The 72,089-nt window shown below is 41.9% G+C and overlaps 2 protein-coding genes across 2 annotated transcripts; both read right to left on the reverse strand.

Annotated features, from left to right (window-relative positions):
- Positions 1-799: 799 nt before the first annotated feature.
- On the reverse strand, positions 800-27,758 carry LOC124616445 (ejaculatory bulb-specific protein 3-like). Its single transcript, XM_047144754.1, has 4 exons — positions 27,652-27,758; positions 14,294-14,513; positions 8,117-8,252; positions 800-996 (listed from the first exon to the last, which is right to left on the reverse strand). Exons 1-4 carry the CDS (start codon positions 27,756-27,758, stop codon positions 800-802), a joined length of 660 nt encoding a protein of 219 aa, XP_047000710.1.
- A 20,473-nt stretch (positions 27,759-48,231) lies between these two features.
- Positions 48,232-54,992, reverse strand: LOC124616446 (allergen Tha p 1-like). The gene is made up of 2 exons (XM_047144755.1): positions 54,861-54,992; positions 48,232-48,428 (listed from the first exon to the last, which is right to left on the reverse strand). Exons 1-2 carry the CDS (start codon positions 54,919-54,921, stop codon positions 48,232-48,234), a joined length of 258 nt encoding a protein of 85 aa, XP_047000711.1. The 5' UTR covers positions 54,922-54,992.
- Positions 54,993-72,089: the final 17,097 nt, after the last annotated feature.

Raw genomic sequence — 72,089 nt, forward strand, 5'->3', positions numbered from 1 at the left:
TGCAGAACTCATGACCTGCTTTTCTGGAACCTCAAGATACTATTACTGATTGATAGTTTTGTCCTTCAGGAACCCAGAGAAGATAAAAGTTCCATTAATATCATTCCTTTAATTCTGATATGTTCATTCGAGCTTTTTTCGCTACCTAAAGTTTGGGGTTTTCGGTGCATGGATTGGCGCTTACTGTTTGATTCATAAATAACATATAAGGATTTGTCAAATTTTATCATGCTTTCCAAGATATTAGGATTATTTCTAGTTGTATTCGAAATGTGAGTACAAACATTTTCACTAACTTTCTTTCTGTTCGATCGCGAGAATTTTTGAGAACTTTTTTCGTGTTAAATTGGTTACGCAAAATATCCTTACATATACTTTGTAAATTCCTAGAGTTTCCGCGATCGGTCGAATTCTCAACCCATGGTTATATCGAATCAGCTTACCTAATTTTTCGATATTTTCATGCGTTGCTGATATTGAAGGACGTCTCGGACGTGAGTCGTCTTCAGCGTCTTCTAGGTTGTTTTGGAGACTCTTGAACCACTCAAAATCTCGCTTGAACTTTTTCCGTAGACATTCAACATTGTCAGTTTTGATTCTTGAGAGCCATAAGTGCAAATGACGCTGATTTTAAAATGAAATATTGCTTCATCACTGAGGTGAAAGCAGATCGTTCCTGTGTTCACAGAACAAACGAGTTTAGGAGCTCCATGTATTTCCGTGTTTGTGGGTATGTCGAAATGGTCTTTTACGTTATAGGTTAGGTGATAGATTTATTGAATATAAGAGTTACAAGGGATTAGAGGCGGATGCCGTGCTCGGCCCAGGACTTGGCGTACTTCTTCCTGTATTCTCCAGATGGGTCGTACTTGTCCAGCAACTTCTTCATGAGGTCTGGGTGGCGGTGCGAAATCTCTCCGAAGAAACCTCCGATCTTCTTGTGCTGTGTCTCAGTACACTTGGCGCAGTCTGTACGCACTATTTCGGGCAGCACCTCTGCAAAAGAAAATTCTGTTAAAATCATCGAATTTTGTTGTGCTTCGGGATGGAGGCCGGTTTTGAATTTGTAGATTGGGGTGAGCAGTGCGTAAATTGTTGACATAGTCGCTAGGGTCCTCAGGCGTCAAAACACAACTACTCCTTAATTTTTCTGGAAATACTACTGCGTCGTCTCAACCGGTCTGCCACATAATCACATTCCCAGAATCAAAACTTGTCGTTTGACATCAGGCCTGCAGTATCAAGGATGTAGCCAACGACAAAAGATGAATGACAGATCCCAGGCGTTTTAAAACATAGCCATTTGGCTAATTGAGTATACTGCAGAAGAAACTGCGCCATTAAAGAAAAACTTAGGTACCAATCAAGCTGCTACGTCTTCTAATGGGGAAACATCAAGTCAAGAACTTAATGGAACATTGGTGAAGTAAATAGTGGGCCATGTTTTACAGGTTAACTTTGTTACGAGGTCGTGTAAATGTCTGACAACAACAGGATTACGGAGAGAATTGTAAGATGTACTGCATTAAGTATTAAGTGAAGAACTTAGGTTGTTTTAATTACACATATATTTAGTAGTACCGTATCTACTAGCAGAATTAAAGGTTTTAATTTCTATCTTTTATTTCCTTTCAAAACGCGTAAAGTACGTATCGCACATACACGATCTTAGGCCTAATTTTTCGGGTATACAAGTTTTGATTTATAACGTTAATTTAACTGTATTACTTTACTATATTAATATTATACATGTTTATTAGTGTTCCACATAACTTTAGTGGCTTTTGTGATCTGTAGTTAATAGAATATCATTGTTATTGCCTAAATAAATTTTGTTAAAAATATTTAAACAACCATGAGCAAGAAGTGTTTGAGCTGCCGTACGAGAGTCAGTTCTGGGGTTCTGTGCAGCTGTTGTGGCAGATGTTTACATTGGGGTGACGATAGTGCCATGGGAATTGGAGAAGTGAATGGGTCTCTTTCATGGTATTGCATATTATCTTCAAGGCATAGAAAAATAGCGGAACGGGAAGGGAACATAAGAGCCCATCGGGCTGAACTGGATAGTGCTAGGGAGGAACTGATGTGGTTAAGGGCGGAGGAGGGTGGAGACAGGTGGGAAGTGGTAGCAAGGAACAGGGGCCACTGAAAGAGAACAGTATCAGACAGTTTCATCATTGTCACAACCAATAGATTTGCCTTGTTACCTCAGTCAGCTAAGGAAGAGTCTGAACTAGATGAAAGTGTATTCAGCACTCAACAGACTTTCACTAGGAAACCAACTGTGGCAAAAAACCTAGAAAGTAGGAGGAAAGTTCTGTTGTCAGGTAGGAGCCATGAAAGAGGTGTAGGCCAGAATTTGCAGAAGAAATTAGGTGACAGGTACAAAGTCACAAGTATTTTCAAGCCCAGTGCATGTCTTAGCCAAGTGATAGAGGATGTTGGATGATTGTGCAAAGGTTTTACAAAGCAGGATCATGTTGTGGTAGTGGGTGGAGCGGGAAACAGTATTGATGGGGACCAGGGCTACAATATTAAGTGTGACCTAGTGAAAACGGCATCTGCAACGAACCATACAAATGTTGGCTTGGTTCCTGCTCTCATGCGTTATGACTGGCCCCAATTGAACAGCTTTGTCAGGAAGGTCAATATGGAGCTAGATCAGCTGCTTTGGTCTGCTACTTTTTCAAGCATAGGTTTGGTTCCAACTGATGGTATTGGTAGGTGGGACTTCACAAGACATGGCCTGCATCTCAGTAGGAAAGGGAAGGGTAAACTGGCTGGGATGATAGCAAAATCTTGAAGTGGGGGCACTGGAACTCATGGGATTACTTTTTTAGGCTAAGATCATTATCCAATCATCCTACATTGGTTGGAATCAAACTTCATGAAAAGTTCAGACAGGCAGGTACTAGGGATGTGAAAATATCACAAGATTCTCATAACAGTACAGTGGAAATAATGTTAGTATGTCACAAGATTCACATAAAAGTACAGTAAAAATAATGTTAATATATTGCATCAGAATATCAGGGGATTATCCCGTTCAGTTATTGATTTTCCTACTCGGGTGGTACAGGAAATCAGCACACTGATAGATAACATTTTCATAGACGAAGATAAATTTAATTAAATAAAAATTTTTCCAGTTAAGCGTGGTCTGTCTGATCATGATGCAAAGCTAGTTTCAGTATATGATATAGCTCTGTACAGGAATGCAAAACAGCCCTCCAAAATAGTGTGTCCCATTAACGATTTAACACTTCAAAATTTTAGGGGAACCTTGCAACAGACTGGGATGAGGTGTACAGGGAACATGATGCTAATTTAAAATTTAACCTATTTCATGATACCTTTGAGAGTATATTTGAAAACAGTTTCCTAAGAAAACAGTGAAATATAATTGTATAATCCATGGCTTACTAAAGGGATAAAAATATTTTACAAATAGAAAAGGGAAATGTATGTTATAGCTAGGAGGAGTCATGACCTCAAAACAATGAAACATTATAAAAACTACTGCACAGTATTAAGAAAAGTTTTTAAAAAGTTCAGAAGTATGTCCTTATGTCTGAGATTAGCACATCTGATAATAAAATTAAAACAATTTGGAATACTGTGTAAAGGGAAACAGGGCAACTGAGAGCACAGGAAGACACGTTCCACATCATTACGAAATGTCGTATTCATGATCTATGAAAAAAGGATTAATTTAGTTATGTACAGAAAATTTATCATAAACTATATCACGACAAATATGCGCACTTCCGCAGCATATGTAACTCCTAAAAAGGCTGTACGCAGGGATGTCAAATATATAGCAATTGCTTTTCCAGTTTAGGCCTACAGATAACTACCTTACCATCGTACTGCTTGTGGATAAAGATACAGGTAAAAGAACACTTGCTGGAAAGACAGGCAGAGAAGACGATTTTTCGTCAAAACCCATCCTTGTTCCAAAAAAGTTAACATTTCGAAGCTGTTTACATTTTTTCGTATATACAGACGTTTAAGAATAGACCCGAAGAAAGGAATCTTATAATTATTGAGCAAATAAGACACTCTGCAGTGAAAACCGTCACTAAAACATAGGGTCGAGATTTAGCTTCCTTTCATACGAGTTGAAATTTTCATAAGGTTTTCCCACTCCCTTAGTTCTCAATGTCATCAGAAACTCAAGAAATGGGGTCAACTGTTTACGCACGCTTCTATCAGCAACCTTTAGTAGATACGCTTAGGACATGACACTGACACTTCAGGACGGAATGATAGTTACGAAAACTTTTCCAAACAGGTGGCTCAATAACCTTATACCTTAGTGGCAAAAGGAGGGGGCAGTCTTCCAGTCGACAATTCTCAACTACCTGGAAGAATAAAAGTGTGTGTAGGGCCGGGAGAAGAATTTCTCGCGAAACTAAAGCTGTGAGGGCGAGTCGTGGGTCACTCTTCGATAGCTTGGTCGGTGTAACACTTTAGACGTTCTTGGATATTTCAGTCGGTAGATCACTTGCCCGCGAAAGGCAAAAGTTGGAGTCTGGAGTTCCGGTATCGCCGTTTCATTCTGCCAAGGAGTTTCAGTATCAAAACTGTTCGGGAAGCACATAGAATTCAGAGGCAGTGGGATTTGGTACTAATATTTTCGTTCGTGTACTGCTCAGGTTTTAATGAAATACGGGAAGACATTACATCTGTCTCATCCTGAAACTTTCGCTCCATAAAAATATAAACACCAAGAATAATAAGCCACCGCTTACGAACGCCAAATTCTATGGGGAGTATGCCAGTAGATAATTAGATATAGCGGCCTACTGGGTGGAAACTAGTGCATTAATTTTATGTTGAAAGGTAATAACAAGATTTGTAATAAAATCATTTAAGTAAAATAATTCCAAACATTGAATACATGTGTAAAATTGGATAATTCACGCTCGTAGACAATGTAATTCAATACGAGACTAGCTGTTGCGCTAATAGAATTGAAGAAATATTAGGGTTCAAGTGCCTTTAGAATAAGTTAACGAAAGTCGAAACACAAGGATCCACTGGCTGAAGAAGGGCCAGGAAGTGTGGTTCTGACATTAACTAGGGAGTCATCCCGGCCTCGTACATCTGTCCGTAGCGAACTGTCATAAGGTGAGTCGAATAGCGTAGACAGAATGCCATCTTCCACTGTACAAGACTTGAGGCTAGGAAAGGAACAGATCAATTAGCGGAGAATGATAGTGGTAATCAGGCATTTACTTGTGATTAACTGAGTACGAGAAGTTAGAGCGACGTAATGTCTCTTGCTGGAAGCATTGCGAAAGTAAGTTCGCTGCGTATCCTACGACATGGAGAAGTCCAATGATATAAGCCACTCTGTCGAAGGGCAGATTGTTATAGTTCGACGCCGCGGAAAGAGCATTTATGAAACGGTGAATATGGTCGGCTTTTCACGTGATTAGGTCGTGAACCGGTACGGGAACTGTTTGAAGGTTGTGAAAAAATAATAGTTGAAATGGCTCTGAGCATTATGCGACCTAACTTCTGAGGTCATTAGTCGCCTAGAACTTAGAACTAATTAAACCTAACTAATCTATGGACATCACACGCATCCATGCCCGAGGCAGGATTCCAACCTGCGACCGTAGCGACTTTCACTTGGATTTCCATAGGATCTGTGGTAACAATTGACGGCACCATCACAGCTGTGGACCACAGTAACATTATTGCGGACCGCCTGTATCCCTTTGCGTTTGATATCTTTCCCGATAGTAATGGCATCTTCCAGCAGTATAACTGCCCGCATCACAAGACCAGAATCATGCTACATCAGTTTTAGCAGCAAGACGGTGAACTCAAATTGGTATTTTGGTCACCAAATACGTATGAAAAGACACCAAATAAACGCATCTGTGACTCTTCAGGGTGCCAGCTCCGCCACTACATATCTGCAGCCCGTGATTTACAGAAAACTCGTAGGCAGTGCGTAGAGGTTTGGTGTCATAAACCTTCACAGACCCAACTAGGACTTTGAAAAATCTTTCCAAGCACACTTCCTTATTACGTACCAACAGTGTACGAAAAGAATACTAATCAGCTGGTGACAAAATTTTGGCTCGTTAGGGTGTCTACTTGCGAGATTTGCAATTTTTTACGGTAATAACAATGAACAACTGGACGATAGAGTAGGCCTGTGACTAGCTGAATGGACTGTTATACCGCCATCACTACAGTCATTAGGCGAACTTGAAGATGTAATAGAATTGAAGCTGAGTTACCACCATGAGTAGTGTTTTAGTGTCATGTGTTATGCTTTGGTCAACCAATTAAAATTCCTTCTTTCATTTAGAGACAGTGTGTGTAGTATTTTGAGCTGATTTTTGTTCCCAGACAGCTTTGTTGATGGTACACAGGGTGGTGAGGAATAAACTGAAGAGCTTGCAAGGGAGTTGCAGATTAGGTTATGCTAATAAATAATTGTTCAGCTGATAACTCGATAAGTTGCGCAGTTCCGGAGTTAATTACCATTGTAGTTAGCTAATCAGGCGCAGATTATAGCGCAGGCTTTGCCTCGAGTTCGATACTTACTACCGTCCCATGTTCAACTTTTGTATCGCTCTCTTCTCCGGTTTTAGGAAATCAAACGAGGAACACGTTTGGCGACACCTTCTCTGGCTCGCGCAACGCCCTGATTGACCAATTTCAATGCTAATTAAGTCGGAAACGGCGCAACGTTTGGAATTTCATTCTTAACTGTTGTTTCTCAGCACAAGCTACCCTGTAACACTTTAACTAGCTTTTCAGACTGTTTCTGACCGCCCTCTATAATTGAGAACTACAGAGCAATTCATCACATGCCTTAAGGAAGAGTTAATGCTTGTGATCGGTAAACAATGTTCCATTTTAATAGATCTAATTGTTCTGTTTTTACTAGTCCACTGGTGATAAAAGTGTATAGTGTGACAACGGTGGTTTCTTCAGTGGGTACATCTGTGTGCATCCTGTGTAATAGAACATTATTATGTGAAAGAGAATCCACAGCCTCCCAAGATATGAGGTGATGTATAAAATTGTAACACCTATGTCAACTTTTCGTTGTGCTTTTGCTATAAAGCATTTGCTGCAATTAGTTCAGTTTCTTGTAGAACTTATTTCTTGGCCTCTCTACTGTCAATACAGAAAGCAGAAGGTCATATTGACAATCCTCCTACATCATAGGTTAATATGCTCCAAAGCTGTACTACTTTTGTTCGGTATTACTAATATTCTCTGTTTTAAATAGTTTTCCTGGATTTTAACGAGTAACTCCAAATGGATTTGAGTGTTGCTAATAAGGCGTAGCTATTGATCGGCATGCATATGCTGCAGCCTTAAATAGATGATGCATGATCTATAATGGAATCGGTGTCTACTGAACATTCGTTTTAAGGAGTTAGATCTTTTTAAAAGAAGTATTCTTAACCAACGCAAATACTGGTGTTGATATGGGTTTATTTCTTTCCATGGCCACACATCACTTTGTTAGTGACGGAAAAACAGTCATCGACTGTGCTGGATTTTATCGCCACTCCCGCTATCCTCTTGTTAACCACGTAAAACAAATAATATTAGATTATTCACAAAGGAAGAACATATATAGGTGGCCTGGCGTTGCGTTACAGCGTAAGGAGATAAGCTGCACAGCTAATCAAATGTGCGTGCCTCGCACAAGCTTACTGGTACCGCAGTAAACCATGATTTCTCCAATTTTATGCTGGGGACCAATAAGCACTATGTATTATGGGAGAAGAATTAAATTCCTGTATGGAATTGGAGTATGGTCTCGGAGGTTGTTCACTGTGCACAACATAGTTCTTGCAGTATCAACCACAGTAGACAGGAATTTCAGACTGACTTAAACCTTTATCCCAACCCACATTTTTATTTGTAATCAAACTTATTTAAATTTGGTTAACACTCATATTCCAATCGCCATTACTCCAGTGGGGTTCCGTTACTGCAATCTGCAGCTACGTGGTTACTGAATACAGACTCACTGCATCCACGGCACGGGCCTCATTTTAAGTGTGTGAGCTTGTCGTGTGGGCTATACCGTCCTACTGGGTAGCGGAGTGTAGACTACGATGGGGCTCACCCTTGAGCGCCTTCCCGGCGGGTCTGCACGCTGCGTCTCCTTCTTCCAGCAGGCAGCGCATCGCATCCTGGACTCGAGTTTCATCCGACAGCAGCTCCTTCAGGTCCAGGCTGTCGAACGTGGCCGGGTACTTCTCCTGCAACACAGCACACCACTCGCTGTAACCAGAGGTCTCATTGCATGCACACTAATTCGTATTTCCGAAAAAAACTGTCGATATTGCCCGTACCCTTCAAATTACCATCCTGGCAATCGCTTTAAACTGCAACTCTGAGCCTGTCGGGGAACTGAAGCCACTTTCTTCCCGAAAATGTCTCTAGCACCTTGCCAATGATCCACCTCACATAGTACATTTCTGAAGTCTTCCTTAATGAGTTGTTGAAGGCATATATACTAAAATTAGCATTGGTATGTGTGTACGCAATAAATGTTTGCTAAGTGTGTACATAAATTACACGATCAATTTTATATGCACAAAAGGTGAAAATGTCTTTAACGACCACATCCCAAAACTTTGTCACCTAACTCGGGTACAGCACCAGAAAATGAAGAAGTAGAGGAAACTTAAAAAACGACAGCGGAAATTGATCGTTGATACTGTCACTTATATTTCAAACTAGAACTCCGTTACTTTACATATACACATGCTGTGCAGGCACTTACTGTGACTCTGTTTGAGATAGAAATATAGACCCATCGCAAACAGTTACTAAATTTTAAGTTCCTCTTATATTATTATTTACGACGTAATTTGGAGGCTTTGCTCCTTCAACAGCTGCTGGTTCGCAGGTTTAGTTCTAGTTACATTGTTCTTGGAAAATGATTGATGTAGAATTGTGTAGGTTTTAAATTTGTCGCTTTTTGTTCAGAATTCTTTTGGTGGATTCATAAGACGAAATATTCCCTTAATATTTTTTGTTTACCTTTCTCGAGGGCGCTGCATTCGGACTTAACACATTCAGAGTTTACAGACATCACTACAAATGTTACACGCACCTAGCGTTTCCTCGTTAAGACAGGTATTACATAGTTTTTCTATTTATGAAGATATTAATTTTTTACAGTTTTTTACGTTAAAGTGTAATGAGTATAGCCTGTTTCTCAAATATGTCATCCATTTAATTAAAAACTCTAAAGCGTATCACAGAATTTGAATTCTGAGTGATATTGGATAAACTTCCTCGGTTTGTAATTTGATATGTTTGCAAAAATAACATTTTCTACAAAAAGAGGATCTACAGTAAATAAAACTAAGTGGAATCTGTTGAATATGATGTGGTTCGAGAGAAGAGGCAAGTTTCGCTAGGGTCCTTATTACTTTTGTGTGTTCGTTGTCAATAGTTTCGTTCAGAATGACAGCTGACTGTCGTTTTTGGTTTCTGTGTACGTCTGAGCTTTCCGTAATCCTCTACTTTATGCCTTTTGATTGCGCATTCGAAATGGTCAGTCAGGTATTCATGTTTGTCGTTGTGTGTTCTGCCTCGTGCAGAAGGATTCCAACAGTTCACTTACTGTAATTATTTGGTGGAAGGCCTCCATACGTTCTAATACTCACTCCCTGTGTCTAATATACAAGTTGTGACAACTATGCTGAAATTTATACACTCAAGCCTTAATTGAGTTTACGTTATTTGCTAATTGGGTATGATGGATTAATGAGTTACTTTTGAACGACAAACTGATGTTGACCTCACATTTGTTCAGGATCCTAGTTATTCGGTAGCAGATGGGACCAATTAATGTAATACTATCGCGTGGTATGGGGCTAATAAATGGTTTACTATCGCGTGGTATGCTGCTATTAAAGGTTATTCAGTTGCAGATGCATCTATTCTGGCGTGACGCCTGTGTGCCAGTCGGTGAAACCGCGACCTGCGGTAATGGTGAGCAACAGCCGACTGGACCGCTCTCCCTCCCGACCCACAACGCACGTACGTCTGTGTGTGTGTGTGTGTGTGTGTGTGTATGGGTACCGCTGACCCACACTGACTTATTGCTTTCCAAAGCCAAGTACGGTTATCTGGTTTGCATACAGCGTATCTTTGCAGCCAGTCTACTTCTGCTAGCCGGTAATCACTTCTTCGCGTAGAGATATAATTAATCTTCCCTGTAGCGCTATTTGTTTCTCCCGTTTCTCTACCAAATAACCATATTTTACTTACTTTTGTGATCGTATACATTATTTTTTAAGTCAACATCCCTTTTCCTCAACACACTCTGATCGTACAGAAACGAATGCGATTTGGTCAGAAAGTTTTTTTAACCAGTTTCTGACATTGTGCAACAATATTGCGCTGAAGTTCACTGTTTGTGGAAAATTTTAACATAAAAGAGATTTTCAACTACCATAGGCAAAAAGGCATCATGGATGCGCAGCTGCAGACCTCTATTTCACAAATGTAACATATTAATAACGAATTAGAGACTCCCTCTTCATTTTGTCTTATCACAAATACATTTTATTTGTTTGAAAGTATTTATTAACTGTATAATATGTATACAGCATAGCCATAAATAATAACCGTGGCCAGTGCGGTAGTCCGTTATCTGTCGTACAAGCCGATTTTTCTAAATGAATTTATTTTCCTGGACGACAAACATATTTGTCATTGTCGCCTTGAGTTGTGATTTGCCTATTGGATGTATGGATAAAATCGAAGTTACCTATTGCTACTACGACCTAACGTGCTTACTGTAATTGAAAATGTTAGTCGAGTTGCAATTACAGGTTATGTGGCCCTACTGACACTCGCTGATCTCTGCACGTTGTACAAGCCAGAAGAAAAATTCTGAATCCAAAACATAGTTTTAGACACATAGTCATGTGTATACAAGGACATATCATAAATTCATGATTACTATTTCACGTCGTACGATACGTTTTTAAAGAGTTTTCTCTCATTTCCACAACCACCCTCATCCCAACGAATGCATTCATTTCACATACTGCCATTGTTGAAGACTATAAAAGTAAGAAGGTTATGCACAGGTCCCTTGGTTGACGTTTATAGTGAATATTTAGCTGTCAGTAGTGGCGACGGGATCATTTCAATACATTTCATAAGTGTTTGGTAGTATCCTTACATTAGATATTCGCTGCCATTCTTAAGGTAAAAGTGAGCTTCATGATAACAATGCCACCCCTCACGTACCACGCACCTAACCATTAAAGGGGGCGGGAGGCGGGGGAGTGGAGTGGTCAGTCTTGTTTGTGCTCCTCTACGATTCAGCCACCGTACGGTTCGTGCAACCACAACACATACATATCCGTAGAGAGGCCAGACTAGCATAGGGTTCCGGAAGTAGTACAGCAACGTTTCCATGTAGTTGCAGGAGCAACAGTCTGAATGACTTATTCTGCAATCTTACATAAGCCAACAAGGAGTTGGTGTGTTGGTACTGTGATTGGCTGAAAAGGACGGGAGTTTACAGCTATTATATTTTCCGAGAACATGCCTTTTTTATCCTACGTTTATTGATGATGGTAGCCCCTTTGATAAAATATTGTGGAGGTAAAATAGTTCCCCCAGGAATTCCGGATGAGGACTACTGAACTGGTCGTTGTCATTAAGAAAAACAAATCCCTTGATCTGTAGGTCGAAACATGGAGTATCACATATTTTAAACGTAGAGGCGTCTGCAGGAGAGAAGACGAGAACAGCTACATCAGTCTTCGCACTGAATACCATAACAACAAATTATGTCTTAGCTTACGTCACTATTGTCGGTAACTACTCCTTACGGCGGAAGGGCAAGTATACATAATAGAACAGCAAAACAAGTGCGTTCACAGGAATCTCAAAAACTACGTGCTACTGCGCATTCTCAAATCAGAATGCCTATCAGTGAATGTGACAGAACCACAGTTGGAAACATGGAAGCAGAAATAGAAGAAAAATCAAAGGACAAGTCTTTAATGAAATTCAGGTCAACATAGAAATCTACCTGAATATGGAAGCAATTTTGGGTACCATGATGGAAACGACGCTGGCAGATTCACTGACTGAATAAAAATAAGTTGTCGTACGACATATTCAACTGCTGGGTGCTTATAATTAAAGTGAACCTACTCACCGTTCTGTGTGAGCTGTAATTATTGTATGGCTACGAGATGTGGTAATTATGCTAGTGCATTAATGTGGATCCTATTTATGCTGAAAAAAATAGTTTCGAATTTGCCCACAAGGTGCAACTCTATCCCTGTAAAATATCTCGCCGACGTTTCCGGCGCACACACTGAACAATTTGTGCAAATCAACATTATTCCTTTCTCATTGGTTTAACATTTTCTGCCCACGTCCTGTTCCTAATCCATTACATATGGTAACATTTCTATACTTCTTGCATTCACAGCGCCAGATTTGCACCTGGTGGCCAAAACTGGAACTAATTCTTTTTCCAGTGTAAGTGGGTTCCAATTTAAAGCAATAGGATATGTACGAGGGCAGTTCAATAAGTAATGGAACACATTTTTTTTCTCGGCCAATTTTGGTTGAAAAAATCGGAAATTTCTTGTGGAATATTTTCAAACATTCCCGCTTCGTCTCGTATAGTTTCATTGACTTCCGACAGGTGGCAGCGCTGTACGGAGCTGTTAAAATGGCGTCTGTAACGGATGTACGTTGCAAACAACGGGCAGTGATCGAGTTTCTTTTGGCGGAAAACCAGGGCATCTCAGATATTCATAGGCGCATGAAGAATGTCTACGGTGATCTGGCAGTGGACAAAAGCACAGTGAGTCGTTGGGCATAGCGTGTGTCATCATCGCCGCAAGGTCAAGCAAGACTGTCTGATCTCCCGCGTGCGGGCCGGCCGAGCACAGCTGTGACTCCTGCAATGGCGGAACGTGCGAACACACTCATTCGAGATGATCGACGGATCACCATCAAACAACTCAGTGCTCAACTTGACATCTCTGTTGGTAGTGCTGTCACAATTGTTCACCAGTTCTGATATTCAAAGGTTTGTTCCCGCAGGGTCCCTCGTTGTCTAACCGAACACCATAAAGAGCAAAGGAGAACCATCTGTGCGGAATTGCTTGCTCGTCATGTGGCTGAGGGTGACAATTTCTTGTCAAAGATTGTTACAGGCGATGAAACATGGGTTCATCACTTCGAACCTGAAACAAAACGGCAATCAATGGAGTGGCGCCACACTCACTCCCCTACCAAGAAAAAGTTTAAAGCCATACCCTCAGCCGGTAAAGTCATGGTTACAGTCTTCTGGGACGCTGAAGGGGTTATTCTGTTCGATGTCCTTCCCCATGGTCAAACGATCAACTCTGAAGTGTCGTAGGCACAAAAATCTGAACGAACTTCTCCTTCTTCATGACAACGCAAGACCTCACACAAGTCTTCGCACCCGAGAGGAGCTCACAAAACTTCGTTCTTCCTCATGCACCCTACAGCCCCGATCTCGCACCGTCGGATTTCCATATGTTTGGCCCAATGAAGGACGCAATCCGTGGGAGGCACTACGCGGATGATGAAGAAGTTATTGATGCAGTACGACGTTTGCTCCGACATCGACCAGTGGAATGGTACCGTGCAGGCATACAGGCCCTCATTTCAAGGTGGCGTAAGGCCGTAGCATTGAATGGAGATTACGTTGAAAAATAGTGTTGTGTAGCTAAAAGATTGGGGAATAACCTGGTGTATTTCAATGCTGAATAAAACAACCCCTGTATCAGAAAAAAAATGTGTTACATTACTTATTGAACTGCCCGCGTACAAGTGTCGGTGCCGTATGATTATCACATACGACACTGGGCCTCTGTGAGTAGCTGAACTTTAATGATAACAATGTGGTAGGTTATTAAGAAGACAGCTGAAGTTAGGAATGCTTACAAACTTGAAGTCATATATTCCCTATTGAAACTACAGCAGTCTAAGAAAGTGTAAAATGAGATATCTCAAATATTTGGGTACCCACGCACAGAACATCATTGTAGGAGAATGGCAGCATGGGGCCATAGCCACCAGGCTACTTATAAACTTACTAGAAAACAAAGGTCCTACAGCAGTTCCTTAGTGGTGCGCCTGAAGTACGTTTGCTACCTGAAAGCATTGTGGGCAACTGTGTATCAAGAATTGTGGGTGCTTATGGAAGACTGTGTCTAATTGAAGACTTTGCACTAGAAACGCGGAGTGGCCCTTGGCGACGAGAGGTGATGCTTACCTCGGCGGCCGCGACGAGTGCCAATGAGGCGCAGAGGAGCAGAGCTACGTGACGGTTCATGCTGGTGGTGTCGGCGCTGTGAGCTACCTGTTGTCGACTGTGCCGCAGTGACGGCTGGCGCGGCTTATATGCCGGCCTGGCGTGGCCTGGAGTGGCGGCGTATCGCTCTGGGGTTGCCGGAGGAGGGAGCGGGGGTCGATCACCCGACACCTCAGCCCCACTGGTTCACAGCGGGCCACGTCCAGTTATCACCTCCACCACCACGGCCGGTGTTCCACATTGATTACAAGCCACGACCTAGTCTCCTCAAACACTCTCCACCGCCTCACACAAATGCCGAAGACACATCAAGGTTCAGGTATCATCGTTGACTAAAGCTTTCTTATTAAATTTTGTGAGTTACAAAATAACTTTCGTTTTTTCTAGGCGAATTCTCAGTCTGTGTTGTTCCAGTTATTAGTGTTCCACACCTCAGTCGGTAGAAGAGAAATCCTTATAGCATCACTTTGTTGCATCTGTCCCTCTGGGTGCCTGTCTGTCACACTTTTCTCAAGGAAAGAATGGTTAAAAATATCAAGGTTAAATTTATATCATATTTTAATCTGTAAGGTCTCTGACGGTGAATGAGTTTAAGCTATTGGGTTAACAAGGTCAAAAAGATAAGGCCACTTATGTCACATATTTCGATACTCGCTAACTAACTCATCAAAACCTATACGGTATTTCATGTGACCTAGAAATATGAAATTTGACAAGAAACAAAATTTCACATTACAACTAAAGAAAAAAATCCGAAAATTATTAAAACGGAATTATAACACACGAAAAAAATTCTTTTGGGTTGTTTATTAAATAACTGTCTGTCTATTCATCCATCTTTTGAGACCTCTTTTCATTAGCAACAGGTAGACGTATAAATTTGAAATTTGTGACGTATTCTAAGGTCTGCAGTCCTTGGCGGTGTAATTAACGTAAGCTTCAAACTCAATGGAATCAAAAGGTATTGCTATTTATGTCACAAATTTTCGTGCTCCCAAACTGGCTCATCAAAACTATAGAGTATCTGCAAGGAAGCAAGGTCTCACTCTACATGCAAAGCAAAAAAGTCCATAATTGGTCATTTTTAATTAAATCATATCACTTCTTTCTCATTTGTTATCCGAATGCCTGCCTGTCCTGTTAAGATCCCCTTTTCTCAGGAATGTGTAGGTGTATATCTTGCCTGCATCGATATCGATAAAAAGCCAGAAATGTCTAGATTCTCAATTCCTGGTATCAATGAAATGTCTGTATAAATAATAAAGTTTGTACCAAACCCTCGGTACGTGAGTCCTACTCGCACTTCTCCGGATGTTTATTTGTTTATTTTTCTTTCGCAATGCACGAAATGGCTCTGTTGACTCATAACCAGCACCGATTCAGAAAATGTCGCTCTTGTGAAAGACAACTGGCTGTTTATTCTCAACAAATAATGAGTGCTAACGACAAGTGATCTCAAGATGATTATTTCCAGATTTCCAAAGGGCACTGACAATTTTCATCACAGATGGCTTCTATTCAGTCTGACAACCTCGTAGTTGTCCGACTGGATTCGTGACTTCCTGTTAAAACTATCACAGTGAGTAGTATCATGGGACGTCATCTACTCAAACAGAAATGGTATCTGAGGTTCTCAAATGTAACGTTATAGGCCTTCTGCTGTTCGTAATTATTTAAAGAATTTAACAGACAATCTCAGTCGCCCTATCAGTTTGTCTGGTCTATGTGAACGAATTGCAGAATAATTTCGACAAGATATCTGCACAGTTGGCCCCAAAGAAGAAATAGTGTGAAGGCCCTCTCACGACTACTAATAAATTTCATAAAATGTCGGTTATATGTTAAATAACACAGATTTAATGGTTGTAGATTTAAGAATGGGAAAAGAAATTTCGGAATTGCTAGATGACGATCATTTCAGCTTTAATAAAGGTGAAAGCACTAGAGAGGCAGTTCTGACGTTGCAATTGATAGTGGAGACAAGACTTAAAAAACATCATCCACGTTCATAGAATTTGTCGACCGGGAATAAGCGTTCCTGAATGTCGAAATGTGCAAAATGTTCGAAATTCTGAGGCGAACAGGGGTAAGATGTAGGGCAAAACGAGTAATATACAATATGTACAAGCGCCAACATGGAAAAATGAGAGTGGAAGACCATGAGCGAAGTGCTCGGAGTAAAAAGGGTGTAAGAGAGGGAGGTAGTCTTTCGTCCCTACTATTCAATCTAAACATTGAAGAAACAATGACGGAAATAAAAGAAAGGTTCAAGAGTGAGACTGAAATCCAGGTTGAAAGGATATCAATGATACGATGCGCTGACGATTTGCTGCTCTCAGTGAAAGTGAAAGAGAATTACAGAATCTGTTGAGTGGAATTAACAGTCCAATGAGTACAAAGTATGGACTGAGATTACATCGAAGAAAGACAAAAAGATGAGCGGTAGGAAAAATGACAAACTTGATATCAAAATCAGGAATCTCGAAATAGCCGAAATTAAGGAATTTTGCCACCTAGGAAATAAAATAACCGAGGACGGACGGAGCAAGGAGCACACAAAAAGCAAACTAGCACTGGAGAAAAGGGCATTCCTAGCCAAGAGAAGTCTGCTTCATTTTAAGGAAGAAATTTTTGAGAATGTACATTTGGAGAACAGCACTGTATGGTAGTGAAACATGAATTGAGGGAAAATCGGAACGGAAGTGAACCGAAGTATCTGACATATAGTGCAACAGAAGAATTAGGCGGAGTGAAAAGGTAAGGAGTGGGGAGGTTATCCGCAGAATCGGCGTTCATAGGAGTATGTGGACAAAACCGGTAAGAAGAAGGGCCAGCATGATAGGACATCTGTTGAGACATGAGGGAACTGTTTCCACGATGGAAGAGAGAACAATAGAGGATAAAAACTGTTGATGAAGAATAAGATTGGAACACATCCAGCAAATAACTGAGACGTACGATGCTAGTCTGAGACGAAAAGACTGATACAGGAGAGGATTTCGTGGTGTCGCATGAAACATCATACGAATCTGAAAAAAATAAAAAGAGAGAGATTGAACTAAATACATTGATTTTACCACTACGCACGAACTGAAAGCACTTAGGAAATGTCATAGAAGAGATGAACCAAAGACTAATTCCTTTAGAATATGCAACAGAATTACTAAGAAGACTGCACATACTACGCTTTTTCGTCCTTTTTTGTAGTATTGCTGCATATATATGATCCTTACCGGCTATGAACGGATAACGTGAGAAAAGTTCAAAGAAGGGCAGCTCGTTTTGTATTATCACGAAATAGGGGAGAGTTGTCACGGATATGAAACGCGAATTGTCTCAATCATTAAAAGCCGGCCAGGGTGGCCGAGCGGTTCTAGGCACTACAGTCTGGAACCGCGCGACCGTTACGGTCGCAGGTTCGAATCCTGCCTCGGGCATGGATGTGTGTGATGTCCTTAGGTTAGTTAGGTTTAAGTAGTTCTAAGTTCTAGGGGACTAATGACCTCAGAAGTTAAGTCCCATAGTGCTCAGAACCATTTGAACCATTTGAGCCAATCATTAAAAGATAGGCGTTCTTCGAAGTGGATACCGCTTAGAAGGATATCTGCGCTCCCTTAACATTAGGAGTGTTTTTATTTCTGTAGTTTCACTGGATAGATCAGGACGGCGTTTCATTTCTGATGCTTTCTCACACGCAGGAAAAATGTTGATGGCATCTTTACCCTCTGCCATAGATGTGCAGAGTATAACACAGACACAACGTGAAGGTTCCCTTTTCTGACCCAGGAAAACTAAGGATAAAATTGCATGTTTGCTTCCAGAAGTAAATGACTGATTTGTATCCTACGTTAAACGACGAACCCAACATAGATAAACGACAGATTCCCAGTACTAAAATTTGCCCTGTGTTGTTTCCAATCAATATTGCGCAAAAGTCTTTCTAACGTTTGGTGAAGGAAACGGGGTAAAATATCTTAGTTGAAATCGACAACTTCGGAAATATTCTCAAAGAATTAAAACTTCAAATAAACGTGAAGTTTCCTGGTCTGTAATGTTTTGACACTGTTTAGCATTATTTTATTCTTCTGTTCTGTCGACTAATACCATTATTATGACCTTCAAATGACACTGTTGCTGTGAAAAAAATGGGTCCTATTTATTGATCGGTTTTGCAAAATCCCAAAATATATAAATTCGGGAGCAAGAAGTCATTCCTAGCACCGTTTCTGTCACAAGATTTAGTGCAGTCTTCGTAGTATTGCTTCTGGTTGACGAAGAAATCGCAGTCGCTCTCAAACTAAGCACAATAAAATTCATAAAATTTCGTGCCTGAATTTTTAGTACTGATGGAAACGTTTCTTTCCAAATTGGATAGACAAATACTTTTTTCCGATATCTGCTATGTAGTCTGTTATGATTATGTTGGGCTCGTTCACATTTGTTATTCAAAAATAATTGCAGGTATTGTAAGGTCTGAGGATGAGACAGAGATAAAGCTGAGATGTGTGTCAGTGTCGTCGGGTTCAAACGAGACTGACTAATTGAGATTTTAGCCTTGCAGTCACCGTGATGAGGTAGAGAAGATGGTGGTGTAAGAACGAAACGGAGGCCTGGTGCTGTTAACCGGGGTTTCGACGTCTTTGTGAGATAGTGTTGCAATGTCCGCTGGCAGACGTGGAGGCAGATTAAGCACTTCTACCGAAGTAGGGAACAGTTACGAGGGTATGCTGAAACGTAATGCCACCAAGTTTTTCATTCTGTTCTAAATATCGGTTGACTTGTTACCTGTCATGCTTATTAGACGGTCGACTTTGTCGCATCACTAACGCATGTTGTAACCCTCTGCCGTCAGAGGGTACAGAATTGAAGCGTCTAACACGGCATTGGTAACGTAACTATGTCAGTGAGTGTGAAACAGCACAGAAACCTGACGGCACGAATTTGAAGACTTCGTCCACACATAAGCTCCCTCTCCTTGAACATGAGAATAAAAGATCACACATGAGCGCAGCTACATCCGCAAAAGTCTGACGCCTTGGGTTCACTGTCTCTCATTTTCCTCCATACAATCCTGATTTCAACCCATCCGATTTTCATGCTTTCAGAACTTAAACAACACCTTCAAGAGTTTAACTTTCATAGTGATGAAGCGGTGCAAGCAGAGGTGAGGTTGGACTCCATCAAAAAAGTCAAACATTCTGCAGTGACGATATGAAAAAACTGGTGTCTCGTAGAGAGAAATGTGTTCATCGCCAGGCTGACTGTTGAGAAATAAATATTTAGGCATGAGGACTGAAGATGTAGAGTATTAATAAAGTCATTTAATTAAAAAAACTGTTTAGAGTCTTTACATGAAAAATTCAGAGGCATTACTTTTTAGAATGCTAGATTTTATTTGGAAACGATGGTATACTAAATATAACTTGAATCTACCTGATACGATCATAAACAAACGTATTCTCTAATCAGTGAGTACTTCGAGATGCGGTTCCCAGAAAGTCGCAGCGATCATTGGGATGAATTTTGTGACGTACACAAGTTATTTTTACGTTCATAGCTGCCGCATTGTGATACCGAATTGTTTTTAATCGAACTGTCAAGCTTTTTATGTAATTCTGGAGAGACAAGTGGACTTAAATATGAAAACACGTTTGGATATTGATAATATGGTGACAGGATAAACCACTGTCACAAACCATTGTTAGGACAACAGATTCCACAAACGTCTACGCCACTCTACGAAACGTGACCAAACTCGATTATAATGTTTATTATTGTGACAGCCAAGCGCTAGTAATTTTGATACTGAGCTTTGACAGATGTTCGCTGATGATGCATGTATATTTATGTTTGTGTGTGTGTGTGTGTGTGTGTGTATGTGTGTGTGTGTGTCTATGTGTGTGTGTGTGTGTGTGTGTGTGCATGTCTGTGTCTGTGGTGCGAGATGAATGAAATTTTATTATTGTACAACACGGGTTGCACACTTGGTGATTATTATCATTTACCAATCCACAGACTTGTGGCAGATTAGCTTCAGTCATTATAGCAGATATTTGCAAACACTTTGTTCGCTGGAATACAAAACCGTACGAGAGACAACCACAGAAGTGTCGTGTGTCATCTTCGAAGTCTTTTTCGTGCAGTATTACTATTGCCTAATGACGGACAGAGCAAGGAGAACATCAAAAGCAGACGAGCACTGGCAAAAAGGGCAATGATGGCCAAGAGAAGTCTACTAGTATCAAACATAGGCCTAAACTGAAGAGAGAAATTTCTTGGAATATACGTTTGGAGCACAGCATTGTATGGTAGTGAAAGATGGGCTGTGGGAAAACCGGAACAAAAGAGAATGGAAGCATTTTATTTGTGTTGCTACAAGAAAATGTTGAAAATTAGGTGGACTGGTGAGGTAAGGAATGAGTTGCTGCGCAGAATCGGAGAGGAAATCACTGACAAGGAGAAGGGACGGGATGAGAGGACATCTATTATGTTATTAGGGACTGACTTCCATGGTACTAGAGGGGACTGTAGAGGGCAAAAACTGTAGAGGAAGACTGCCCTTGGAATACATGCGGCTGATAATTGAGAACGTAGGTTGCAAGCGCTACTCTGAGAAAATTCGTGCTGGGCTGCATCAAACCAGTCAGATGACTGTTGACTCAAAAAAAAAAAAAATAAAATAAAATAAAATAAACGTAGTCAAAGGATTTTCTCGGTAATGTAGTGTGGATCGATCGCCGTCCACTAATGACTCTCCCATACCACCTCTGATGCGCATCTCATGCCTCTGACTGCGATGGAGAGAGTAACCCAGAAACATTTTGTACCATATAGACCAGCGTGAAAAATGTCCTGTTTGAGACTCTTTGGTCGTAGCAGCTGCATATGGCATATGCTGTCATAGAATTTGTGCAACATTCCAACAAGGCTGCTGCTCGTCATCTATATGTTCGACTGACTCATTGAATTGTTGTCCAGTTTTTATGACACAATTCGACACAATGCTAATAATATTTTAAGCAACACGAAAACTGTCTGCACAAGGATTCACGATGTTGATGTGGACGTCCACTTAATAGTCTCGCTAATGCATAGCTTCTCATCATTAAACACTGAATTAGTGCAGTTATACCATTCCACGGATCTGCACATCATATACGGATTTGTGACTAATGCTGCTGCCTGGTATTGCCCAGTTGTTTCCACTCACACTAAAAATCAAATGGCTCTGAGCACAATGGGACTTAACATCTGAGGTCATCAGTCGACTAGAACTTAGAACTACTTAAACCTAACTAACCTAAGGACATCACACACATCCATGCCCGAGGCAGGATTCGAATCTGCCACTGTAGCGGTCGCGCGGCTCCAGACTGAAGCGCCTAAAACCGCTCGGCCACACTGGCCCGACCACGCACACTGATCGGATATATACCGCCTCTACCTAGCTGAAAGGGGCTCCATGGCATAATAGCTAATGGTAGCTGATTCATAGCTCCAGTGGCAGCTTTCGTTACGCTACAATCGGAAGCCCGATCAGTATTAAGGTGTGAGAGGATGCCTGGTACGAGGCTGCTTGTTCATAGGCCAAAATGTGTGCAAACGGTTATCGATACTCCTAGCTGACAGCGGCCCCAAGTAACAATGATCTACCTACGCAGCAGCTTCTGACTGTACATTTCAGCTTCCCAGGAATGAAACTAAGTGTCACTAGTGACCGGAACCGGAATGATGGACATTTGAACATCAGTTGAGGAATCGGCACAACCTGTAATACACAGCTGTAAAACACTTACACAACTTGTTGGATTTTCCAGCCTTCTGCAATGAGCTATCTGAGATTTAGATACTGGACTCGTGACAGCTATAATGGCGGCCCATAATTTTTTATAAAGCAGAAAAATACTGGAAACAACAGTTCCCTCTCTTAGCGGATCAAAGACAGTCGTTATAGAACACATTTCAGTACAAAAGAACTCCTAAATAACATAGGAGTCAGTCACAATTTTCTCGCGGTTTTTTTTTTTTTCACCAAAGAAGTTATGTAACTGAGAGCGTCATTATGCTACTTCCGGTGGATTGTATACGGTCACGTTCACAAGCGAAAAATACGGGTAACGTTCAATAGCTTATTAGAATTCAGTAAATGCGTCCAGCTTCGTGCGCGTTTGTCCCTTTTATCGGCCCTCAGTGCAACATCTGTGATCAGAGGTGCTGACTGTCCACTTGTCTCTGAAGATTGTGGTGGAGTAAGGGAAAGCGAGAAAAACCTGGCATACAGGAAACTGCTTGAGTAATCATATACTCGTCTAGCGGTAAGAAATTATCAAGATAAAAGGAAAGAAGACGAGAAACTTCACCGGTGGAAGAAAAGGGAACGTGAAAGAAAGAAGATGGTAGAACTGGAGACAACAGGAAAGACAAATGATGTTAGAAAATTTTATCAGTAAATTAATTGGGAAAGAAGAGCATTTAAGACGGCACCAACCTGAGTAAAAGTAAAATAGGACACTACTAACCGATGATCAAGAGGTATTGGAGCGTTGAGTAGAGTATTTCAGTGAACTATTGGATGCTTCAGAGTCCCTATCGAAGATATCCCAGTCCTTCCAGAAGATGATGACATAGTACCTCACCCCTTCCCAAGGAGAAATGAACAAAGAAATTGTTAGATTCAAGAACAATAAAGCATCAGGGACTGCCAATAGAACATCTGAACTATTGAAAGCTGGAAGAGTTGAGCTAAATCGTAGGATCTACAAGACTGTGTGCCTCATCTGGGAAAAGGAAGAGTTTCCAGAAGAATGGAATGTAGGGACAGTGCGTCTGGTGCGTAAGAAAGGAGCTCTATTTGAATGCAGCCACTACAGAGGGATAACAGCCTTTAAATATTGTACGAGTAAAGTACTATAAAATACCCTGTATAGTGGATTTTCGCCTGTAGCAGAAGACATTATTGAAAACTATCAATGCGGGTTCAGAGCAGAAAACTCAACTGCAAATTAGATATTGGTTCTCCGACAAATAGTAGAAAAGACACACGAATTCAATGTTGGTGTCCACCATCTTTTCATTGACTTTAAATTTGCGTATGACACAATAAACCTGGCCAAACTTTATGAGGCAATGAGAGAATTTCTAGTGCCTGAAAAATTATTATAGGTCACCCTAAAGCATCCCCCGTGTACCTTGCGGGTGCAGCCCAGGCTATCACCTCAGTTTCCCACTCGAACTGGGCTAAGACAAGGAGATGGGCTTTCCTACCAACTTTTCATCTTGGCACTTGAAAAAGAAGTAAGTGAAACGGGAATTCAGACAAGAGGTAAAATCCACTATAAGTCTGTACAGTTGCTGGGATATGCAGATGACTTGTATTTAATGAGCAAAACACTTAGAGATCTACAAAATACATTTTCAGCTTTGAAATTGAGTGGAGAGAAGATAGGCCTGAGAATTAATGAAGAAAATACGAAGTATATGTGTAATTGCACTAACCATCCCTTACAGCTCACGATAACCCTTGATGGAATGACATTTGAGCGAGTGGAATGTTTTACCTATTTGGGGTTAAAGATAAAAGCAAATGGGACCATCTTTACTGAAATTACCGCTCGCATAAGTACTTCTAACCGTCGCTACTTTGGAATGTTGCGACATTTTAAAGCTATCACGAGGGACAAAGTGCCGACTTAGCAAAACGCTGATACACCCAGTACTTACTTATGGCTCAGAAATATGGATAATTACAAAGCAGGGTGAAAAGAAACTGAGATCACGTGAAAGAAGTATACTGAGGAGGAATTTTGGACCTGGGGAAGGCGAAGGAACAACGAATTTTATATGGCGGATGATGTGGTAAAGTTCATAAAGATGTGTAGACTGAGATGGGCTGGACATGTAATGCGACTCGATGAAACAGATCCCGCAAGGAATGCCTGCTGCAGTGAACGTGGAGGAAGGAGAGCAAGAGTAAGTCAAACGTTGAGACGGAGCGACGAGGTTGGAGAGGACGCTGCCCGTGTCGGTTGCCGTAACTGAGGTCGAAGTCCAGAGAAGAATGGCAGAAAATTATTGAGGAGGCCAAGTCCCACCCCGGGATGTAGTGCCAATTGAAGAAGAAGAAGAACAAAGTTACCGTGTCATAACGTTTAAAATTTGTAAATGCCTTTTTGAAGGATTAGAAGCAAAGTGACGTGGTATGAGGTAATTGAATAGCAAAATTGCTTCTCTGGATCGCCGTGTTATTGGTCTATAAAAAGCAACAGCATTCAAACCTTTTTCAGCTAGGAGTCGATTTTCATCAAATAAACCATCTCTTTGAGGCTCGCAAATTAGTAAAGTGGAAAAGTACAGAATTTGCAATACACTCAATGAACAGAAAGAGGAATGAAACACTGGACAGTAAAAGGGAAAGAATAGGGTTTAGATGTGAGTGGAGTGATTGTGAATGTTCACTGTGGATCACTTAAAACTGAAAGATCCAAATAGTTCCAAAAAAAATGGCTCTGAGCACTATGGGACTCAACTCCTGAGGTCATCAGTCCCCTAGAACTTAGAACTACTCAAACCTAACTAACCTAGAGACATCACACACATCCATGCCCGAGGCAGGATTCGAACCTGTGACCGTAGTGCTCTCGCGGCTCTAGAGTGTAGCGCCTAGAACCGCACAGCAACTCAGGCCGTCTAATAGTTCCGAGTGGACAACCGATAACAGAATACTCTAATTCGTAGTTAAATACAGGCTATCCTCGCAGAGCCCCAAAGGCCTTCTAGAGTCGTATCTTTTGCGTCTTGCTAAGTACCCGGCCCGCAGATCTCCTTCACGTAATCCGAGGTCGTCCTAGTTTCCTCCAGCTTGTGTGACCCCATCAGTCGACGGTTGCCCTGAGACAAGGTGAAGGATTTGAAAGGAGCCTCCACATTCTCTTCTTAATTCGCTCTTCTGTTGGTCTCTATGTGAGTATTTCTCAAACGTTACTAACTATAGAAGACATAGATCCTCCTACAGTAGCATTATTTCAGGAATCCTTTAAAAAGGTGGGATACGTAACTCTTTCAGGGATGAGTTATATTTGAAGAACACAAATACTTGAAGGTTTCTGTTAAATATTGGGTGTTTGATATTGAATTTGGCTAGCTTCACAAATAGATTACATATGTCAGAGCGTACTCCTTGAACTGATGATTTGGCGCTAATAATCCGCCATCTTCTCTTGTCATCAATCTGTTGGTATTAGTGAACTTCATTTCTTACTCTATAGCGTTTCCACTTACGTGGATGCCATATTGATTCGCAGTTCGCTGGAAATTTCTATTACTAATAATGACACGAAATTTTCTTAGTAAAAGGGTCTGTTTAATTTAGCACAATAGGTAGCAGACATTTGTGTCTTACTTGTGAATCCACATCAAGGGTTCTTGTTTCAATATTTTTCATCTGATGTTTCATAAATCAGTTTCCTTAGCACGATCAAAATCCAAGAAGTTACGTTAAACAGTGAAACCATTGCTTGATGATTTGTAGAGTACTGATCTGACTTATACTTGTCGTACCTTTCCCGAATCCCGACTGGTATGAGGTAAGAACGTCGACCTACTTCTGTAACCTTTTCGTAAGTATTTACCTCATGATGCTTCGAATAATAGTAAAATTATACCTCTCTAGTTTCTGTAAGCTAAAAGATCGTTTTTCCTCAAGAACTTTGACGCGATATTCTAGATGAGTCTTTATCAGAACTGTTGCATAGCAGTACTTTATGAGCATGATACCGATGTAGTGACTTCACTTTCTGTAGGACATAAAAAAAATTATACCTTAGGTGCCAAACTGCAATTTTGAGCTACAGTACATCGGTGCATCTCAGAGCACACTATTTGTGAGCAGTATTGATTTACAAACGACAGACGATTTTATGCCGTAAGGAGAACGTCCATCACAAGGACAAGGAAGATTATCATATAACATATCACACTCAGAAACTCTTTGTAAATATACTCTAAGACAAACAAAAACCGACGCACCACGAGGGAATTATTAGAATGGGACGGAATTCGGTAGACGTGGTGAACATGTACAGACAAACAATTGGTTACAGTTTCAGAAAAATTGGATGGTGTATTCTGGATAAAGAGCTTCACAAATTCAGCATCTCTGACCCTTATGCAGCCAGTTATTCGACTGGGCATCGATTGATAGAGCCGTCGCCTGCCCCTTAGGGACATTCTGCCAAATTCTGTTCAACGGGTGCGGTAGACCAGGAAAATCAGAGCTAGTTGTACGGGCCTGCCCGTAGAGCTCCAAATGTTCTCATTTCGGAAGATAACCGACAATCTTGCTGGCCTAAGCAGGTGTTGCCAAGCACGAAAACAAGCAGTAGAAAGTGTTGCTGTGTGCGGGCAGACATTACCTTGCTGAAATGTCAGCACAGGATGGCTTGCCATGAAATGCAACGAAACGGTGCGTGGAATATCGTCGACGTACCACTGTGCTGTAATGTTGCTGCAGATGACAACTAAAGAAATCTTGTGTGAAAGAAACGCACCCAGACATCACTCCGGGTTGTCAGACCTTACGGTGGGAGACGGCTAGGTTAGTATCCCACCGCTGACCAGGATGTCTCCCGACACTTCGTCAGCCTAGAATCTCACTGATTCTTCAGTCATCAGTGATGAGTCCCGTTTCGCACTGAGCCCCGATGACGAGAGTAGACGTGTCTGGTGAAGCCCCAGACCTCACTGGAGTGTTCGACAACCAGGAGTGATGGTCTGGGATGCCACGTTATTTCATACCAGGTTCTCTTTGGTAGTCACCCGCGGCACCCTTCCAACACAGAGGTATGTCGATGATTTTCTACTACCCTGTTTTATTGTCCTTCGTGGCGAGCTATCATGGACCTACATTTCAACCAGGTTATGCCTGTCCGCACACATCGAGAGCTTCTATTGTTGTCTCCGTGCTTGCCAAACCCTACCTTTCCTCAATCTGCAATCTTTGGAACATTATGGGCGGGTGCCTTCTACCATGTATGGATTTTGACGATCTAACGCCTCAGTTTGACAATAGAAGGACGTACAACAACTCTGTCAATTAGTGCCAAGAAGAATAACTGTCTGCATAAAGCGGACTAACGCGATTTTGGCTTGCCCAATTTGTGAAGCTCTTTCTCTTGACCAACTCATTGATTTCTTCTGAAATTATAAATATTTGCTTTTCTGTTCATAAAAATCACATCTACCGATTTCCGTTCCATTCGAGTAATTCCTTCGTGGTGTACCGGTTTTTCTTTCTTTTAGGGTGTATTATCGGTAATATTTACTAGGCTTTGCGGTCCGAAGTTGTTGAATAAAAGCCTGCATAAAAGTGTCCTGCACATGCATCAGTCCTTATAGTCTTGGATGAAAGGATATTCTTATAGCCGGCCATGGTGGCCAAGCGGTTGTTAGGCGCTACAGTCTGGAACCGCGCCACCGTTACTGTCGCAGGTTCGAATCCTGCCTCGGAGATCGATGTGTGTGATGTCCTTAGGTTAGTTAGGTTTAAGTAGTTCTACGTTCTAGGGGACTGATGATCTCAGAAGTTAAGTCCCATAGCGCTCAGTGCCATTTGAACCGTTCAGCACATTTTGATAGTGACTGTGGGAAAACCGGAACATAATAGAATCGCAGCATTTGAACTATTTGATATTCTTATATTCACCTTTCATTCCCCTTGAATTCACAATGGTTTTGCTGTTCCGTCGATGGTTTAGAAGTATCTTTCCTTCCATTTGACTGTCATTAGTATCACTTCACTTGTGAAAATTGCAGCTATCGGAAGATCTCTTTCGTGATCCATTTGATTACCATGTATTTCAGACGGAATGCTTGAGTAATAAAGGTTCCCTTAGAGTTCATCTCACAGTTTATCTATTTAAATAACCGGATGTAGATAACTGAAAAGCCTTAAGCTGATCCCTATCTTATACCAAAAAAATTGTTGAACAAGTTAATGAAATTTTGCTACTGTGGTGAATATCTAACAGAGCCTTTGCCGAGCCCTTATTCGCTTTCCCTCAGTGGCATTCCGCACTTACGGTAGAACGCCCGGGTATGCCGTTCCCGTTACCATGGCGGCAGTAATGTCGGTTTTATTTACGACATGGTGTGTATTCATCTGGCTTGTATAGCTGGCGATGTTTCCATCTATGTGTGTACTGTTTGTGCTGTTGCCAATTACTTACAAAACACGCCATTTTCTTAGCAGCCCTCGTAACATTCGCTATTTTGAAGACACTTAACCTGAGATAACTAGTCTGAATCCTAATGACAGAAGACATTTTTAGCATTCCAGAACGAAATTTTCACTCTCTAGCGGTGTGTGCGCTGATATGAAACTTCCTGACAGATTAAAACTGTGTGTCGGACCCATACTCGAAGTCGGGACCTTCGCCTTTCGGGTGCAAATGCTCTATCGACTGAGCTCCTCAAGCATGACTCACAACCCGTCGTCACAGCTTTACTTCCGCCAGTACCTCGTCTACATCCCCTACCTCCTGCCAGGAGAGCTTCTGTGAAGTTGAGACGAAATGAGACGAACAGGAATGACTCATTAATTCAACGTACGATGAGTAATCACCACGGACGGCAATACTCCCATGCTGGCCACATTCCTTCCGTACCTCCACCTGCTCGGGTTGACAACTGTTGGGACCGTTGGTGCATGTGGACGTGCTGCTGTACGTCTTCGCAACACATCCAACACTTGATCGATGGGACTCAAGTCGAGCGAGAATTGGCAGACCAGTCCATTCGCCGAGTAATATCCTCTCGTTCCAAGAGTTACTCACCTGCGCTGTTAGATGCGGTCGCACTTTTTCATCCATAAAAATGAGATCAAGGCGGAGTGTACGCTCATGGGGGAGACGTACAGTGCAGTAAAAACTTTGACTGGTGACTGGTCAGCACACACACGCAACATTACGCCTCCACTTACCATGTCACCTGGGCTGCTAAAACGATCATGTTCGTGGGTGCAATACATTTTCCCACCTTTCGCCTTAAGAGTACGTCTGCGCCGATGACCTCTCATTGAATCCTAGCAGTGGGTCGCAGTACCCGTACATTAAAATCTTCTCTGCTGCTGTGTTTCAGCCCGTGGAGCACCTCTTGCTGTTGCGTTACCCAATGCTCTCACCGCCAAAGTAAATGTGCTCAGTGAAGAGAGCGCACAGACGCCCTTCCTATTCAGGCGTCCGAATTAAATTAAAAGGAGGCATCACGCATGATTCCTGAAATCTTATTGTACTACAAGGGATGGACGGAAAAGTACCCTCACAATATAATATAAAGCCTGCACCCAGAGAGCAAAGACACGGAAAGCTGGAAACTGGTGAGGTGATGGAATGAAGAAACTGAGATACTTGAAGACGCAGAGAAAGGCACTTGCAACCGTCGGACGTGTCCTAGTTATCTATTTTAGTCCATTGATCCTGTCTGTAACCAAGCATATCATACCTAAAGTTACGATCGGTTAGCTAACATTCCCGGGACAAATATATTAATTTCAAGGAGAAAAACTAAAAGCAGGATTTTATTAAAACTGATAACATCACAAAAATACGAAGTCATATTTCAAATTAATTATGAGGTGCGTACAGGTTTCCAATAAAAAATTCGGTCATGATTTAACACTAAATCACATAATAAGTGCCATTTTTGATATCCAACAATAGAATTTTCATTTATCATACATGTAGAGTAATAACTGGACTTCTTCAGTTGCGATTGAAAAGTTGTATCGGATGATGTCTCTAACCCAAATTATGAGGCCGTTATTAATGGTAGTATTCACGCAAGCAATGGCATGCACTTGCTATAATTTTCCACTCTACGAGAGTTGCCCACCATTTACTCTGTCTTAACAAACAACAGAAAACAGCAGTTAGGATACAACTATCATTGAAACGACTGAGCTGTAGAAAGCAGAACGGTAGTGGCAGCTCGAGCAACGGGTATCACAGACTGCCTGTGTGGCAGAGATAGGCGTGTGCTGGGCCACGCCCCAAACTCTTTTGCATTCCCTAAAACTGCCGATAGCGCGCGATACTTCGTTACACGTAGAACTGGTCACCGTTTGCTGACTGTCACTGAACGTTTCACAGGGGAGATTTTGCATATAGCTGCGTGATTTATGAGCTGTCCAGACATTTGCAAAGGACAGATTAGAAGTAAAATATTTTCAGGAGGTATTTAATAGGGCAATTACCAGTTCCTGTTTGACGCAAAGCTGCTTCTCACCTCATCACCGCTTTTTTCTGCCCTACTTGGCGCTATCTTTGTTCCTGGAAAACGAATAGACGACTTTACAGTGAAAGTGAAGTACATATAGGATTTAGCTTTAAAGTGGCAAAATATTCTTGTCCAATTTTGTCGTAAATAATAGGGCTGAATTTCTTAAAGCGCTGAAATGAGACTCCTGCATCATATTAAATTTACACCCGCGTCCATTTATGCAGATATTAAGCAAGTTGATATAGAACAGTTGGACAGATCATGAAATCTTGAGGCATCACAAGGAATTTATTTGCTTGGTTGGAGTTTACCGCGACATGTTATGATGTAACGTTCCTTTGAGGCTAGTGGAAACAAACACTCTTCATGTAACTTTATTCTTGAGTACACTGCAGTAAAATTATAATCGACTATGTTTCTCTGCCATATAATCTGTAACTGTATGCCTTAAACATAACAGTTGAACCCTACCAAACATCCCTAAATAATTTATCGCTAAGGCGTGGAACTACGTCAGAGAAGTGTGTCCATTGAATGAGGTGTGGTTATAAAATAACGGGATTATTGCTGTTAAACATTTTACTTCAGGAACGTACGTACTTAGTCCCTCCTCTATGCCTACAACGCTCCATACAAATTTTCCATTGATGATAGTAGCGCTGGAAAGGTTCCACTGTGGGGACCTGATAGCACGTACTGCCTTTTCTTTCGATGCTTCAGCGCGCTGATGTCTTGTTTCTTTTAATGCAGATTTGAACTTGGGGAATACATAATAAACATGCCGCTAGATCCAAGAACAAAGTGGATCGTCCAAACCCAGGATGCTGTTCACCTTAACAGGCACTGCGGTGTTGGCCAGTGCGTACTCTTTATGCAGAACCCATGAACTGCTTCTCCGTAACCTCAAGATACTAATACTGATTAATAGTTAGACATTCAGGAACCCAGTGAAGATAATAGTTCTATTATTATCGAAAACAACAATCGTCATCGCTTTAATCCTGATATGTCCATTCGAGTTTCTTTCGCTACCTAAAGTTGGGGCTTCCGGTGTATGGATTGGCGCTTACTGTTTAATTCATAAATAAAATATAAAGATTCGTCAAATTTGTTGTCCTTTCCAAGATATTAGGATCATTTTTAGTGGTATTCAAAATGTGAGTACAAACATTTTCACGAACTTCTTGTTGATCGATCGTGAGAATTTGCGATAACTTTTTTCATGTTAAATAGGTTCTTTGTAAATTCCTAGAGTTTCCCCGATCGGTCTAATACTCAGCCGATTGTTATATCGAATCAGCTTACCTACTTTTCGATATTTTCATGTGTTGTTGATATTGAAGGGCATCTCGTGCGTGAGTCTTCTTCAGTGTCTTCTAGGTCACTTCGGAGATGCTTGAACCACTCAAAGCCTCGTGTACTACATTTACAGTCTCCACCATACAGTTGTTTCAGCAGGAGACAGGTTTTAACAGCAGTTTCTCCAAGTTGCGTGCGAAACATCACTACAGTTCGTGGTTCTATTATTACATTACCATTATTCCTGCAAAAAAAGTAACGGGCCTTACACAAACGGAGGCCACGGTCGCACTGACTTGTCTACATACACCAGAGATGCAGAAATCGACTGAAAAGTCCTCAAGATTCACAGATATTGATCGTTCATCTTTGTCACATACCTACTTACTCTGTGAGAATAGCAACCATGTTATTTTATAGCCACTCATACAACATAATTTGTTGATTCTTGATGAACAAATTATTCTTGCCGAAGTTCGTGAGAATAAAGCGTACAAGACGATATAAGAAAAAGAAGGAAGTTCAACTCCCATGTTCGGGCTTATGCACGAGATAAGCCTGCTCTTCCGCAGATACTACAGTGCGCTGTAGAAAGCAAAGAGAGTCAATGAGGCGGGGAAATCATGAAGCCAGTTATTGCTACATCCAGGTATCCGTGTAAGTGTATCTACGCTGTGAACCAACACCACATAGCTCACGAAAAAGAACTGCCAATAAAATGAAGCTAAAAGAAACCAATAAAATTCAGTAGCAATTACTTTTATTAAGAGAAATGTAACACAAAGGTGTAGTGAAATTTCTGCTGTAAGTGGTAACGAAAAGTCACAGAAGTTCAGGAGGTACCAGGTCAACTTCCCTCTGCTGAGCGAATGTCTAGGATTCGGTTTCAGCCTGTGGAGACAACCAGTGTCAACTAAAACCACTAAAACCATAATGGTAAAATTTTACATGTCTACATCTCCGTCAATATCTGTACTCAGTAAGGCACCGTACTGTTCCTAATGTACTTTGTTGCCACTATGACTTCCCTGTAATCTTGTTTCAGTCGCGAATTGTCTGTGGAATCAACAATTGTTACTGAGCTTCTGTGTGAGCTCGAATCTCTCTCATTTTACTTTGATCGTCTCTTAGTGAGCTATATGTAGGAGGAAACAAAGGAAAAAAGTCCAGGTTGCTTGTCCAGCCGTAAACAGGAACACTGTTGTACTGTATATGTCGTATTGGGTAGTAAAAAAAATCAATTGAAAAGGAAATCTTCTTCTCACGCACTTTCCGTACAGGGCCAGTTATGTCCTGATACGGTTACCAACATTTTGTCAGTCTTCCAGGATCCCTCCCTTTTGGTTTAAAGTTCTTTATCTCACCTAACCTCTCTGGATCCATTCATTGTAGATGTTCGTTGCATTTCATTTTGTTTCGTCCAGCTTTTCATTCACAATCTAGATTTTTACCTCCTGTCGAATATCTTCTTTTCGTATTTTGTCTGTTCTTTTACATTCCTTCTCTGGTCTAAGATATCTTATTCAGCTGAGCCAATGACTTGAAGAATTTGTCGTGCCAGACTCAGTGATATTGGGTATGAGTTGAACTTTGGCCACGCTTCAGGTTTTGCATTTGCCTATGAATATCTGAACTGTCGCAAAGTTGGTACTCATTTGGTACCACGTGAAGTAGCAAACAGAAACCTTTCGGAGACGAGGAATTTCGATTTAAAGGATTTTCAAGACGAAGAAAAATAATTAACAGTCTCCCAGTAAGTGTTGGGACGTGGGTCCATTACTGTGAACCATCGAAATGGACGGATATGCTGTGCAAACCTTCACCTTAGCCCGCAGCAAAAGTTTCAGACACCAATCTTCCGCAGGAGAGGCTGTCATAACAGTGCCTTCGGATATGGAAGGTCCAGTGCTGGTTCACTGCACTATGAGGTGTCGAACGGTGAACAGTGACAGCTACAGTGAGTTACTGCGAGACGTAAAACCTGACTCAACCGAAAAGGAAAGTGGAGCTTTCAAAGTTGTGGTTTTGATTCGGGATTGTACACGCACTCATACCTCCGGTGAAGCACGTTTTTTGCTAAAGTCTAATTTCCTTGTCCTGTTCCAGACCTCACGCCAGCCTGCGTGAGCTAAAACGCGTGCCTTTCGGCTTCCTCTCATACCGATGTTGGCTCTGCTGCCAACCCACAACAATTTTCACAATTAAAAGTTTCTCTGTAGACATAATCATATTTCTTTGCTTTCCCACTTAAGTTGCCACAACAGTTTCGAGGGATATACGAAGCGTAAGTACCAAAGATTAAAATGAAATTACCTTATATCAAAACATATGTGGGCTGGATTTCTTTTACATATTCGACAGTCTACAAGACACGGCGGTCGGTTTTCAGCATAGCATGTCAAGAACTGAAACATAAAATAAACCTCTAATTAATACAATCAAATTAGCAAATGAGTTCAGCAGCCGTGACAATTCATTCGAACCCTGATCGTGGAAGTAATTTTCATAATTAGTATATAGTTGGTAAATGAAATCAGGTAGTGACGTACAGTTCATGACACCAAAACTTGTTCCACTGTATTTGAATTCCATACTTATTCAATGTTTGTAGCGGAATGACAGCATTGGGTGTTGGTAATGCTGATCCATGTTAGATAATAATGTTAAGAGAGGCGGAAATATCGATACTATTGAAGAGGAATTGGTTTTGTTCCTGCATTTCATTTCAACCTGCCTTACAATTCCAGTCGTTACTATTCAATACAAAAACACCCTAGAGGAGTCGTAACGAGATACAGTCATCCACAATTATCCATTCGCAGGTCAGACCAGAGGCGCTGTCAAACCACCTCCATAAAGATATTATTAAGATAGCTCTTTGACATTCGTATTGTCTTCAGATTTAGATGATTAAAAAACAAATAGATTGCATTGTATAACAGTGTAACCTCTTGTACCTTGTTTTAAAGCATTAAGGACCAACAAATCCCATGAACACACACGGATGAGCAGAAAATTTGTGACAACCGCCCACCGCATGACTGAATGAAGGACAGGAGGCGCTGCTGCATCGTGACGCGGTAAGGAAAACACACTACTGGGCATTAAAATTGCTACACCAAGAAGAATTGAAGATGGTAAACGGGTATTCATTGGACAAATATACTAAAACCGACATGTGATTACATTTTCACGCAGTTTGGGTGGATAGATCCTGAGAAATCAGTACCCAGAACAACGACCTCTGGCCGTAATAACGGCCTTGATACGCCTGGGCATTAAGTCAAACAGAGCTCGAATGGCGTGTACGGGCACAGCTGCCCATGCAGCATCAACACCATACCACAGTTCATCAAGAGAATGGACTGGCGTATTGTAACGAGCCAGTTGCTCAGCCACCATTCACCAGACGTTTCCAATTGGTGAGAGATCTGTTAAATCTGCTGGCCAGGGCAGCAGTCGAACATTTTCTGTATCCAGAAAGGCCCATACAGGATCTGCAACATGCGATCGTGCAACATCCTGCTGAAATGTAGGGTTTCGCAATGATCGAATGAAGGGTAGAGGCATGGGTCGTGACACATCTGAAATGTAACGTCTACTGTTCAAAGCGCCGTCAGTGCGAACATGAGGTGACCGAGACGTGTAACGAATGGCACTCCATACCATCTCGCCTGGTGATACGCCAGAATGGCGATGACGAATACATGATTCCAATGTGCGTTCACCGCGATGTCGCCAAACACGGATGCGACCATCATGATGCTGTAAACAGAACCTGGATTCATCCGAAAAAATGACGTTTTGCCATTCGTTCACACAGGTTCGTCGTTGAGTACACCATCGCAGGCGCTCCTGTCTGTGATGCAGCGTCAAGGGTAACCGCAACCCCATGGTGTCCGAGCTGATAGTCCATGCTGCTGCAAACGTCGTCGAACTGGTCGTGCAGATGTTTATTGTTTTGCAAACATCCACATCTGTTCACCCAGGGATCGAGACGTGGCTGCACGATCCGTTACAGCCATGCGGATAAGATGCCTGTCATCTCGCCTGCTAGGGATACGAGGCGGTTGGGATCCAGCACGGCGTTCCGTATTACTCTTCTGAACACACCTATTCCATATTCTGCTAACAGTCATTGGATCTTGACCAACGCGAGCACCAATGTCACGATAGGATGAACCGAAATCGCGATAGGCTACAATCCGACCTTGATCAAAGTCGGAAACGTGATGGTATGCATTTCGCCTCCTTACACGAGGCATCACAACAACGTTTCACCAGGCAACGCCAGTCAACTGCTGTTTGTGTATGAGAAATCGGTTGAAAACTTTCCTCATGTCACAATGTTGAAGGTGTCACCACCGGTGTCAACCTTGTGTGAAGCTCTGAAGAGCTAATCATTTGCATATCACAGCATCTTCTTCCTGTCGGTTAAATTTCACGTCTGTAGCAAATCATCTTCGTGATGTAGGAATTTTAATGGCCAGTAGTGTATGTAAGGCCGGCCGCGGTGGCCGTGCGGTTCTGGCGCCGCGGTCCGGACCCGCAGGACTGCCACGGTCGCAGGTGCGAATCCTGCCTCGGGCATGGGTGTATGTGATGTCCTTAGGTTAGTTCGGTTTAAGTAGATCTAAGTTCTAGGGGACTTATGACCTAAGATGTTGAGTCCAATAGTGCTCAGAGCCATTTGAACCATTTTTTGAGTGTATGTAAGAGGAACGGAGACAAATAATTCCAGCAATAATTCGCAAATGAGAAAATCCACAGACACGAGCGACAGAGAAGAGGTGGATGTTTATGATCTGACGTTTGGAAATGAGCATTTGGTCTGATGTCATGCATCTCAATGGAAAGTGGTTGAAGGACGGTGTAATAACGAGTAGGCGAAAAGCAGTTGGAAGTCCACGTCCAGAGCGTAGAGGTCGGACAATTACCCACCCCATAAAGCAGGGTAGGAGACAATCTGTCCAGATTTGCCTACAGAGCACACTTCTCCCGGATGCAAAAGAGTTTAGAAGCACCGCGTTCGGCTCAAATTGTAAAATTAGGCCTTGGCAGCAGGTGCCTCCGTCGAGCTACCATGCTGAAACAATGACAGCATCAGCTGCTACTGCAGCTGACACGCTATCGTCCAGACTGGACAGCGGATGAGCTGTGATTCGGGGGAAAGGCTGCTAAAACATGCTACGCTCCTTGCACACAGGATGGTGGGGGCAGTGTTCTACATCTACATCTACATCTACATCCATACTCCGCAAGCCACCATCATTACTAAATGATCCTGTAACGAAGCGCGCTGCTCTCCGTTGGATCTTCTCTATCTCTTCTATCAACCCTACCTGGTACGGATCCCACACTACTGAGCAGTATCCAAGCAGTGGGCGAACAAGCGTACTGTAACCTACTTCCTTTGTTTTCGGATTGCATTTCCTTAGGATTCTTCCAATAAATCTCAGTCTGCATCTGCTTTACCGACGATCAACTTTATATGATCATTCCATTTTAAATCACTGCTAATGCGTACTCCCAGATAATTTATGGAATTAACTGCTTCCAGTTGCTGACCTGCTGCTTTGTAGCTAAATGATAAGGGATCTATCTTCCTATGTATTCGCAGCACATTACACTTGTCTACATTGAGATTCAATTGCCATTCCCTGCACCATGCGTCAATTCGCTGCAGATCCTCCTGCATTTCAGTACAATTTTCCATTGCTACAACCTCCCGATACACCACAGCATCATCTGCAAAAGCCTCAGTGAACTTCCGATGTCATCCACCAGGTTATTTATGTATATTGTGAATAACAAAGGTCCTATGACACTCCCCTGCGGCACACTTGAAATCACTCTTTCGGAAGACTTCTCTCCATTGAGAATGACATGCTGCGTTCTGTTATCTAGGAACTCCTCAATCCAATCACACAATTGGTCTGATAGTCCATATGCTCTTACTTTGTTCATGAAACGACTGTGGGGAACTGTATCGAACGCCTTGCGGATGTCAAGAAACACGGCATCTACCTGTGAATCCGTGTCTATGGCCCTCTGAGTCTCGTGGACGAATAGCGCGAGCTGGGTTTCACACGACCGTCTTTTTCGAAACCCATGCTGATACCTACAGAGTAGATTTCTAGTCTCCAGAAAAGTCATTATACTCGAACATAATACGTGTTCCAAAATTCTACAACTGATCGACGTTAGAGATATAGGTCTATAGTTCTGCACATCTGTTCGACGTCCCCTCTTGAAAACGCTACGCTCTTCTAGAGACCTACGGTACACCGCTGCAAGAAGGGGGGCAAGTTCCTTCGCGTACTCTGTGTAAAATCGAACTGGTATCCGATCAGGTTCAGCGGCGATTTTAATTGTTTCTCTATCCCTCTGTCGTCTATTTCGATATCTACCATTTTGTCATTTGTGCGACAATCTAGAGAAGGAACAACACTGCAGTCTTCCTCTGTGAAACAGCTTTGGAAAAAGACATTTAGTATTTCGGCCTTTAGTCTGTCATCCTCTGTTTCAGTAATATGTTGGTCACAGAGTGTCTGGACATTTTGTTTTGATCCACCTACCGCTTTGACATAAGACCAAAATTTCTTAGGATTTTCTGCCAAGTCAGTACATAGAACTTTACTTTCGAATTCATTGAAAGCCTCTCGCATAGCCCTCCTCACACTACATTTCGCTTCGCGTAATTTTTGTTTGTCTGCAAGGCTTTGGCTATGTTTATGTTTGCTGTGAAGTTCCCTTTGCTTCCGCAGCAGTTTCCTAACTCGGTTGTTGTACCACGGTGGCTCCTTTCCATCTCTTATGATCTTGCTTGGCACATACTCATATAACGCATATTGTACGATGGTTTTGAACTTTGTCCACTGATCCTCAACACTATCTGTACTTGAGACAAAACTTTTGTGTTGAGCCGTCAGGTGCTCTGTAATCTGCTTTTTGTCACTTTCGCTAAACAGAAAAATCTTCCTACCTTTCTTAATATTTCTATTTACGGCTACGGGCTTGGTATTTATGCTACGGGAGATGTCACTTGGACTTCCGTGGGACTTGTAGTTATAGAAGCCATAATGAAAAATGTGTAATACTTGAGCATTATTGCAGGCCACCTGCATCGCTTCATGCTAGTCTTCTCTGACGGGGATGAGATCTGCCAGCAGGGCAAATATCCGAGTCACAACGTCAGAATCGTGCTATAGTGATGTCCGTTCACCAAAATCTCTTTGACTGAACCCGATGGAACACATGTGGGACCACATCGGGCTCCAGGTCCGCGCCCACTACACACCACCTCTAATACACGCAAATTAACTCAGCTGTGTGTGGACATCTGATGCCACTTACCCATGGACAGCTACCAATACGTAGAGGAAAAATGTTTGATGCACAGAATATCTTCCAGTCATACTGAGCAACTCTTCTCGGTGCGAAAGAGGCGAACTCTATAGCCGTTCGGTCATTGTAAAAATTTAATTTGAAAAAGATTCCGGTAGCGCTTATATTAATTATGAGAAACATATAATTAGTTGACACGTTTAAATGCGACATAGTTCACAATGGACAAAGAGGACACTCCGTTAGCGCAGAGTGTGAACCATGGTGTGGGTTGTGCAGCCAAGATTTACAAGTATGGCAAATGGTGCGAAAAATGGTCTTATGTGCCATAAGATACTTAATTACCGCATTACAGTCGGTCTATAAGTTCTTGTTTTCCGTAGTTTACTATTTATTACCAATGACTAGCAGATGTTTCATTCAGCAGGCTTTGCCTCCATGACGTATGAACCAGAGTGACGATCTCTTGCGTTCCCACAGAGTTTTGTAATTCCGTCTAAATTATAGTATGACGTCCACTCCACCTGGCTTCGTTCATCCGCTTGCATATCTATTGCAAAATGATTACTACACTACTGGCCAGTAAAATTGCTACACCACGAAGATGTCGTGCCACAGACGCGAAATCTAACCGACAGGACGAAGATGCTGAGATATGCAAGTGATTAGCTTTTCAAAGCATTCACACAAGGTTGGCGCCGGTGGCAACACCTACAACGTGCTGACATGAAGAAGGTTTTCAACCGATTTCTTATACACAAGCGACGATTGACCGGCGTTGCCTGGTGAAACGTTGATGTGATGCCTCGCGTAAGGAAGAGAAATGCGTACCATCACGTTTCCGACTTTTATAAAGGTCGGATTGTAGCCTATCGCGCCAGCGGTTTATCGTATCGCGACAATGCTGCTCACATTGGTAGAGATCCAATGACTATTAGCTGAATATGGAATCGGGGGGTTCAGGAGGGTAATACGGAACTCCGTGCTGGATCCCAATGGCCTCGTATCACTAGCAGTCGAGATGGCAGGCATCTTATCCGCATTGCTGTAACGGATCGTGCAGCCACGTCTCAATCCCTGAGTCAACAGCTGGGGACATTTGCAAGACAACAACCATCTGCACGAATAGTTTTACCACGTTTGCATCAGCATGGACTACCAGCTCGCAGACCGTGGCATGGTAGCAAAAATCTTGCTTACAGATTATCTGCCAATACGAAACATCTTTATGCTTCCCTTAAAATTTCAGTAGTATTTCTCTACACAGGTTAGCGCTCTCTTCAATTCACCAGGATTCTTCATTTACCAATAGCATATTTGCGTAAGTAAATCAGATGTGTACACCAGAAATTCCTAGAAAGCACTTATGTTTTGTTCATAAATTTCACTGTTCATTCGCTTGCATACGTATGTACAATTTCTCACATTTTCAGTTTCTCAAACAGGAAATTTTAGTCGTTTCTCAGCAGTTGACATTTGTGGAAGATCACACCTCACAAATTTGACTTTTATTTCGATGTCCTCCTTAATTTTCATTGCATTTCCAGTAAACGGTGGATTTCGTTTGACTGGACTTCTACATATTGACGTGTGTTAATGTAAAATATATTGTGGTAGCATACAGAGAAGCTACGTGAGATAATTCGCTCAAACAATGATTATTTGCATGTGAAAATACTGTTAAATTGTGTTTTAGTTTACTAATTCCTTATCCTTAGTCCCGTGTTTACGTTCACGTGAAAGTGAGTGAATGAAACTATGAGTGTTTGTGATGTGGAATAGATAGAACTAACCACAGACGAATAGAGGGTGGGCCTGCATCTCGTGGTCGTGCGGTAGCGTTCTCGCTTCCCACGCCCGGGTTCCCGGGTTCGATTCCCGGCGGGGTCAGGGATTTTCTCTGCCTCGTGATGGCTGGGTGTTGTGTGCTGTCCTTAGGTTAGTTAGGTTTAAGTAGTTCTAAGCTCTAGGGGACTGATGACCATAGCTGTTAAGTCCCATAGTGCTCAGAGCCATTTGAACCATTTGAATAGAGGGTGGTAGTTTTCCGAAGAGAAATATGTGAGCAAGGTTGAACAATTAGGATAGCAGAGGTATTCACGTTGTACCGATGGTCAGATAACTCCGCCAAAGAGAAACTTTCACCACCCCCTCCACCCCCAGAGATTCAAACTGAAAGACGTTCGTCCCTGGGTATGCCCTTTTAGGCACTGTGTAGTTCGATCGACTACAGCGCGGATGTCTCGTCGTCGAGTGTACTGGTATGGTAAGAAAAACTGGATGAAAAATTAGCTATATTGTCTTTGATCATAGTCGAAACGTATTAAAGAAAGCCAACACAGATAGGGAAATGCTAGAAGATGTTGTAATTTTCATATTTTGGATAATTTTGATAATTATAGTATTGTATCTACAGCAGTTCGGGTGTAGTGCTGCCTCTCAGCGCGAAACAATTGTGTTAAAAGCGCCTTTGGTAACAGCACGACATCGCCTGGAGCGCCCTACTGGGCTCGTGACAATAGCGATGGAACCCAAACGACAGAAAAACCACGGACTGGTCAGATGAGTCCCGATTTCAGTTGTAAGAGCTGATAGGCTGGTGGTAGGCTACCACACGTAGCCATGGACCCAAATTGTCAACAATGCACTGTCCCAGCTAGTGGTAGCTCAATAATGGTGTGGGATGTGAGATATAAAGGAATTCAGACGTTGGCTGTGAGTGGGGATTGATTTAAATCAATTGGGATAGTTGAAAATTTGTGCCGGACCAGGATTCGAACCGAGTCTCTTGCTTACTAGGCAGGTGAGCTGACTACTGCGCCATCCATACACAGTGGTCATGGCAACAGCATGCACTACCACAGTACCCCTCCCATCAGACCCTAATTCACATCTTAGCCACACAGAAATTATCTTGCTTCCTTTGCGCGTTGTCCTCATTAGTCTTGAGATGTGTTTGCATCTTGTTATTTTTATCCACTTAGAGACTATTCGCAGCCATTCATAGGCTTAATGCTCCCAAACAACGATGGACTTTTGTGAATGTCAATGCGCCATGTCGTTGGGCCACATTTGATCACGATTGATTTGAAAAATAGTTTGGACAGTTCGAGAGAACGATTTAGTCACTTAGATCGCCCGACATGTACCCTATCGAACATTTATGGGAAATAATCTACAGGTCAGTTGTTGCACAAAATCCATCTCTGGCAACCCCTTCGTAATTATGGACGGCTATAGAGGCAGCATGGCTCAGTATTTCTGCAGAGGACTTCCAACGACTGGTTGAGTTCCTGCTCTAAACTAGCAAATCCTCGCCCCCGAAACTATATTACGAGGTATCTCATTACTTTCGCCATCTCAGTGTACGTCTTAGCACGACTACAGTACACGGATAATGTACGTCGCTAGCATTTAAAGCCTTAAATATCACTACGAAAGGTAGGAAATCTGCTGAAGTGATGGACAAGAAAATGAATGTCTATTTCTAAGATTTAGGGTATCTAAAATTATAGTTTGAGAGACCTTTGTAGGACCTGTAACCAAACAAAGCATGAGGTAGAGAGATTCCAACAGAATTATTAATATTATTCGAGCAAATGTCAAGCAAAGGATTATTTAAGTTACTGTGTTTGAATGTATGAGAATCATCCTTTTGAAAGAGTGTCATTCACAAAATGATAAAAACATCAAAGACGGATACATTTGAGAATACAATTAGCTCAAGCACCTAAGATGTTGAGAAGAGCTGTATGCTAAACAACTGAAAGGAAAAGTTAGGCTTATTTAGAGAGTAAAATTTTCTTTACATCAGGTAAAAACTTGAGAAAAGCAGTTCTTTCTTTGTAGTTGATGACGGAGTTTAGGTTTAACAAAAATTAAGATACTTTCAAACGACCTGCAAACCTAGAAAGTATGTCCGATGCGAAGCTTGTGGTAGTAGATGGGTAATACACGATATAAACAACAACGAAGAAGGAGCAACAAGAATGTAAGGGCGAGGAAGAAGTGACCGAACTAGACAGGGATGCAGTCTTCCTCCAATAATGTTCAATCTGTACGTGTTATATAGCCGGAATACGGCAAAACCGGAAATGACATGAGACCCAGCGGAGGCAGGCCCACTGGCCGGGAGCATCGGAAGCGAACTTCAAGAAAGTAACAGGTCGACAACAACAAATAATGGCGGAGAACGGAGACTCGAGACAGAATAACAACGAGTCCAGCGAGCAAACGGAAATCGAGAACGAAGACTAGCGAATTCAGAACCAAGACAACAGTGTGTATGTTGATCAATATTGCCGCGCAGAGAAATCACAACTGCCCTGTCTGGCTGTCGTTGCTGCAGCGCTCGCGGCGGCGACAGCAGCGCCCGAAAACCTAGCCGCACTACCTAACGGTCCTCATTGATTTCCATAGAGTACGGCGAACCTTGAAGCACGCCAAGCTGGGATACATGAGAGAAGCAGTACAAGGAAGGTTCAACAGTGAGATTAAAATTCAGGGTGAAAGAATATCAGTGCTTACATTTTTATCATAAGCGAAAGTAAAGAAAAATTACAAGAACAGCTTTGAGCCGTGGATATCGACCCTTTCCCTCTGTTTTGATCTTCGGCCATCACTTAGAGCACGATGTGGCGCACTGTACGAGAGAGGAAAGAGGTCTTTGGAAAGAGATCAGAGCACTACGAGCCAGCAAGTGCCTTGCGAAGTCGTCATCGGTTTGGCCGGCGTCGGCAGTATTATCCTAGGCATGGAGAATTCATGCTGTCAGAAGTGGGCTCTTGAAAATATTTGAAGGTGAGTTTCTTGCGTTTTATTTTAACATGTTTCCTGGCCCTATATCTGCAGGTGTGTTGACCCTGAAGTTGCTTTAATTGTAGTTTCCTGTTTGCTCCGGGAACTCTGATTCACATCCATGATTTATTGTGTTGTGCAGAACAGTAATTCAAGTTGTCCGGCCCAGCATTAGAGTTGCTTCGCTGACATTGTTACCTTGAAAATCAGTGATGAATGTGGGTGTTTGTTATTTTACCCTCTCTCAGTACTGACATTTACTCTGTCTACTGCCTACCTGGATATTATCTCTGAACGGGATATGTAATGCCTATATGGCTGATTTATAATTGGATACTTGGTGAACTAGTTTCATGGCAGTTTTGATGTAGTTTAGACCTGAGCATTTCAATAATTAAATTTTTTGTTCACTTGATTTGGCTGTAGCCTCCTGTCTGTTTGTAACTCATATTTTGTACAGTTAGTTGAAATTGTGTCAGTGCATAGAGGTTCCTTAGGATGTTCTTGGCTTAACTGTGTTAATTTGTTTTGGTATGCGCGCAGTTGGGAAGTCCGTAATTTAATATTTACTATTGGGTGGTTTGTACTGTAGGTATCTACGCTAAACTTGGCTTCTTAAGGGCCTCTTAATGCTTGAGTTTTCGAGCCTGGTTGGGGCTTGTGATTTTTGTTTCCCACCTCCGCAGTCTATCGGTACACTGAATGAGATTTTCACTCTGCAGCGGAGTGTGCTCTGATATGAAACTTACTGGCAGATTAAAACTGTGTGCCGGAGTGGGACTCTTACTCGGGAACTTTGCCTTTGGCGCTCAAGTGCTCTATCAACTTATATAAAAGGAAAGAAAGAAAATCACCTCTTCCACTTCAGGCTTTGGCCCCTATCACTCATACAAGCCCCAAAAACCTATCTATCCTAAAAACAAAAACAAAGCTAGTGCCACCGTCACTTTCATCCTAAAGCTAACTAGGAAGGCCGTTCACCACATCTTCAGATTCCGCCCACGAACAAAAATTAAATATGCCTCTGAACATTTTGTTTTAAAAAAAAGAAAAGAAGAAAGGAAATGGTGCAATACTTTATTATATTCTATTTGTTGCTCGTTTTGTTCTCATTAAGATATTTGTAATTTTTGTTGTTGTTCTATTTTTCTTTTTTTCCGTCGGGGGTTGTCCACAGCAGCCGGACGGCGGGATGTCCTGCATTCTGCCACATAATCACATTCCCGGAATCAAAACGTGTCGTTTGACATCAGGTCTGAAGTATCAAGGCTGTAGCCAACGACAAAAGATGAATGACAGATCCCAGGCGTTTTAAACCATAGCCATTTGGCTAATTGAGTATACTGCAGATGAAACTATGCCATTAAAGAAAATCTTAGGTACCAACCAAGCTGCTACGTCTTCTTATGGGGAAACATCAAGTTAAGAACTTAATGGAACATTGTTGAAGTAAATAGTGGGCCATGTTTTACTGGTTAACTTTGTTACGAGGACGTATAAATGTTTGAAAACAACATGATTACGGGCAGAATTATAAGATGTACTACATTAAGTATTAACCGAAGAATTTAGGTTGTTTCCATTACACATATATTCAGTAGTACCGTATCTACTCGGGGAATTAAAGGTTTTAAGTTCTATCTTTTATTTCCTCTAAGAACGCGGGAAGTACGTATCTTGCATACACGATCATAGGCCTAATTTCTTCAGGTATACATGTTTTGATATTTAACGTTAGTTTAACTTCATTACGTTACTACATTAATAGTATACACGTGTATTAGTGGCTTTTTTGATCTGTAGTTAATAGAATATTATTGTTATTGCCTAGACAAATTTTGTTAAAAGTATTGTAAACAACCATGAGCAAGAAGTATTTGAGCTGACATAGGAAATTCTGTTATGGGGTTCTGTGCATCTGTTGTGGCAGATGGTTGCATTCGGGTGAATATAGTGCCATGGGAATCGAAGAAGTAAATGGGTACCATCCATGCCTCACTCAGCGAGGGTGAAACACCCTATAAATCTCTTCTCAAACCGGGTAGCGTACCATACGACGCATTACGCCGTAAAATTGTGTAGTTACTCGTTAAATAATTCCAGAAATCTAACACCCCGGCAACGCTCTCATTAAAAAAGTATGACAGTGATATATCCTTAACCCACACCGTGGCGTTATGACGAGTAGCAGGGAAGTAAATGACGTCGGGATGGATCAGCTCGGTGGGCGGGCCCTACGGACTGAGGCGTCCGTCGTAACGACAAAGCCAACATAGGCCGTGTGAGGAGCCAGCAGTCGGCAGCCGTACCACAAATGAAATGGTGAATGTTGGTGTCGACAGCGGCGCATCTGGGGCAGAGAGGATCCTCGGCAAGATGGATCATGTGTAAACGTTGTCGGGTGGGGAATTTTTCCATCGTTATCACATACCACAGCGCCCTGACCGTGGTGGGAAGGAAAGGGGAGTGTATGTTACTCCACACCCGTCTCCAGCCAAGCGTCGGATGTCGGCGTTCAACGAAATTAGCATGCAGCAATCGTTGAAAGTAGCGGTAGAAGTCCTTGGTGTTAGGATCCCGCGTGGTTGGCAAGACATCCAACAGATAGCTCATGTCGACCAGACAGGTGCGAATGTGACACAGTGCTGGCGTGATATGTCCAACAGGAATCGGCGGACGGATGGATTGAGGCACCACCTCCTGAACTAGTGTACGAGGGAGGGTAGCCACGTCTGAAGTACATAGGCGATGCATCGTCCGCAGGAAGAGAGCACGCGCCCTGTTGTGCGCGTTTATCAATCCAATGCCGCCTACATGTGTGGGCAACGTTAGCGTGTCGTAACGGTTCTTGAACACCCTACCCTCACTGACGAAATGACCGAAGGCCGCCTGGAACTTGGCAGCGACCGTAGCAGCCGTCGGGAGAACGTGTGTGTAATGATTAAGTTTCGGAGCGAGGTACACGTTGACAAAATGTACACGCATGATCAAGTCAAGTGTTCGAAAGTTATGGAGGCGAACTTGCGTGCGTATCACATTAAGTAGTCTGCAATACGTGTATGCTGCTGTACGCTGCACGTTCCCATGGAAGGTCACTCCCAAACACTTCATCGCCGGGACTCTGGTAATGGACACTGGCGTACTCGTTTGTAGTCCTCTGTCCACATCCATGCAGTGCGACTTTCGCAGATTGATACGGCTCCCGGCCACCTATACGTATTGATGAAGCCACGCGATGGCCGTACATGTATCTTCTGCGGACCTCCCCAAGAATACTACATCGTCCGCATAGGCACAACATTTAAAATGTACATCGCGGAGGCGAATGCCCTCCAAACGCTGTCGTAGACCATGAAGTGCAGGCTCGAGGGCGACAGCGAAGAGAAAGGCTGATAGGGCATCCTTGTCGCACTGAACGCTCTATAGTGAACGGTGGTGAACGGTAGCCATTGACGAGAACTGTGGAAGGGGCTCCGTGGATGAGAGGGAGAACCACACCTGCCGATACTGAGGACAGTCCCATCTTCTGTAAGACAGCGTGCAGGAAATGGTGGTCAACTCGGTCAAATGCGTGGTCCAGCCAACAGGGCTACCCAAGCACGACTCATGCCGCATCCGCACAGCTTTACTTCTGCCAGTACCTCGCCTCCTACTGTGAGGATCGGGCGTGAGTCGTGCATGGATACCACAGTTGGTAAAACACTTGCCTGCGAAAGGCAAAGGTCCCAAGTTCGAGTCCCGGTCCGGCACACAGGTTTAATCAGCCAGGAAGTTTCAGGCTGCCTGTTGTTCGCATACGACATCACTGGTGTCTTCTTGAATTTGTTGAAAATCCTACGGCTGTGGCACTCTATGACTATCATTCCAGTTACTGTGTGTGTCCTCAAAAGGAATACATGGTAAACCTTGTCACCAAAAATTAAAGAAAGCACTTATGGCTAGTCTCCTTCATGCTGAACGATTGACTTCTGGTTCTTGAGAGCAATAACTGCAAATGACGCTGATTTTAAAATGAAATGTTGCTTCATCACTGATATGAAAGCAGATCGTTCCTGTGTTCACAGAACAAACGAGTTCAGGAGCTCCATGTATTTCCGTGTTTGTGGGTAGGTCGAAATGAACTTTTACGTTATAGGGTAGGTGATAGATTTATTGAATATAAGAGTTACAAGGGATGATGAGGATTAGTGGTGGATGCTGTACTCGGCCCAGGACTTGGCGTACTTCTTCCTGTATTCTCCAGATGGGTCGTACTTGTCCAGCAGCTTCTTCATGAGGTCTGGGTGGCGGCGCGAGACCTCTCCGAAGAAACCTCCGATCTTCTTGTGCTGTGTCTCAGTGCACTTGGCGCAGTCTGTACGCACTATTTCGGGCAGCACCTCTGCAAAGGAAAATACGGTTACAATCGTAGAACTGTATTGTGCTTCGCGATGGAGTCCTATTTAGTATGTGTAGATTGGGGTGAGCAGTGCGTATATTGCTGATTTAGTCGCTAGGGTCCTGGGATGTCAAAACACAACTACTCCTTAATTTTTCTGGAAATACTACTGCATCGTCTCAACAATTCTGCCACATAACCACATTCCCAGATACAAAACGTGTCGTTTGAGATCAGGTCTGATGTATCAAGGTTGTAGCCAACGACAAAAGATGAATGACAGATCCCAGGCGTTTTAAAACATAGCCATTTGGCTAATTGAGTATACTGCAAAAGAAACTATGCCATTAAAGAAAAACTTAGGTACCAACCAAGCTGCTACGTCTTCTTATGGGGAAACATCAAGTCAAGAACTTAATGGAACATTGTAGAAGTAAATAGTGGGCCATGTTTTACTGGTTAACTTTGTTACGAGGACGTATAAATGTTTGAAAACAACATAATTACGGGCAGAATTATAAGATGTACTACATTAAGTATTAACCGAAGAATTTAGGTTGTTTCCATTACACATATATTTAGTAGTACCGTATCTACTCGGGGAATTAAAGGTTTTAAGTTCCACCTTTTATTTCCTCTAAGAACGCTGGAAGTGCGTATTTTGCATTCACGATCATATGCCTAATTTCTTCAGGTATACATTTTTTGATATTTAACTTTAGTTTAACTTCATTACGTTACTACACTCCTGGAAATGGAAAAAAGAACACATTGACACCAGTGTGTCAGACCCACCATACTTGCTCCGGACACTGCGAGAGGGCTGTACAAGCAATGATCACACGCACGGCGGAGCGGACACACCAGGAACCGCGGTGTTGGCCGTCGAATGGCGCTAGCTGCGCAGCATTTGTGCACCGCCGCCGTCAGTGTCAGCCAGTTTTCCGTGGCATACGGAGCTCCATCGCAGTCTTTAACACCGGTAGCATGCCGCGACAGCGTGGACGTGAACCGTATGTGCAGTTGACGGACTTTGAGCGAGGGCGTATAGTGGGCATGCGGGAGGCCGGGCGGACGTACCGCCGAATTGCTCAACACGTGGGGCGTGAGGTCTCCACAGTACATCGATGTTGTCGCCAGTGGTCGGCGGAAGGTGCACGTGCCCGTCGACCTGGGACCGGACCGCAGCGACGCACGGATGCACGCCAAGACCGTAGGATCCTACGCAGTGCCGTAGGGGACCGCACCGCCACTTCCCAGGAAATTAGGGACACTGTTGCTCCTGGGGTATCGGCGAGGACCATTCGCAACCGTCTCCATGAAGCTGGGCTACGGTCCCGCACACCGTTAGGCCGTCTTCCGCTCACGCCCCAATATCGTGCAGCCCGCCTCCAGTGGTGTCGCGACAGACGTGAATGGAGGGACGAATGGAGACGTGTCGTCTTCAGCGATGAGAGTCGCGTCTGCCTTGGTGCCAATGATGTCGTATGCGTGTTTGGCGCCGTGCAGGTGAGCGCCACAATCAGGACTGCATACGACCGAGGCACACAGGGCCAACACCCGCCATCATGGTGTGGGGAGCGATCTCCTACACTGGCCGTACACCACTGGTGATCGTCGAGGGGACACTGAATAGTGCACGGTACATCCAAACCGTCATCGAACCCATCGTTCTACCATTCCTAGACCGGCAAGGGAACTTGCTGTTCCAACAGGACAATGTACGTCCGCATGTATCCCGTGCCACCCAACGTGCTCTAGAAGGTGTAAGTCAACTACCCTGGCCAGCAAGATCTCCGGATCTGTCCCCCATTGAGCATGTTTGGGACTGGATGAAGCGTCGTCTCACGCGGTCTGCACGTCCAGCACGAACGCTGGTTCAACTGAGGCGCCAGGTGGAAATGGCATGGCAAGCCGTTCCACAGGACTACATCCAGCATTTCTACGATCGTCTCCATGGGAGAATATCAGCCTGCATTGCTGCGAAAGGTGGATATACACTGTACTAGTGCCGACATTGTGCATGCTCTGTTGCCTGTGTCTATGTACCTGTGGTTCTGTCAGTGTGATCATGTGATGTATCTCACCCCAGGAATGTGTCAATAAAGTTTCCCCCTCCTGGGACAATGAATTCACGGTGTTCTTATTTCAATTTCCAGGAGTGTATATTAATAGTATACACGTGTATTAGTGGCTTTTGTGATCTGTAGTTAATAGAATATTATTGTTATTGCCAAGACAAATTTTGTTAAAAGTATTGTAAACAACCATGAGCAAGAAGTGTTTGAGCTGACATAGGAAATTCAGTTATGGGGTTCTGTGCATCTGTTGTGGCAGATGGTTGCATTCGGGTGAATACAGTGCCATGGGAATCGGAGAAGTAAATGGGTACCTTCCATGTTATTGCAGATTATGTTCAAGGGATAGGAAAATAGCGGAACAGGAAGGTGGGAAGTGATAGCAAGGAACAGGGGCCACAGAAAGATAACAATATCAGACAGTTTCATCATTGGCACAAACAACAGATTTGCCTTGCTACCTCAATCAGCTAAGGAAGAGTCTTAAGTAGATGAAAGTTTATTCAGTACTCATGAGACTTTCACTAGGAAACCAACTGTTGCAAAAAATGTAGAAAGTAGGAGGAAAGTTCTTATGTTAGGTAGTAGCCATGGGAGAGGTGTGGACCAGATTTTGCAGGAAAAATTAGGTGACAGGTACAAAGTCACAAGTATTTCCAATCGCAGTCCATGTTGTAGCCAAGTGATAGAGGATGTAGCATCATTGTGCAAAGATTTTACAAAGGAGGATCATGTTGTGGTAGTGGGTGGAGCGGGAAACAGTATTGATAGGGATCAGGGCTACAATATTAAGTGTGACGTAGTGAAAATAGCATCTGCAACGAACCATACAAATGTTGTCTAGGTTCGTGCAATCATACAGTATGACTGGACCCAATTGAACAGCTCTGTCATGAAGTTCAATATGAAGCTAGATCAGTTTCTTCAGGTGGCTACTTTGTCAAGCATAGGTTTGGTTCCTGATGGTATTGGTAGGTGGGACTTCACAAGACATGGGCTGCGTCTCAATAGGAAAGGGAAGGGTAAACTGGCTGGGATGATAGCAAAATCTTTAAGTGGGGGCACTGGAATTCGTGGGAGAACTTTTTTAGGCTAAGATCAGTATCGAATCATCCTACATTGATTGAAATCAATCTTCATGAAAAGTTCAGACAGGCAGGTACTAGAGATGTGAAAATATCACAAGATTCTCATAACAGTACAGTGAAAATATTGTTAGTATGTCACAAGATTCACATAAAAGCAGAGGAAAAATAATATTAATATATTGCATCAGAATGTCAGGGGATTTAAAAACAAAGTAGATAAGCTTCTGGTTTGCATAGAAGATCTAGAAACGGAGGGTGGAATAGATTTACTATGCCTGCCTGAACATCATATCATCACAGGTATGGAAATGGTAAATGTAGGTGGATATAAGCTTTCCGCACATGTAAGTAGAGACACTATGGAGAGAGGAGGAGATGCCATATATGTTAAAAAGGAAAAATTTGGGAACTAAAAAATTTTGTGTAGAGAAACACACAGAAGATTGTATATGTGAGCTTAAACTAAATAAAGACACTTTTACAATTGTAGCCATTTCCCCACTAGGAAATTATCAACTATTTTTGAAAAACTTGGATTATTTGTTGTGCTACCAGTCAGACAAAGGAAAGCAAATTATTGTTTGTGGGGATTTCAACGTAGATTTTGTGAAGGAGTCGGATCGAAGGCTCGACCTTGAAGTATTACTTGGTTCTTTTAATTTGACATCAGTTATTGATTTTCCTACTCGAGTGGTAAAGGAAAGCAGCACACTGATAGATAACTTTCTCATAGACCAAGATAAATGTAATTAAATAAAAAATGTTCCTGTTAAGAATGGTCTGTCTGATCATGATGCGCCGGCCAAAGTGGACGTGCAGTTAAAGGCGCTGCAGTCTGGAACCGCAAAACCGCTACGGTCGCAGGATCGAATCCTGCCTCGGGCATGGATGTTTGTGATGTCCTTAGGTTAGTTAGGTTTACCTAGTTCCAAGTTCTAGGGGACTAATGACCTCTGCAGTTGAGTCCCATAGTGCTCAGAGCCATTTGATCATGATGCACAGCTAGTTACAGTATATGATATAGCTCCATACAGTAATGCAAAACAGTCCTCCAAAATAGTGTGCTCCATTAACGATTTAACACTTCAAAATTTTAGGGAAATCCTGCAACAGACTGGGATGAGGTGTGAGGGAACATGATGCTAAATTAAAATTTAACCTATTTCATGATACCTTTGAGAGTATATTTGAAAACAGTTTCCTAAGAAAACAGTGAAATATACTTATAAGAAACCATGTAAAAAAGCCATGGCTTAATAAAGGGATAAAAATATCTTGTAAACAGAAAAGGGAAATGTATCTTATAGCTAGGAGGAGTAATGACCTCAAAACAATGAAAAGTTACAAAAACTGCTGAGGTGTACAGGGAACATGATGCTAATTTATAATTTAACCTATTTTGTGATATCTTTGAGAGTATATTTGAAACAGTTTCCTAAGAAAATAGTGAAATAAAATTGTAAGAATCCAGGTAAATAAGCCATGGCTTACTAAAGGGATAAAAATATCTTGTAAACAGAAAAGGGAAATATATCTTATAGGTAGGAGGAGTAATGATCACAAAACAATGAAAAATTATGAAAACTACTGCACTTATTAGGAAAAGGTATTAAAAAGTTCGGAACTATGTGCATTAAATCTGAGATTAGCACATCTCATAATATCATTAAAACAATTTGGAATATTGTGAAAAGGGGAACAGGGCAACCGAGAGCACAGGAAGATTGTATTTCTATCAAACACAATGAAAAGTTTGTTAACAAGAAGTCTGAAGTAGAAAACATTTTAATAATCATTTTTTAAGTGTTGTAGAGAAGATAGGTCCCTGATATTCATTAGAAAATGCAAAGCAGTATAGGGAAGAAGCAGTACCTACGCAATTTGTTAAAATTGAAATTCAACCCACCTCTCCCACTGAAATTATGAAAATAATAAATTCACTCAGAAGTAAAAGTTCATATGGAATTGATGGCATTTCCAACAGAGTATTAAAAAGCTGTTCTCAACAAATAAGTAGGATTCTCAGCCACATATGTAGTAGCTCACTGAAACAGGGAATTTTTTCCAGACAGAGTGAAATATGTTATTGTTAAACCATCGCATAAAAAGGGGATAGATCTGATACTAACAACTATCGCCCAATCACACTTCTGACATCTTTATCCAAAATTATTGAAAAAGAAATGTATGGAAGTGTAGCATTACACATATTTGTAAAAATGAAGTACTAACAAAATGTCAGTTTGGTTTTCAGAAAGGCTTTTCAACAGAAAATGCTATATATGCTTTCACTGATCAAATATTAAATGCAATGAATAACCGAACATCACAAATGCAAACACTAATGTTGATATACGTTTATTTCTTTCCACAGCGACACATCACTCTGTTAGTGACGGACCAACGGTCATTGACAGTGCCGGTTTTTATCGCCACCCCACTATCAAGATAATTCCTCTTTCTCTTCTTGCTAACCACGTAAAACAAATAGTATTATATTATTCACTAAGGAAGAAGATATATAGGTGGCCTGGCGTTGCGTTACAGGGTAAGGAGATACGCTGCACAGCTAATCAAATGTACATGCCTCGGAAAAGTTGACTGGTACTGCAGTAAAGCAGGATTTCCCTAATTTTACCCTGGGGACCAATAAGCTCTATATATTCTGATAGAAGAATTAATTCCCTGTATGGACCAGAGTATGATCTCGGAGGTTGTTCACTGTGCACTACATAGTTCTTGCAGTATCACCCACAGTTGACTGGAATTTCAGGCTGACTTATACCTTTATCCCAATCCATATTTTTATTTCTAAGCAAACTTATTTAAATTCGGGGAACAATCATATTCCAATCGTCATTGCTCCATTGGGACCCCTTTACTGCCATCTGCAGCTACCCGATTACTGAATACAGACTCACTGTATTCATGGTACAGGTCTCATTTTGAGTGTGAGCTTGTGGTGTGGGATTGGATTGGATTGGATTGTTTGGGGGAAGAGACCAAACAGCGAGGTCATCGGTCTCATCGGATTAGGGATGGACGGGGAACGAAGTCCGCCGTGCCCTTTCAAAGGAACCATCCCAGCGTTTGCCTGGACTATATAGGAAAATCACGGAAAACCTAAATCTGGATGGCCGGATGCTGGATTGAACCGTCGTCCACCCGAATGCGAGTCCAGTTTGCTAACCGCTGCACCACCTCGCTCGGTGTGGTGTGGGCTATACCATCCTACTGGGTAGCAGAGTGTAGGCTACGATGGGTCTCACCCTTGAGCGCCTTCCCGGCGGGTCTGCACGCTGCGTCTCCTTCTTCCAGCAGGCAGCGCATCGCATCCTGGACTCGAGTTTCATCCGACAGCAGCTCCTTCAGGTCCAGGCTGTCGAACGTGGCCGGGTACTTCTCCTGCAACACAGCACACCACTCGCTGTAACCAGAGGTCTCATTGCATGCACACTAATTCGTATTGCCGAATAAAAGTGGCGGTATCGCCCGTACCCTTCCAAAGGTACCATCCTGGCAATCGCTTTAAACTGTAACTCGGGAGCCTGTTGGGGAACTGGAGCCACCATCTTCACGAAAACGTTCTTAGCACCTTACCAATGCTCCACCTCACTCAGTACATTTCTGAAGTCTTCCTTAATGATTTGTTGAAGACATATATACCAAAATTAGCAAATTAGCAAAATTAGCAATTAATGTTTGCTTAGTGTGTACTTAAATTACGCGATTAATTTTATATGTACAAAAGATGAAATTGTCGTTAACGACTACGTTCCGAAACTTAGTCACCTAACTCAGGTACAGCACGAGAAGAAGAAGAGGAAACTCGAAAAACGACAGCGGAAATTGATCGTTGATACTGTCACTTATATTTCAAAACTAGAACTCTGTTGCTTTACATATACACATGCTGTGCAGGCACTTACTGTGACTCTGTTTGAAATAGAAATATAGATCCATCGCAAACAGTTACTAAATTTTAAGTTCCTCTTATATTATTATTTTCGACGTATTTTGGAGGCTTTGCTCCTTCAACAGCTGCTGGTTCGCAGGTTTAGTTCTATTTACATTGTTCTTAGAAAGTCAGCGATGTAGAAGTATGTAGGTTTCAGATTTATCGCTTTTTGTTCAGAATTCTTTTGGTGGATTCATAAGACGAAATACTCCCTTAATATTTGTTGCTTACCTTTCTCGAGGGCGCTGCATTTGGACTTAACACATCCAGACTTTACGGACATCACTAGAAATGTTACACACACCTAGCGTTTCCTCGTTGAGTGAGGTATTACATAGTTTTTCTATCCATGAATATGTTAATTTTTTACAGTTTTTTTACGTCAAAGAGTAATGTGTTTAGTCTGTTTCTCAAATATGTCATCCATTTAATTAAAAACACTAAAGCGTATGACAGAATTTGAATTCTGAATGATACTGTATAGCTCTACTCTGATTGTAATTTGATATATTTGCAAAATTAACATTTTCTACAAAAAGAGGATCTATAATAAATAAAACTAAGTGGAATCTGTTGCATATGATGTGGTTTCAAAGAAGAGGCATGTTTCGCTAAGGTCCTTATTACTTTTGTGTGTTCGTTCTCAATCGTTTCGTTCAGAATGACAGCTCACTGTCGTATTTGGTTTCTGTGTCCTTCTGAGCTTTACACAATATTTTACTTTATACCCAATGATTGTGCATTCTAAATGGTCTGTCAGGTTTTTTAACCAGTTTCTGACATTGTACTACAATTTTTTGCTAAACTTCACTATTTGTGGAAAATTTTAACATAAAAGAGATTTTTAACTATCGTAGGCAAAAAGGCATCATGGATGCCCAGCTGCAGACCTATATTTTACAAATGTAGCCAATTAATTACGAATTAGAGACTCCCTTTTCGTATTGTCTTATCACAAATACATTTTATTTGTTTAAAAGTGTTTATTAACTGTATAATATATATATATATATATATATAGCATTGTCATAGATAATGACTGTGGCTAGTGTGGTAGTCCATTACCTCTGTCTGTATTACAAGTTGATTTTTCTACGTGAATTTACTTTCCTAGACGATAAACATATTTGTCATTGTCGCCTTGAGTTGTGATTTATCTATCGCTACTACGACCTAACGTGCTTGCTGTAGTTGAAAATGTTAGTCAGTTTAATAAGTCACGGATGCAAAATACCTAAGTGAATTCTTTGTAGACGAATGGAAAAACTGGTAGAAGCCGACCTTGGGGAAGGTCAGTTTGGTTCCTGTAGAAATATAGGAACACGTGAGACAATACTGACCGTACGACTTATCTTAGAAGCTAGATTAAGGAAAGGCAAACCTACGGTTCTAGCATTTGTAGACTCAGAGAAAGCTTTTGACAATGTTGCCTGGAATACTCTCTTTCAAATTCTGAAGGTGGCAGGGGTAAAATACAGGGAGCGAAAGGCTATTTACAATTTGTACAGAAACCAGATGGCAGTTATAAGAGTCGAGGGACATGAAAGGGAAGCAGTGGTTGGGACGGGAGTGAGACAGGGTTGTAGCCTCTCCCCGATGTTATTCAATCTGTATATTGAGCAGGCAGTGAAGGAAACAAAAGAAAAATTCGGAGTAGGTATTAAAATCCATGGAGAAGAAATAAAAACTTAGTGGTTCGCCGATGACATTGTAATTCTGTCAGAGACGGCAAAGGACTTGGAGAAGAGCAGTTGAACGGAGTGGATAGTGTCTTAAAAGGAGGATATAAGATGAACATCAACAAAAGCAAAACGGGGATAATGGAATGTAGTCGAATTAAGTCGGGTGATGCTGAGGGAATTAGATTAGGAAATGAGACACTTAAAGTAGTAAAGGAGTTTTGCTATTTATGGAGCAAAATAATGACGATGGTCGAAGTAGAGAGGATATAAAATGTGGACTGGCAATGGCAAGGAAAGCGTTTCTGAATAAGAGAGATTTTTTAACTACGAGTATAGATTTAAGTGTCTGGAAGTCGTTTCTGAAAGTATTTGTATGGAGTGTAGCCATGTAAGGAAGTGAAACATGGACGATAACTAGTTTGGACAAGAAGAGAATAGAAGCTTTCGAAATGTGGTGCTACAGCAGAATGCTGACGGTTAGATGGGTAGATCATATAACTAATGAGGAGATATTGAATAGGATTGGGGAGAAGAGGAGCTTGTGGCACAACTTGACTAGAAGTAGGGATCGGTTGGTAGGACATGTTCTGAGACATCAAGGGATCACCAATTTAGTACTGGAGGGCAGCGTGGAGGGTAAAAATCGTAGAGGGAGACAAAGAGCTGAATACACTAAGCAGATTCAGAAGGATGTAGGCTGCAGTAGGTACTGGGAGATGATGAAGCTTGCACAGGATAGAGTAGCATGGAGAGCTGCATCAAACCCGTCTCAGGACTGAAGACCACAACAACAACAACAACAACCAGTGAATGTGAATGAACCACGGAATGAAACATGGAAGCAAAAATGGAAGAAAAATTTCAGGACAAGTCTTTAATGAAGGTGTAAAATTCAAATCAACATAGAAATTTATCTAAATATGGAAGCAATTTTGGATACCATGATGGAAAGGACTATGCCAATTTCACAGACTGAATAAAAGTAAGTTGTCGTACGACATATTCAACTGCTGGGTGGTTATAATTAAACTGAAGCTACTCACGAATCAGGATGCCCTGTAATTGTTGTATGGTAGCGAGACCTGGTAATTATGCTAGTGCATTAGTGTGGAACCTATGTAAGCTGGAAAAAATTATTTCCCAATCTGGCCACAAGGCGCAATTCCAGCCCTGTAAAACATCTCGCCGACGTTTCCGGCGCCCACATTCAACAAATTGTGTAAGCAACGGTTAATAATAAAGTTAACAGTATTCCTTTCTCACTTGTTTAACATATTCTTCCCACATCCTGTTCCTAATCCATTACATATGGAAAAATTTCTATACTTCTCGCATTCACAGTGCCAGATTTGCATCTGGTGGCAAAAATTGGAAAAAATTCTTTTTCCAGCGTAAGTCGGTTCCACTTTAAAGCAGTAGAATATTTACCAAGTGTCGGTGCTGTATGACACTCACAGTCGACACTGGGCCACTGTGAGTAGCTCCACTTTAATTATAACCACCTGGTAGGTTTTGAAGAAGACAGCTGAAGTTAGGAATGATTACAAACTTGAAGTCATATATTCCGTATTGAAACTACGGCAGTCTAAGAAAGTGTAAAATGAGATATCTGAAATATTTGGGACCCCATACAGTACATCATTGTACGAGAATGGCAGCGTGGGGCTTCTGACATTACCCACCAGACTGCTTCTAGACTTATTTGAAAAGAAAGGTCCTACAGCAGTTCCTTTGTGGTGCACCTGAAGTAAGTTTGCTGCCTGAAAGCTCTGTGGACAACTGTGTATGAAGAATCGTGGGCGCTTATGGAAGACTGTGTTCAGCTGAAGACAGTGCACTAGAAACGCGGAGTGGCCCTTGGCGACGAGAGGTGATGCTTACCTCGGCGGCCGCGATGAGCGCCAAGAAGGCGCAGAGGAGCAGAGCTACGTGACGGTTCATGCTGCTGGTGTCGGTGCTGTGAGCTACCTGTTGTCGACTGTGCCGCAGTGACGGCTGGCGCGGCTTATATGCTGGCCTGGCGTGGCCTATAGTGGCGGCGTATCGCTCTGTGGTTGCCGGAGGAGGCAGCGGGGGTCGATCACCCGACACCTCAGCCCCACTGGTTCACAGCGGGCCACGGCCGGTTACCACCTCCACCACCACTGCCGGTGTTCCACATTGATTACAAGCCACGACCAAGTCTCCTCAAACGCTCCCCACTGCCTCACCCAACTGCCGAAGACACATCTAGGTACAGGAATCAACATAAACCAGTCGTTTCTATAGGTGTGTACAGGACCTTCCAAAACTTTGTTATTAAATTTTGTGAGTTTCAAAGTAAATTTCGTTTTTTCTAGGCAAATTCTCAGTCTATATTGTTCCGGTTTATAGTGTTCCACACCTCAGTCAGTAGAAGAGGAACCATTATAGCATCACTTTGTTGCGTCTGTCTGTCTGGGCGCCTGTCTGTCGCACTGTTGAAACCTCTTTTCCCAAGAAAGAAATACTTAGAAATATCAAGGCGAAATTTATATCACATTTTAGGCTGTAAGGTCCCTGACGGTGAAACAAATTTAAGCTTCTAGGTTAACAAGGTCAAATAGATAAGGCGACTTATGTCACATATTTCGTTACTCGCTAACTAACTCATTAAAACCTACAGGGTACATCATGTTGACCTAGAAATATGAAATTTGACAAGAAGCAAAATTTCACATTACAACTAAAGAAAAAAATCCGAAAATTATTAAACCGGAATTATAAAACACTAAAAAAATTCTTTTGTGATGTTTATTACCTGTCTGTCTATTCATCCATCTTTTAAGACCTCTTATTATCAGGAACAGGTAGACACATCAATTTGAATGTGTATCATATTCTGAGGTCTGTAGTCCTTGGCGGTGTGATTAACTTAAGCTTCAAAGTCAATGGAATCAAAAGGTATGGCTACTTATGTCACAAATTTTCCTGCTAACAAACTAGCTCATCAAAACCTATAGAGTATTTGGAAGGAAGCAAGGGCTCACTGTAAATGCAAAGGAAATAAGTCCAAAATTGGTCATTTTTAATTAAATCATATCATTTTTTTCTCATTTGCTATCCGAATGCCTGCCTGTCCTGTTAAGATCCCCAATTCTCAGGAATGTGTAGGCGTATATCTTGCGTGCATCGATATCGATAAAAAGCTAGAAAATTCCAGATTCTCAATTCCTGGTATGAATGAAAGTCTGTAAAAATAATATAGTTTGTACGGAACCCTCGGTGCGTGAGTCTCACTCGCACTTTTCTGGATTTACGTATTTGTTTATTTTTATTTTCCTTCGCAATGCACGAAATGACTCTGTTGACTCATAACCAGCACCGATTCAGAAAATGTCGGTCTTGTGAAACTCAACTGGCTCTTTATTTTCAACAAATAACGAGTGCTAACGACAGAGAATCTCAAGATGATACTATGTTTTCAGGTTTCCAAAGGGCAACTGACAATTTTCATCACAGGTGGCTTCTAATCAGTCTGACATCCTCTCAGTTGTCCGACTGCATTCGTGACTTCCTGTTATATCTGTCACAGTGAGTAGTACCATGAGAGGTCACAGAAATCGTATCTGAGGTTCCCAAAAGTAACGTTATAGGCCTTCTGCTGTTCATAATTATTTAAAGAAATTAACAGACAATCTCAGTCGCCCTATTAGTTTGTCTGGTCTATGTGAACGAATTGCAGAATAATTTCGACAAGATATCTGCACGGTTGGCCCCAAAAAAGAAATAGTGTGAAGTGCTTCTCAGGAATATTAATAAATTTCATAAAATGTCGTTTATATGTTAAATAACACAGATTTAATGGTTGTAGATTTAAGATTGGGAAAAGAAATTTCGGAATTGTTAGATGACGATCAGTTCGGCTTTAAGAAAGGTGAAGGCACTAGAGAGACAGTTCTGACGACGCAGTTGATATTGGAAGCAAGACTGAAAAAACATCGTCCACGTTCATAGAATTTGTCGACAGGGAAAAAGCGTTCCTGAATGTCGAAATGTGCAAAATGTTTGAAATTCTGAGATAAATAAGGGTGAGACGTAGGGGCAGATGAGTAATATACAATATGTACAAGCGCCAACAGGGAATGATGAGAGTGTAAGTCCATGAACGAAGTGCTCGGCCTAAAAAATGGTGTAAGAGAGGGAGGTAGTCTTTCGCTCCTAGTATTCAATCTAAACATCGATGACACAATGACTGAAATAAAAGAATGGTTCAAGTGTGAGATTGAAATCCAGGTTGAAAGGATATTAATTATAAGATTCGCTGATGATTTACTGTTCTCAGTGAAAGTGAAAGAGAATTACAGGATCTGTTGAATGGAATAAGAGTCCAATGAGTACAAAGTATGGACTGAGATTAAATCGAAGAAAGACAAAAAGAATGAGCAATAGGAAAAATTACAAAGTTAATATCAAATTCAGGAATCTCGAAATAACCGAAATTAAGGAACTTTGGCCCCTTGGAAATAAAACAACCCAGGACGGACGGAGCAAGGAACACACAAAAGCAGACTAGCACTGGAGAAAAGGGGCATTCCTAGCCAAGAGAAGTCCGCTTCAATTTAAGGAAGAAATTTTTGAGAACGTACATTTGGAGAACAGCATTGTGTGGTAGTGAAACATGGATTGAGGGAATATCTGAACGTAAGTGAATCGAAGTATTTGACATGTAGTGCAACAGAAGAATTAGGCGGACTGAAAAGGTAAGGAGTGGGAAATTTCGCCTCGGAATCGGTGATAACAGGAATATATGGACAAAACCGATAAGAAGAAGCGCCAGCGTGATAGGACATCTGTTGAGACATGAGGGTACTGCTTCCATGATAAAAGAGAGAACTATAGAGGATAAAAACCGTAGATGAAGAGAGAGATTGGAATACATCCAGCAAATAACTGAGACGTACGCTGCAACTCTGAGACGAAAAGACCGATACAGGAGAGGAATTCGTGGTGTCGCATGAAACATCATACCAATCTGAAAAAAATAAAAAGAGAGAGACTGAACTAAATACCTTGATATTACAATTACGCACGAACTGAAATCACACAGGAAATGTCATGCGAGAGGCAAACCAAAGACTATTTATTTTAGAGTATGCAACAGAATTATTAAGGAGACTGCATATACTACGCTTTTACGTTCTTTTCTGTATTACTGCAGCACACACAGGATCCTCACCGGGTATGAACGGATAACGTGAGGAAAGTTCAAAGAAGGGCAGCTCGTTTTGTAATATGACGAAATAGGGGAGAGTTGTCAGGGATATGATACGTGAGTTGTCGTGACAATCATTAAAAGATAGGCGTTCTTCGAAATGGATACCGCTTAGAAGGATATCTGCGCTCTCATAAGATTAGGTGTGTTTTTATTTCTGTAGTTTCACTTGATAGATCAAGACAGCGTTCCACTTCAGACGCTTTAGCGGGTACATGCTTTACACATCTACGTATCTCAGACGCAGGAAAGATGTTGGTGCCATCTTTACCCTCTGCCATAGCTGTGCAGAGTACAACACAGACACAACGTGAAGATTCCCCTTTCTGACCCAGAAAAACTAAGGACAAAATTGCATGTTTGCTTCTAGAAGTAAATGACTGATTTGTATCCCTTGTTACACGACGAACCGAACTTACATAAACGATAGATTCTCCGTAGTAAAATTTGCCCTGTGTTGTTTCCAATCAATATTGGGCAAAAGCTATTCAAATGTTTGGTGAATTAAACGGAGTAAGATATTGTAGCTGAAATCGACAACTTCGAAACTATTCTCAAAGAACTAATAGGTTGAACGTAAAATAAACGTGAACTTTCCTGATCTGTAATGTTTAGACGCTGTTTAGCATTGTTTTATTCTTCTGTTCTGTAGACTAAAACAATTATTATGACCCTGACACTGTAGTTGTTGAGAAATGGATTCTGTTTATTGATTGGTTCCTCAAAATTGCAAAATTTATAAATTCGGGAGCAAGAAGTCATTCCTAGCACCGTTTCTGACACAAGATTTAGTTCAGTGTTGGTAATATTGCTTCTAGTTGACGAAGGATTCGCTGTTACTCCTGAACTAAGTACAATGAAATTCGTACGATTTCGTGCTTGAATTTTTGGTATTGGTGGAAACGATTCTTTGTAAATTAGCTAGGTAAATACTTTTTCTCCGACATCTGCAATGTAGTCTGTTATGATTATGTTGGAGTCTTCAAACTTGTTACTGAAAAATAATTGCATATATAGTAAGGTCTAAGATGTGTGTGACAGTGCCACCGGGCTCACACGAAACTGACTAATTGAGATTTTAGCCTTGCAGCCACTGTGATGAGGTAGAGAAGATAGTGGAGCAAGAATGAATCAGAGGCCTGGCACTAGCGAATATACTCACATACACAATCCTGAATCTGTTCCATCCGTATTGCCAATAAGCTATGCAGACACATTTAATGTTTTAATTATGTTATATTTAACATTTTCTTTGTTGCGTATTCACATGAAAATGTGTGAACGCAGTTTTACTCTTCGGTATCTTATCTGGAAACGGATTTGTGAATGAGTAATATTAAATCATCTGCATTAACTAATAAAAGTATGACGAGGCTCATACTAACGAAGACTAATGCAAAAGAAGAATAAGCGAAGTGAATGACGAAAACGCGAGAAATTATGAAAAGGACTATACTACCTGAGAATAAGTGAAACGTTCGTAGAGATGGCAACATTTCATCGACGAGGCCAGTTCGGCCTACTAACATTGTAACAGTATCTTAGGCCCTCAGTGAAAGGTTTGATATTTGCAATGAAATTTCCAAGAGTTACTCACCTGCTCTGTTAGATGCGGTCGCACTTTTTCATCCATGAAAATGAAATCAGGGCAGAGTGTACGCTCATGGGGAAGAAGTACAGAGCAGTAAAAACGTTGACTGGTGACTGGTCAGCACACACACGCAACATTACGCCTCCACTTACCGTGTCACCTGGGCTGCTAAAACGATCATGTTCGTGGGTGCAATACATTTTCCCACCTTTCGCTGTAAGAGTACGTCTGCGCCGATGACCTCTCATTGAATCCTAGCAGTGGGTCGCAGTACCCGTACATTAAAATCTTCTCTGCTGCTGTGTTTCAGCCCGTGGAGCACCTCTTGCTGTTGCGTTACTCATTGCTCTATACTGCTCTCACCGTCAAAGTAAATGTGCTCAGTGAAGTGAGCGCACAGACGTTCTTCCTATTCAGGCGTCCGAATCAAAAGGAGGCATCACCCTTGATTCCTGAAATCTTACTGTGCTACAAGGGATGGACGGAAAAGTACCCTCAGAATATAATAAAAAAGCCTGCACCCAGAGAGCAATGAGACGGAAAGCTGGAAACTGGTGAGGTGATGGAATGAAGAAACTGAGATCCTTGGAGACGCAGAGAACGGCACATGCAACCGTCGAACTCGTCCTAGTTAGCTATTTTACTGCACTGATCCTGTCTGTAACCGAGCAAAGGATACCTAAAGTCACAAACAGTTAGCTAACTTTTCCGGGACAAATATAATACTTAATTTATTATTTCAGTTGACGGAGAAAACCTAAAAGTAGGATTTTATTAAAACTGATAGCATCACAAACATACGATGTCATATTTCAAATAATTATGAGGTGCGTACAGGTTTCCAGTAAAAAATAACTCATATTGTCATGTAAATAAAGGGCGTCGCTGCAAAACTGAGGTGTCAGCTGTAACCATTTCATTCATGCTTTTAACACAAAATCACATACAAGTAAACAAGTGGCATTTTTGATATCCAAAATTACAATTTTTATTTATCATACATTTCGAGTGATAACTGGACTTCTTCAGTTGTGGTTTGCAAATTGTATCGGATGATATCTCTAACCCAGATCACGAGACCGCTATTAATGCTAGTACTCTCGCAAGCAACGCCATGCGCTTGCTATAATTTTTCGCTCTACGAAGACAATACTTACTTATGTAAGTATTACAGGAACTGATTTATTCCAGTCAGATATTTGTCAACAGCAGTTACGTCTACAAAGCTGCCCACCATTTACTTTGTCTTAACAAATAACAGCAGTTAGGATACAATGACCTTTGAGACGACTGAGCTGGAGAAAGCAGAGCGGCAGTGGCAGCTAGAGCAACAGGTATCACAGACCGACTGTGTGGCAGAGATAGGCGTGTGCTGTGCCACGCCCCAAACTCTTTTGCATTCCCTAAAACTGCCGATAGCGCGCGATAATACATTACACGTAGAACTGGTCACCGTTTGCTGACTGTCACTGAACGTTTCACAGGGAAGATTTTGCATGATAGCTGCGTGATTTGTGAGCTGTCCAGACATTTGCAAAGGACCGATTAGAAGTAAAATATTTTCAGAAGGTAGTTAATAGGGCAATTACGAGTTCTTATTTGGCACGAAGCTGCTACTTACGTCAGTACCGCTTGTTTCTGCCCCACTTGCCCCTATCTTTCTTCCTGGAAAACGAATAGCAGATATTACGGTGAAAGTGAAGCACGTATAGAATTTAGCTTTAAAGTGGCAAAATACTCTTGTCTAATTTTGTCGTAAATAATAGGGCCGAATTTGGAAAAAGCGATTTAGTGAGTCTCCTGCATCATATTAAATTTACACTCACATCCATTTATGCAGATATGGTGCAAGTTGATATTAAGCAGTTCGGCAGATCATGAAATATTGCGGCATCACAAGGATAATGATTTGCTTGTTTGGAGTTTACCGTGACATGTTCCGATGTAACGTTCCTGTGAGGCTAGTGGAAACAAACCCTCTTCATATAACTTTATTCATGAGAATACTGCGGTAAAATTGTGAATCGACTATGTTTCTCTGCCATATAATCCGTAACTTTATACCTCAAACAAAACAGTTGAGACGTTACTGAACATCCCTAAATTATTGATCGCTTAGGCGTGTAACTATGTCAAAGAAGTGTCTCCAGTGAAAGCGTATATATGAGGAGTGGCTATAAAATAACACGATTATTGCTGTAAAACATTTTACTTCAGACACGTACGTACTTAGTTACTGTCACCGTCAATATATTCCCCTCCTCTATGTCTACAACGCTCCATACAAATTTTCCATTGTTGATAGTGCTTGAAAGGTTCCACTGTGAAGGCTTCGTAGCGGATACCGCCTTTTCTTTCGATGTTCCAGTGCTCTGATGTCTTGTTCCTTTTAATTTGAATTTGGGGAATAGATAATACACATGTTATTAGGTCCGAAGAATAAAGTTGATCGTCCAAACCCGGGATGGTGTTCACCTTAACGGCCACAGCGGTGTTGGCCAGAGCGTTGTCTTTATGCAGAACCCAGGTCCTGCTTTTCCTAAACCTCAAGATACTAATACTGATTAACAGTTCGACCTACAGGAACCCTGAGATGATAAAAGTTCCATTAATATCGAAAACAACAATCATCATCCCTTTAATGCTGATATGTCCATTCGAGCTTTTTTCGCTACCTGAAGTTTGGGGCCTCCGGTGCATGGATTGGCGCTTACTGTTTGATTCATATACAAAATATAAGTTTGTCAAATTTTATCGTGCTTTCCAAATTGTTATGATCATTTCTAGTGGTATTCTAAATGTGAGTACAAACATTTTCATGAACTTCTTTCTGTTCGATCGCGAGAATTTGCGAGAACTTCTCTCACGTTAAATTGGTTACACAAAATTTCCTTACATATTCTTTGTAAATTCCTAGAGTTTCGCAATCGGTCGAATACTCATCCGATAATTATATCGAATAAGCTTACCTACTTTTTCGATATTTTCATACCTTGATGATGTTGAAGGACGTCTCGGGCGTGAGTCGTCTTCAGCATCTTCTATGTCATTTTGGACATTCTTGAACCACTCAAAACCTCACGTACGAGATATATAGTCTCCATCGTACAGTTGTTTTAGCAGGAGATAGAATTCAACAGCAGTTTTTCCAAGCTACATGTGAAACATCACTACAGTTCGTGGCTCTGTTATTACTCTTACCATTATTCCGGCAAAAAACGAAGGCCATGGTCGCACTGATTTGTTTACAGACACCACAGATGCAGAAATCGACTGTAAAGCCCTCACACTTCACAGATATGGATCGTTCATCTTTGTCACACACCTACATACTCCGTGACAATATGAACCATGTTATTTTATAGCCACTCTACACAACATAATTTGTTGATTCTTCATGAAGGAGTCTTGCCGACGATTGTGAGAATGAAGTGTACAAGACGATATAAGCAAAAGTTCAATTCTCACGTTCTGACTTAAGCAGGAGATAAGCCTGCCCTCCCACAGATACTGCAGTGCGCTGTAGAAAGCAAAGAGGACCATCGAGGCGGGGAAATCATGAAGCTAGTTATAGGTAGATCGAGGTAAGTGTATCTACGCTGTGAGCCAACAACACATACCTCACGAAAAATAACTTCCAATAAAATTGAGCTAAAAGAAACCAATAAAATTCAGTTGTGATTACTTTTGATAAGAGAAATGTAACACAAAGGTGTATTAAAATTTCTGCTGTGCGTCACAGAGAAGTTCAGGAGGTACCAGGTCAACATCCCTCTGCTGAGCGAATGTGTAGGATTTGGCTTACAGCGTGTGGAGACAACCTGTGTCAAGTAAAACCATAACGGTAAAATTTTACATGTCTACATCTGCGCCAATATGTGTAGTCTGCAAGACACCTTAGGGTGTGTGGCGAACGGTATTTTGTGTACCACTATTACTTCCCTGTATTCTTGTTTCAGTCGCGAATTGTCTGTGGAATGAATGATTGTTACTGAGCTTCTGTGTGAGCTCGAATCTCTCTCATTTTACTTTAATCGTCTCTTAGTGAGATATATGTAGGAGGAAACAAAGGAAAAAAGTTCAAGTTGCACGTTCAGCCTTAAACAGGGATAACACTGTTCTACTGATTATGTCGTATTGGGCAGTAAAAAAAACTCAATTCAAATGGGAAATCTTCTTCTCCCGCACTTTCCGTACAAGGCCAGTCGTGTACTGATACGGTTACCACCTTTCTCTCAGTCTTCCAGGATCTCTCCCTTTTAGTTTAAAGTTCTTTATCTCACCTAGCCTCTTTGTATCCATTCACTGTAGATGTTCATTGCATTTCGTTTTGTTTTAGTCCAGCTTTTCATTCACACTCCAAATTTTCAACTCCTTTCGAATATCTTCTTTTCGTATTTTGTCTATTCTTTTACATTCCTTCACTGCTCTAAGGAATCTTATTCAGCTGAGCAAATGATTTGTGGAATTTGTCGTGCAAGAATCGGTGATGTTGGGTATGAGTTTGGCCACGCTTCAGGATTTGCATTTGCCGGTGAATCTCTGAATTGTCGCAAAGTTGGTACTTATTTGGTACCACGTCAAATAGGAAACAGACATAGGACCTTTCGGAGATGTTGAATTCCTATTTAAAGCATTTTGAAGACGAAGGAAAATATTTAACAGTCTCCCAGTAAGTGTAGTTGGGACGTGGGTCCATTACTATGAACCATCCAAATGGAAGGGTATGCTGTACAAACTTTCACCTTAGCCCCCAGCAAAAATTTCAGACACCAGCCTTTCACAGGAGAGGTTGTCATAACAATGCCTTCGGATATGGAAGGTCCAGTGCTGGTTCACTGCACTATGTAGGGTCGCACTGTGAACAGTGACAGTAACAGTGAGTTACTGCGAGATCTAAAAACTGACTCAAACCGAAAAGGAAACTGGAGCTTTCAAAGTTCCGGTCTTGCTTCAGGATAATACCCTCGCTTATACATCTGGTGAAGCACTACAGAGCATTAAGAACTTCACTTATGAGCTGATGAACGCCCATCCTACAGTTGTGACGCCCTACACTTTTTGGATCCGATGAAGGAACACCTCTTTCACAAAGTTGTGAAGACGTTGAACGAGCAGGTGTGAAAGATGCCGCAATGCTTCTTTGAAGATGGAATTACGTTGTCAAAAGTTGATACAAATGCATAGGTACTGATGGAAATTATATAGAGATGATGTTAATTGCAGTGTTATTTTCCCGATTAAAGACTTCTCTGTAGACATAATTATATTTCTTGCTCTCCCACTTAAGTTGCCACAACAGTTTCGAGAAATACACGTAGCGTATGTACCAAAGATTAAAATGAAATTAGTTTATATCACAATAGATGTGGGCTGGATTACTTTTACATATTCGACAGCTTAAGTACATAAGCCAGTCTATAAGACACGCCGGTCGGTTGCCCCTCAGTCTGCAAGATCCGGGCAGTCGCAGAGGGTGGGCTTACTGGTAGTTGGGAGCTCCAACGTCAGGCGCGTAATGAGGCCCCTTAGGGAAATGGCAGCAAGAGAGGGGAAGAAAACCAATGTGCACTCCGTGTGCATACCGGGGTGAGTCATTCCAGATGTGGAAAGGGTCCTTCCGGATGCCATGAAGGGTACAGGGTGCACCCATCTGCAGGTGGTCGCTCATGTCGGCACCAATGATGTGTGTCGCTATGGATCGGAGGAAATCCTCTCTGGCTTCCGGCGGCTATCTGATTTGGTGAAGACTGCCAGTCTCGCTAGCGGGATGAAAGTAGAGCTCACCATCTGCAGCATCGTCGACAGGACTGACTGCGGACCTTTGGTACAGAGCCGAGTGGAGGGTCTGAATCAGAGGCTGAGACGGTTCTGCGACCGTGTGGGCTGCAGATTCCTCGACTTGCGCCATAGGGTGGTGGGGTTTCGGGTTCCGCTGGATAGGTCAGGAGTCCACTACACGCAACAAGCGGCTACACGGGTAGCAGGGGTTGTGTGGCGTGGGCTGGGCGGTTTTTTAGGTTAGATGGCCTTGGGCAAGTACAGAAATGGCAACAGCCTCAACGGGTGCGGGGCAAAGTCAGGACATGCGGGGACCAAGCAGCAATCGGTATTGTAATTGTCAACTGTCGAAGCTGCGTTGGTAAAGTACCAGAACTTCAAGCGCTGATAGAAAGCACCGAAGCTGAAATCGTTATAGGTACAGAAAGCGGGCTTAAGCCAGAGATAAATTCTGCCGAAATTTTTACAAAGGTACAGACGGTGTTTAGAAAGGATGGATTGCATGCAACCGGTGGTGGAGTGTTCGTCGCTGTTAGTAGTAGTTTATCCTGTAGTGAAGTAGAAGTGGATTGTTCCTGTGAATTATACTGAGTGCACTATCCGAAAATTACCTCGAGCAATTAAGCAGAGAACCGACTCGTGGAGATAACATCTTGGACCTACTGATAACAAACAGACCCGAACTTTTCGACTCTGTATGTACAGAACAGGGAATCAGTGATCATAAAGCCGTTGCAGCATCTCTGGATATGGAAGTTAATAGGAATATAAAAAAAGGGAGAAAGGTTTATCTGTTTAGCAAGAGTAATAGAAGGCAGATTTCAGACTACCTAACAGATCAAAACGAAAATTTCTGTTCCGACACTGACAATGTTTAGTGTTTATGGAAAAAGTTCAAGGCAATCGTAAAATGCGTTTTAGACAGGTACGTGCCGAGTAAAACTGTGAGGGACGGGAAAAACCCACCGTGGTACAACAACAAAGTTAGGAAACTACCGCGAAAGCAAAGAGAGCTCCACTCCAAGTTTAAACGCAGCCAAAACCTCTCAGACAAACAGAAGCTAAACGATGTCAAAGTTAGCGTAAGGAGGGCTATGCGTGAAGCGTTCAGTGAATTCGAAAGTAAAATTCTATGTACCGACTTGACAGAAAATCCTAGGAAGTTCTGGTCTTACGTTAAATCAGTAAGTGGCTCGAAACAGCATATCCAGACACTACGGGATGATGATGGCATTGAAACAGAGGATGACACGCGTAAAGCTGAAATACTAAACACCTTTTTCCAAAGCTGTTTCACAGAGGAAGACCGCACTGCAGTTCCTTCTCTAAATCATCGCACAAACGAAAAAATGGCTGACATCGAAATAAGTGTCCAAGGAATAGAAAAGCAACTGGAATCACTCAATAGAGGAAAGTCCACTGGACCTGACGGGATACCAATTCGATTCTACACAGAGTACACGAAAGAACTTCCCCCCCTTCTAACAGCCGTGTACCGCAAGTCTCTAGAGGAACGGAGGGTTCCAAATGATTGGAAAAGAGCACAGATAGTCCCAGTCTTCAAGAAGGGTCGTCGAGCAGATGCGCAAAACTATAGACCCATATCTCTGACGTCGATCTGTTGTAGAATTTTAGAACATGTTTTTTGCTCGAGTATCATGTCGTTTTTGGAAACCCAGAATCTACTATGTAGGAAACAGCGATCGTGTGAGACCCAACTCGCTTTATTTGTTCATGAGACCCAGAAAATATTAGATACAGGCTCCCAGGTAGATGCTATTTTTCTTGACTTCCGGAAGGCGTTCGATACAGTTCCGCACTGTCGCCTGATAAACAAAGTAAGAGCCTACGGAATATCAGACCAGCTGTGTGGCTGGATTGAAGTGTTTTTAGCAAACAGAACACAGCATGTTGTTATCAATGGAGAGACGTCTACAGACGTTAAAGTAACCTCTGGCGTGCCACAGGGGAGTGTTATGGGACCATTGCTTTTCACAATATATATAAATGCCCTAGTAGATACTGTCGGAAGTTCCATGCGGCTTTTCGCGGATGATGCTGTAGTACACAGAGAAGTTGCAGCATTAGAAAATTGTAGCGAAATGCAGGAAGATCTGCAGCGGATAGGCACTTGGTGCAGGGAGTGGCAACTGACCCTTAACATAGACAAATGTAATGTACTGCGAATACATAGAAAGAAGGATCCTTTATTGTATGATTATATGATAGCGGAACAAACACTGGTAGCAGTTA

This window comes from Schistocerca americana, chromosome 5, assembly GCF_021461395.2.
Source record: "Schistocerca americana isolate TAMUIC-IGC-003095 chromosome 5, iqSchAmer2.1, whole genome shotgun sequence".
Classification (NCBI taxonomy): domain Eukaryota; kingdom Metazoa; phylum Arthropoda; class Insecta; order Orthoptera; family Acrididae; genus Schistocerca; species Schistocerca americana.

Coding starts and splice junctions, on each gene's coding strand:
- LOC124616445 (XM_047144754.1), bottom strand. CDS start 27,758: ATGGCCGGCTATAAGAATATCCTTTCATCCAAGACTATAAGGACTGAT. Junction 14,514..27,651: donor ACTTCGGACCGCAAAGCCTA/GTAAATATTACC, acceptor GCTGTGAACCAG/TGGGGCTGAGGTGTCGGGTG. Junction 8,253..14,293: donor CACTCGTCGCGGCCGCCGAG/GTAAGCATCACC, acceptor GCTGTGTTGCAG/GAGAAGTACCCGGCCACGTT.
- LOC124616446 (XM_047144755.1), bottom strand. CDS start 54,921: ATGCGCTGCCTGCTGGAAGAAGGAGACGCAGCGTGCAGACCCGCCGGG. Junction 48,429..54,860: donor CGCCGGGAAGGCGCTCAAGG/GTGAGACCCATC, acceptor TTTCCTTTGCAG/AGGTGCTGCCCGAAATAGTG.